The sequence below is a fragment of the Astyanax mexicanus genome, chromosome 19 (genome assembly GCF_023375975.1).
Source record: "Astyanax mexicanus isolate ESR-SI-001 chromosome 19, AstMex3_surface, whole genome shotgun sequence".
Classification (NCBI taxonomy): Eukaryota; Metazoa; Chordata; class Actinopteri; order Characiformes; family Acestrorhamphidae; genus Astyanax; species Astyanax mexicanus.
The window spans coordinates 13,470,115-13,539,691 of NC_064426.1; the positions used below are offsets into that span (position 1 = coordinate 13,470,115).

Below are 69,577 nucleotides of genomic sequence, written 5' to 3' on the forward strand. Positions count from 1 at the left end.
TTACTCCTCTTCTTGCATCAGAATACCAATATTCACTCTTTTTGCCATCTGCTCACTCTGTAGACTACAAGTGAGAAAGAGTAATGTACCTATGAATATGTTTGTGACTTACAACCAGTTTGCCAATAAAATATATGAATAAAATTACTGCCTGGTGTAAGACTGGTTGTTTGTCACAAATATTTGTAGCAGCTAGGGCTGTCCACGACCAAGAATTTTGTTGGTCGACCAGTGGCCGTCATTTTCTCCAACTAATCGACCAGTCGACCCCCAACACCACCCCCTAGCTATAGTTACTTCTCCAAAAAAGTAACTAACTTACTAACGGAGTTACTGCACTATAAACTATAAACTAGTTACCAGTAAAAGTAACTATTGCATTACATTTTGTTATTCGCCCCGTAAAAACAAATAACAAAAGGAAATCAATTATGTATTTACTATTATTATTAGAAAAATAACAAACGAAAATAAACCCAAAATGTTGACAAAAATATGATCTAACGAATTAAAAAAAAAAAAAAAACGAAATTCTCCACACAACCAAAGAAAGTGACTAACACTTGTAATACTGAAAAAACGGAAAAACAAACACGCATTTGGAGATTAAATTAAACAAACCAAACCACACAAATTTATATATAAACAAAACAAAAGAATGGACAAAAACAACAATCTAATGTGTGCCCTGCGCAACGAACTTACCCCAGGACGGGTTACGAGATAACTGATCGGCGCACAGCACCGTGTTCGCGGCATTGCCGTGTACAAGAGCCACCCTTTTTTCCGCAGGGATTCTAAACTCTGCCATTACTTCGCTGAGTCGCTCTGCTATGTTAGCAACCGTCATGTAACTTTCCATCTGGTTAGATGTCCATATATCCTTTGTGAAGCAGAGTGCTTTACAGTTTTCGATCTTGTCCTGAAGTGTTTGTTTTGTTGTGCTGTATTTGCTCTTAACCGCGTGCATTACTGTTTCACATCCTGGCAGGCTGTATCCGGGCTCGAGGCATTCAATTAGATTTTTAAATCCCTCACCACTGACGATATTCACAGGTCACATGTCCAGCGCTATGAAGTCAGCTATTTTGCCAGTTATGTAGTGATCGCATATTTTAGAGCTCCTTCCAGACATGGCCAGAATGCCTTCTGTCCTTGTCAAACAAATCACCAACTGTAAATTCGTGTCACATTTTCCTTTGTCACGCCGTTGAAATTAAAAGTCCCAGAAGCCCTTTGACAAGAGCAGCTTATTTCCTGCGACCAATCGACCAATGGAATTTGGTCGACTAGTTATTTTTTTGGTCGACCAACGATTAATCGATTATTTGCCGTCAGCCCTAGTAGCAGCACATATTTTCTGATCACCTCCTTGTTTATGATTGTCCATTAGTTTAGTTCCACTGATCATAGCTATAGTCCAGCTTTCACCCTGTTCTTCAGTAGTCAGGACCCCACAGGACTACCACAGTGCAGCTATTATTTGAGTGGTGGGTCATTATTCTCAGCACTGCAGTGATTAGCACTGATTAGCAGGGGCATAGCAGCAAATTCTGGGCCCTGTACACTCTCAATGTCAGTGGGCCCCTATACATGCAAATACACAAAAAAAATCAAGATTTTCATGGGCCCCTCTTCCTACTCGAGCCCTGGGTAGTCAGATCCACTTCTCCCCCCACTTCCACACCCACGCTGATTAGCATTGTGATGGTGTTATGAGGTGTTAGTGTGTGTTGTGCTGTATGAGTAAAAACTGCTGTGTTTGATTCAAACACTATAGTCACTCTGACTTTACTTACTACAAGGTGCAGCAGCTGTAGGTAGAAGTGTGTAACAGAGTGGAGGACAGTGAGTCATATACAATATTTAGCTCAGAAAATTTGGCTGGATGGTTGTACTTAAAATGAGATCTCAGCTTTCGTTTCCACTGTTTTAAAACAATGCAAACATATCAGCTCATTCATGCTGATGGTTCTTCTCACTCATTTAGCTTAAATCCAAAATACTCCCACGTCGAAGCCATTAAATGAAATGTGTCCGCCTGTGAGTGCTTTGTGACGGTGGAGGGGCTCAGCAGCACCCACTGGACAGAAACTGCGATAGAAAAGAGTGATAGAAGTAGGAAAGAGTGATAGAAGTCAGAAAGAGTGATAGAAGTCAGAAAGAGTGATAGAAGTCAGTCTCCAAATACAAGCACCTACAAATAAAAGACCAGAAATAAAAGCTGGATTTGTCGCTAGTCGTTTTTAATAAAGAAAATGCCACATCATACCTTTGTGTCCTCATGCTCAGTTTGTAACCAGTGTAAAATGCCCAAGGTCCCTGAAAGCTCATGGTCCCATATAGCTATTGACAGCCTTCCGGACAGCCCAAGCCCTTTACAAACATATGTTCCGTAACTTCGCTGTTCCTTTTTTTTTAGCACAGTGTAGTGGATTAAACAGAGGATTCCTGCATCGCTTGGACACACACACACACACACACACACACACACACACACACACTACCCCCACTTTATGGTCTATAAGGAACTTCAACCCCCAGAACACTCTAAAAGCCTTGGAGTTATCTTTTTCAAACAGCCTTAAATTTCAAAATGACATTTCCTGACTATTTCTTCACTCAGCCTCGCTCGAGAACCCTAAATGCAAGTCAGGGTAAACATTTTTAAATTCTTTTTTGACATTCCTTCAGACGCTGTCAGTCGTAAATCTGGATTTAGGACCGTTAATGTTTAAACATCTGGAACTGTGCACAATTGTGGTTTTGCCAACAGCACAATCACCAGGACAAGGACGGGACTACGGGACTTGAGAGAGGGTTCAAAACTTAATGAATGCCTTGGAAATTGTAAATTCACCAAATATATTATACCAATTTAGGGGTTTGTGCTTTCTGCAACCACTTAGAAATAAGATTCATGAAGTTAAAATGAATGCCCTTAGCTTGGAAATTACATTCCCAACACCAACTTCACCAACTTCCCCCACGGTCGTAAATTCCGACGACAGCCGCTTATCTAAACACAGCAGAAGAAGAGGAATTTCTCACTGAGAAGATTTTGCTTAAAATACATATATATTGACTATATAAAAAAGGTGTTTTATAGAATGTTTACTAGATAATGGTATATGTGTCTGGTATATGGTATATGTGTCTGGATGTGTCCTGATTTAAATTTTCCTACACATTCAAGTCTGAATCAACAAGGTTTAACTAGCATTTGATAATTTAGCTTTATTTGGTTATCAGTGGTTTAACCATGTATTTTCTTTTAAGTGATTTAATTGGGTTTAAATAATATCATGACTCTTGATCTCTTTCTGACAGAGTACCATCCATCGTTGTATTTCTAAGATTATCTTGAGTATTACAAAACTGTTTGTGGGCAATATATATATATTACATTTATTGTGATTCAATTGTAAGATTGTTTCCTGAATTTATCCTCACAAACTGGTATGCTGAAGAATGTATTTTGATCCACTGTTTAATTGAGTTTTCTTTTGGTTTGATCTATTAGAAAAATGCTGAAGCATGCTGACCATGTGAGCGAGGGGGGGTTTATGGCCCTTTGTGAATCCCCACCAAAGTTTGAAATTGCTCCTAGACCAATCAAAACACAGACATTTGGGCCACAGGGCCAATCATAGCTCAGGGGCCAAACAGGCCACAGAGACTAATAGTGAAACTGGGCAGACACAGTTCAGTTTTTCAGTTTTAGAGTTTCCAGTTCAGTTGGAGGAGTTTGCAGTTCAGTTCAGTTCAGTTAGAGAAGGAGTTAGAGGAGAGAGGAGAGAGGTTAGGGAGCCCAGAGATGGAGAAAGGATAGACTGTTAGTTTAGTCATCTTAAGTTAGTTTTCTTAGACTAGTGCATTTAATCTTCAAGTATATTAATATTAGCTATCCTAGTTAAAATATCTAAGGTTATTTTACAATCTACGAAGCCAAGCATTATTCCATCTAAGTTTAGCTAAAGTACAGCTGAAAAAGAGATCCGCCAGATCCAACCCAGAAACCTGCAGTCCGGAGGCCACCAGCAAGCCACCTGAGAGCGAAGGGATTTCCCCTGTGGGTTCTAGTGGGGCTCCGTGCTGACACAGGAAGTCAACCCACCCTGCAGGCAGGCTCACGTGATCCTTTTTCGGGGTGAAGCATCAGACGACCAACCCAGGCGGACGTCACCAAGGCCCATTTCAACAACTCAGAGTAAGGCAGAGCTGGGTTTAATCTTTCGGCAGATGGTGTTCTGTTGGTCATGGTCTGGGTCGGGTCTTTAATAGAGCGTCTTTAGTATAGATGACTCATTTTGAGTGGCTTGGTTGGAAATAAGAATTGGTTTCGTAGACTTAAAATGCCTTAGACCCTTATTTAGAAATACTCACTTAATAGTTATATTAATCTTTATTCCTTTCATATCAGCATTATAACGTGTTTGTTCTTTTATTTCTCATTTATCATTCTACACTATGATTTGATAGCTAATGGCTACATTTATGACTTTTTAATGAATTATTTACTCATATCTGTGTGATTTAATAAATACTTTTATTTTACAAAACCTGTAATTTCAGTGTGTTTTTCTGGATAACTTGGTTATGAAAATTTCTGTCACCTGTAGAAACCACACCCTGAGATGTCTTGTGTTATTAATTAATTTGATTAATTAATTAATTAATTAATTAATTAATTAGTTAATCTAATTAAATTAATTTAATAACTGGCGCCCAATTAAAAAATATTTCAACATCTCAATTAGCACCAGGTATTAAACCACTGAGCCCGCTACATAATTTGGCGCGCCGACGTGGGGCAGGATTATATTCTTATTGGTTCTCCGCCGCGAGACCAGAATATATACACATTTCATAACCAGTTCCAGAAAATAGCGCTGTAAGTTGCAGAATAAAGTGTATTTTGTTGTTATTATTAAATGCGTTAGCTGCTGGCTAGCTGGCCTAGCTGGAGTTAACTGCATAAACCCAGCGTGTTAGAAACACACGCACATGTTCTACACGTGTTTTTGTTTACAATTCAGGACTGGCCAGTCCCCTGTGTGTGTGCGTGTCACGCGCACGCTCCCCTATGTGTCTAAATAACGTGTACAGTTGTGTGTGTGTGGTATGCGAGCGCTCTTGAAAACATTACGCTTATTTGTAAAATAAGCTTGGTTAACACACCGCCGTGTGTGGGTAACCTTAAACCCGGGTGTATATACGTGTATATACGTGTGTACTTACATAAAGTTCGAACTGTTTCCGGTAAAATAGACATATTTTGCCAGTGTTGATCTGATAAGGCCTTCGCGCAGCCCTGAGTCGCGGATCTCCGGCTCATCGACTCCGCGCTCCAGTTAAAACTGCCGGTTTTTGCGCGAAATCCGTAAAATCCTGCAGTACTGGACACTTCCACGTGCGTAAAAGAGTAGCTAACTTTTACGTAACACCACCCTGAGTGGCAGGAAGTCTATTGTGTGCGTGATTAAACTAACCACGCCAGGATGTAAATCCTCTTTGCTCATCTTGTGAAGTGTGTTGCTGCTGTGTTAAACTTTAGGACAGCCGAGTCCTTCTCCTCTGCTATTCACAGTCGACTGAGTCAGTCAAATCTGCTGACCAGGTCCCAGACCCAAGGGGCGGTCCTTAACGTGGCATCATCAGTGGGCGTGACCACTCCCACCAGTCGGCCTCTGCCACCATCTGGTGGACAGCCTGACTATTTACACTCAAACTCAAAGGGTGTTTTACTACCCCTCACCACTAGGGGGGGTACACTGCCACATCGCCATCTGGTGTTTGATTTGGTTAACTGCATACAGTGCAGAAAGGTGCATTTCATTTGTTTGACCACCAGAGGGAGCCACTTAGCCATATAGCTGTGTCGCCACCTGGTGTTGTACTTGTGTAATTGCTATCATCCTGTAGAGTGCATTTAGAGTTTCTGTCGCCAGAGGGTGCCAATTTCAAACAAACTTTTTGTTAAGTTAATAAAGGGAATTTGCATTGTGGTGGGGTTAAATGGTTTGTAAATAAGTAAACAAATAACTGCATTCATTTAATCGGTTAATATTAAATAGTTAAATTTAAGTTTCAGGTCTGCTCTCTCAAACATTACTCTTTATGTTACATTGAACCAAGCTAAATAGCTATCTCCATTGAGTAACTAATCACAACATAAAATAATTAACTGGTCATTTTAATCAATTTGATTAAGTAAAGTTAATTAAATTTTTGTTAATTAATTATTTTCAATTTAATTCAACCATCTTCAAATAAATTAAGCTTAATTATTGATCGATTAAGATCAATTATTAATAACTGATTGAAATTAATTAATTAATTAACCATTAAAAAAAAAAAAAAAAAAAAAAAAAACCTATCCAGTTATCAGTTACTCAACCATATACCCAGCACACCTGTGCTTAATACATAGTTAAATTCTCCCATCCTGTACATAGTTAATAACTATACCCATATTTAGATTTAGACATTGTGTATAGTGCCCTACAGTTATTAAACTGTTCACTAGCATCACTGACAACAAATCTAACTATTCTTTTAAAATTAATCTACTAATTGTAACCTTAGGTCGCCCACTTTTAACAGATTTTCTTCTTAGAAAAGGCACAATGCTAATTGACTCGAACATAAAATAAACTTGTTTGTCATCAAAATTGTTTGATTCCACGTGCTTTACGTAAATCAAAATGTGTGCCACCGAAAAAGCTCTTTTAGAGCTTACAGCTGGTCTACCCCCAGGACTTACCATCCCAGTCCAACAAATGGACAGTGGGGGTCTCCATGCACTAATTGCCAAAAGCCTCAATGAGTGTGTATCTAAAATCCTTGAGGGCAAGCAACAAGTGGATCCGATTTCCCTAATACTGTGGAAACAACTGCTGTTGTCACAGGATCAACTTGCTGCTTCCTCCAAAACCATTCAAAATCTCCAAGCAGAGATTGTGACTTTAAATGATAGAGTTGCAGACCTAGAGAACAAAACTGTACAGTCTGAAATGAACCAAAGAGACCTAAAAACCGAAGTGCAGCTGCTTCAAAAGGAAGCCAACATAGCTACCCAACTTGCAGCTCAGTCACAGGAAAAACTAAAACATGCTATTGCAAGACAGGTTGAGCTACAAACTGAATTAGCACATGCTAACAATGCAGTCAAATTAACTCGAGACCAAACAGAGTTAACATTTGAGCTGATGATGGAGGGAGACTCCCCCATCAATCCAGCTGGTAAATCAGGAACCCCTGGGGTTCCGGATCCTAAGCAACAACCATCCACAAATACAATCCCTCTAGTCTCCCTTAAAGGTGCTGAAGCGCCAGTAGAACCAAGGTTCACTCAGCGTTCCCAGCCACATGGGACCTCTGTGCAACCTCAAGCACCCTCTGATAGAGATTTGGACAAAATTGCGCGTAACATCCCACGCTTTGAACCAGAACCGGACGGTTCTAATGATGTCCACCAGTATCTTCGCGACATTGACTTCTTCTTACGCCGTTTCCCCAAGGCCACGGTAAATGATAAAATCTACCTCATTAAGGTGTCCTCTAGTCGGGAAGTTGGACGTTTCATTGAGCGCCAACCACCCCAGGTTAAGAGAGATTATCCTGCTCTTTGCAAGGCTTTAGAGAATGAGTTCTCCAACCTCCTTGCTCAAACCGGCCTTGCTGCAGCTCTTGCAATTAAGCAGAGCCGCCAGGAAACACCCCTACAGTACTATCACCGCCTCAGGCTAGCTTATTTCGGCTATAGAAATGAGCCTGGAATGGAGGAAGAGGAAGTTTTCAAAACATTGTTCGTGAGAAACCTCCATCCCTCCACCAGTCGCTCTTTTGGAGTCGCAGCCTGCCCTCGTACGCTAACAAGCCGGCAGCTGCGTGATTTGGCTCTCAGAGGATTTGCTAAGTTCCAACAAAACATTAATAAAAAATCAGAGTCAAATGACATCCTGATAATTAATGAGCAGTCCTCCCACGTCAAGCAAAAAGGGGCACACAAGGCTCCAATGCCACCTAAGACCCAGTTAAACCACAAAAACCAGAGAGTGTTCCACTCTTGGCGTCGCTCGTCCCTACATTGGGCCCAGCAAAGTGACCAAAAGCCCTCCTATCGAAGGAAAGGTAGGATAAAACGCAGTTGGAATGGCAAACACTCACAGCACCATGCTCGAGCACAGAGCTCCAGCAAACTTCAATCTCCGCTCAGGAGAAAGAGCCCAAAGCACCACAAACGTTGGTGTCCACCTAAAGGGCACAAGCATGAGAGATATCCAACTAACCTGAGCACTAAAGACGGTAGTCTGCTCAGACAATTTCGTAACGAAATACGCAAGCAGGACAATGCTGAATCTGAATTCTTGCCAATTGTCCATGCTCCAGATCAACCTGCTTGGGGGGGTGCGAAATCCAGCCACTCCAATGCAGCCTTGGTTGTACAGCCAGACGCTGAAAACAACCACACTGAGGAAGCTTCTTCCCTCAGCCTGGAGGATCCACCACCTAAACAATTCTTGGGTTTCTTAACCGAGAAAGGTTCAACACCAAAATTCTACCTAGCCACCTGGCTGGAAAATGTGTTCGGGTATGAAGCTCTTTTGGACACGGGGTCAGACATTTCTTTAATGTCAAATTCACTTTTTGACCAGGTGAGGGCGACAGCCCGCCGAAACAACAAAGAGATACCTCTGAAAAAGTGTGCTCTTCACCTTCAACCATATTCGCACACTGGTATCACTCTGCATTCTGCAGCCCTGGTGCACGTTGCCATCGGTCCAATGAGCCTCACCCATCCAATTCACATTTCTCCATTGGAGAACGTCCCATTGCTCTTTGGCAATGACCTCCTTGACCGGTTCAAACCATTGATTGACTTTCAGCATCGTAGAATCTGGGCACAGGTTTGCGAACCCCTGCCCTGTCCTAAGGCACAGGATAGAGTTCAATGCTATCATGTTGCTAGCAACATTGAGCCACACAAGCTCATTGAGCCTTCAAATTCCACGGAAATCAATGAGAAGCTCACAGTCAGGATTCTGAAACCACCATCTTCAGAGTCCCCTAGCATGACTCTAAAACAAAACACCTGTTCATGGGCATTGACTCCCTCTATGGCTGTAGATGAGTACAACCCAAAAGCTGGAAAGTCATTCACTCTTAACACAACGGTCAACGGTGAAATCTTTGTTCCATGGGCTGACAAGTCAGCTGTTCACAGAACACCTGCAGGTTCCTTGCCACGGACTAACTGTGATCCTCTGTTCGTGCACCAAAAGGATTGTTCTCTTCGTGTTCCTGCACCAGTGGTTCCAGACAAACACAGTCCCTTGGATTCTTATGAATGTAAAAACATTCCCACCATCTACACAGATGGATGTGCTTTTCGGAATGCTCAGATCAAATGGAAAGTTAACATGACAATTGGTGCATGTGGCAACACTTCTTTCAGAACACTGGCATTTCAACTTGATCCACTTGCCACTTACTGTGCGTCTTTCAGGATGCTCAAGGGCCTGTTTGTTTATGCCCCAGATACACACGCTTCATCTTCATTCGTGGTGCCTCAGCGCCATGGGGGGGAGAGCCTGGCCCAGGCCCTCGATCACCCATGGGTGGACCACAAAATGATGGGGGAAACACACCGAGCATTCCCACAATTGACATATCTGCCACTTGTTGGAAAAAGGCTAGTGTGTTTTCAGCCCCAATCTTCAGAAGATCTGTGTGGTATATGGCCAATTCCACAAATGGATTGGGTCGAAAGACTCATGAAATTTGTTCGAAGGAACAAACATCTCATCACTGTGGCAGGTGCATTTGCCAGATGGAGGGGACGTCCCCCAGACCCTATTGAAATGGCTCAGGCCACAACTTTTTCGCTGAACCACACTTTCTCAGGTGTTGGTATATCTCACCGTTCTAGCGGTGAACTGCGGAAACACCCAAAACTGGGAAAAAGCATGCTTGGATACCAACCATTGTGCTACACTGCTGACAAGCTACTGGTGAGGTCCCAGCACAGCACTGGCAAAACAATTCGCGAGCTCAGGTCTCATTGGTTTGGTCCTCAGGCAAAGGCAGACAAACTGCCTCGCATCTGGAACCAAATCCCGCATCGTCAGTGTTTTATTAAACTGATTCTCAAACAAGTTCACTGTAACCCAATTAAACTATGCAAAAGCCTCATGGGACAAGTCGGGACCAATAATGCCCTAGGTTAAATCATAATACTGGGCCAAATACTTAGACACACTGAGTGTTCATTGTCCACCATATTCTGACCTGACGCAATTGTTAAATTGAGAACGTACCACACATTCACTGTCTGGAACTCACCTATCCAAGTAGCATAACTCACAACAAATTGGATATTTTGTTAAACCTAGTGTTTGAATCACCATTTCAAACCATTAGCATAGCAGTATAATAAATACATGGAGAAGGGGGGGTGCCAATTTTTTTTTTTTTTTTCTCTCTTCTCTTCAGGTGCCCAAAACATATTTTGTTTCCCTTCTGACTACGTTTGCTCCGCTATATTGTTCTCAATTGTTGACTAAGTAGTGGCTAATTATTGAAGCATACCTTATGGGTAGGTTGTCTTGATAAAGTTATAAAGGAACAAATAGCTAGCAAACTATTTGTGACCCTTTCATATGCTTGTTGCCACACTATCACATTAAATTAACTATTCTATTCAGAACCAAAAGCCAATAGCTACAACAAAAAAAAAAAAACTGATCATCAGAGAAATTGTATATCCATTAGACCAAAAACTCTGTCAGCGACCTTGTAGTAGATTGTCTTAAGAAAGCATGACCAACAAGACACCAATTGCATGAAAGATGTACCCTAACATGCTCTGTCTACAGAAATCCACGTTGACATCGACCGATGACCCAACGTCCAGTGGCCCATCGATCGATGGGGGGGAATGTAGTGGATTAAACAGAGGATTCCTGCATCGCTTGGACACACACACACACACACACACACACACACACACACACACTACCCCCACTTTATGGTCTATAAGGAACTTCAACCCCCAGAACACTCTAAAAGCCTTGGAGTTATCTTTTTCAAACAGCCTTAAATTTCAAAATGACATTTCCTGACTATTTCTTCACTCAGCCTCGCTCGAGAACCCTAAATGCAAGTCAGGGTAAACATTTTTAAATTCTTTTTTGACATTCCTTCAGACGCTGTCAGTCGTAAATCTGGATTTAGGACCGTTAATGTTTAAACATCTGGAACTGTGCACAATTGTGGTTTTGCCAACAGCACAATCACCAGGACAAGGACGGGACTACGGGACTTGAGAGAGGGTTCAAAACTTAATGAATGCCTTGGAAATTGTAAATTCACCAAATATATTATACCAATTTAGGGGTTTGTGCTTTCTGCAACCACTTAGAAATAAGATTCATGAAGTTAAAATGAATGCCCTTAGCTTGGAAATTACATTCCCAACACCAACTTCACCAACTTCCCCCACGGTCGTAAATTCCGACGACAGCCGCTTATCTAAACACAGCAGAAGAAGAGGAATTTCTCACTGAGAAGATTTTGCTTAAAATACATATATATTGACTATATAAAAAAGGTGTTTTATAGAATGTTTACTAGATAATGGTATATGTGTCTGGTATATGGTATATGTGTCTGGATGTGTCCTGATTTAAATTTTCCTACACATTCAAGTCTGAATCAACAAGGTTTAACTAGCATTTGATAATTTAGCTTTATTTGGTTATCAGTGGTTTAACCATGTATTTTCTTTTAAGTGATTTAATTGGGTTTAAATAATATCATGACTCTTGATCTCTTTCTGACAGAGTACCATCCATCATTGTATTTCTAAGATTATCTTGAGTATTACAAAACTGTTTGTGGGCAATATATATATATTACATTTATTGTGATTCAATTGTAAGATTGTTTCCTGAATTTATCCTCACAAACTGGTATGCTGAAGAATGTATTTTGATCCACTGTTTAATTGAGTTTTCTTTTGGTTTGATCTATTAGAAAAATGCTGAAGCATGCTGACCATGTGAGCGAGGGGGGGTTTATGGCCCTTTGTGAATGCCCACCAAAGTTTGAAATTGCTCCTAGACCAATCAAAACACAGACATTTGGGCCACAGGGCCAATCATAGCTCAGGGGCCAAACAGGCCACAGAGACTAATAGTGAAACTGGGCAGACACAGTTCAGTTTTTCAGTTTTAGAGTTTCCAGTTCAGTTGGAGGAGTTTGCAGTTCAGTTCAGTTCAGTTAGAGAAGGAGTTAGAGGAGAGAGGAGAGAGGTTAGGGAGCCCAGAGATGGAGAAAGGATAGACTGTTAGTTTAGTCATCTTAAGTTAGTTTTCTTAGACTAGTGCATTTAATCTTCAAGTATATTAATATTAGCTATCCTAGTTAAAATATCTAAGGTTATTTTACAATCTACGAAGCCAAGCATTATTCCATCTAAGTTTAGCTAAAGTACAGCTGAAAAAGAGATCCGCCAGATCCAACCCAGAAACCTGCAGTCCGGAGGCCACCAGCAAGCCACCTGAGAGCGAAGGGATTTCCCCTGTGGGTTCTAGTGGGGCTCCGTGCTGACACAGGAAGTCAACCCACCCTGCAGGCAGGCTCACGTGATCCTTTTTCGGGGTGAAGCATCAGACGACCAACCCAGGCGGACGTCACCAAGGCCCATTTCAACAACTCAGAGTAAGGCAGAGCTGGGTTTAATCTTTCGGCAGATGGTGTTCTGTTGGTCATGGTCTGGGTCGGGTCTTTAATAGAGCGTCTTTAGTATAGATGACTCATTTTGAGTGGCTTGGTTGGAAATAAGAATTGGTTTCGTAGACTTAAAATGCCTTAGACCCTTATTTAGAAATACTCACTTAATAGTTATATTAATCTTTATTCCTTTCATATCAGCATTATAACGTGTTTGTTCTTTTATTTCTCATTTATCATTCTACACTATGATTTGATAGCTAATGGCTACATTTATGACTTTTTAATGAATTATTTACTCATATCTGTGTGATTTAATAAATACTTTTATTTTACAAAACCTGTAATTTCAGTGTGTTTTTCTGGATAACTTGGTTATGAAAATTTCTGTCACCTGTAGAAACCACACCCTGAGATGTCTTGTGTTATTAATTAATTTGATTAATTAATTAATTAATTAATTAATTAATTAGTTAATCTAATTAAATTAATTTAATAACTGGCGCCCAATTAAAAAATATTTCAACATCTCAATTAGCACCAGGTATTAAACCACTGAGCCCGCTACAACAGCCAATTACCCAACCCACTCACTAGGCTCCCCCCTATTACTAGTAATTCCCCAACACACCAAGAAGACTAAGGCTGCGTCCAGAAACCTCAAAAGTGTCTCCTTTTTCCTACCGATCCTCCTCCTCTCCTCCGTGACCCGGAAACTGATTTCGTGACGCCATCTTGCCGCCTGTCCGAATACCGTAGGAGACGAAAGAAGCCGCTTAAAATTCTCCTGTAGTAGGCTTCCATTGAAGGATACATCAGTGTATCCTACTCCGGAAAACTTTTAAGGATTTTCCAATGACATCACTGCATCTACGCCCACAGAGCACGCGAAAAGCAGTGCGAGGAGCAGGCAACGCCCAAATATACGTCATAAACATATTAATTAACTAGGTTCCTTATCTAATTAAACAGCCAGTAAAGCACTAATATATGTTTTTGTTTAGATAAGCTGTATGCTCAGTAAAACTTTATTAATGTTCCCATATTTGTAACATGATATATATATATATCTCACTGGCCAGAGATGCGGCCAAAATGCCTGGGAGTAAGCAGGATTTTATTGGAATATCTGAATATTTAGCTGTGTGACAGTAATGTTCCATTGATGCTGTTTCATCTAATATGTTTTCACTTCAACATGTATGCAAAATATAATATGTATTATTATATTTATTATTTATTAAGATTTGTTATTTGTTTTATTACATTCAATGAAATCATATTTTACTATTAAAATAATTTAATATTTACATATGCAACCTTCATCAATGGCTAATCAGGCTGCACTTTGAAGCTTGATCTCTAGAATTTGGAATTGTGTTTATTGATCTCTCGTTTTTATTTTTGTATGTGGAGCTTTATTCAGAAGCTGTGATTGGCTGGGCAGTATCCGGCATGTGCTAAAAGTGAGCGTTGTGATTGGCTCAGTTCATCGGTAGTCAACATCCTATCTAAAAGGGATCAGCTGTCCCATTTCCCCAATTACAGCTCCTTCCCTCCATTCCTCCTCCTCCTCTCCTCTCCTCGATTCCTCCACCTTCTTCCGGGGTAGAAGAGGAGGAGTAGGAAAGGAGGAGTAGGAGAGGAGGAGTAACAAAAGTTTCTGGACGCAGCCTTACACATGCTTCCTCCAATACATGTGAAGTCAGCCACCGCTTCTTTTCGAGCTGCTGCTGATGCAGCATTGCCGAGTAGCATCACAGCGCACTTGGAGAAAAGCACAGCGACTCAGTACTGGTACATCAGCTCACAGACGCCCTGTGCTGTGTACATCACCCTAGGAGTGATGTGGAGAGAGAGTGCCATCTACCCACCAGCAGGCAGCAAGGCCACTTTTGCTCCCTCTGACCACCAGAAGCTTGATGGCAAAGCTGCATGAGCAGGGGTTTGAACCTGTGACCTCCCGCTCATAGTGGCAGTGCTTTAGACCGCTGGACCACTTGGCACCCCAATGTTGCTAAGGACATACTTTCGGATCATGGTCCCATGTTCACATCTAGAGTGTGGTGGGCTCCTTTTGAGCACCTAGGGGTCAGTGTTAGCCTCACCTCTAGATTCCATCCCATGAGTAACGGACAATGGGAACACGTAAACCAGGAACTGGGTTTCTCTGTGTTTACTGCTATAAGAACCCTAATGGCTGGTCTCAGTTTCTTATCTGGGCAGAAATAACCCAAAATTTCCCTTACCAATTCTACCTCTAACTCACCCCATTCCAGTGTTTCCTAAGGTAGGAGCCCCCGCTCGCACATTGGAAAGCCTGCAACTCTGAGATCCCTGCCATTGATGAATGGACAAAATGCAGTGAGAGAATCTGGGAGGACACTTATTGCCACGTCTCCATCTCACTCTAGACATACAAGAAGCAGACTGACAAGCAATGCTGCAGTACCTCATTGAGTGGGAGGGGTATAGGCCCAAGGAGCATTGCTGGGTTGCTGCCAAAGATGTGCTTGACCCTGGTTGCAGACTTTCATTCACGCCATCCAAATAGGCCAGCACTCAGGCCCAGAGGTCGCCCTCTGCACTCTCTCCCCAGTTCTGCCCCAATAGGCCGGGGTCCCAGATCCCTTAGTCCATGTCGGCCTGGTTCCTCCACTGGTCCTCTTGTTTCTCCCACTCCCTCCTCCTGTCATCGGTTGGTTGTCGTTGGGGGCATCCCCTCCTCAGTCCCGCTACGGTACCTTTTGGGGGGGGGGGGGGTGTACTGTAAGTTCTGATGCTGTCAGCCTGCCTGCTCCGGACTCTGAATTTGTGCTGATTGCACACACCTCCTAACTTGTGTATGTACAGTGGTATGCAAAAGTTTGGGTATCCCTGATCATTTTAATGATTTTCCTTTATAAATCATTGGTTGTTCGGAACAGCAATTAAAGTCAATATATCATATAGCAGACAAACACCGTGATATTTGAGAAGTGAAAATTTATAGGATTTTTTTAGAAAGTGTGCAATTTTTTTTTTTCTGAGTATTTCTTTAATTTTAGAAAGTAGAATAATGTATTTAACTAAAAAAGCAAATAAAGCGTTTATCTAGAGAAAACAAGTTTTACTCCGTAAGGCACTAGCGTTACTGCTAATTTGAGCTGATTGTTTGGCGAGCTGATCCTGGAGATACAGGTAGAGTAGTGGTTTTCAACCTGTGGACCGCAGAGATACTGCAAGGGGATGATTTTTTTCTATTTTGCAAAATAAAAATGATTCTAAAAATAGTTTAGAAAATGTAATTTAAGATGTAAAATTCATTAAAAACATAATAATAGTGATTTAGTAAATTATTAGTAGTTTATTAATATAATAATTTATTTGCAAAATAAAACATGTTTAGGTTAACCTTGTTGATTGGTCTGGTGTAGTACAGTCACAGGCAAATATAGCTAATAGATTAACATCTAATTGTGTTATTAAAGAGAACACGTATTAGTCTCTGGAGTTCAAAGTACCTGCAGACCTGCCTCTGCGGTTGCTTTTTATGGAGCTTCGAGCAGCTGGACTAAAGGAAACGTGAGCTGCACAAGGTTGGGAACCACTGAGAGCATGTTTAAAAGGCTTATACCTGGAGTTCAAAATGATAAAAATGGTGTCTGCAGTACTGAAACACTTAAAATAGTTCTGTGTTGAGGACATATTTCATATTTCAGTATTAAACTGATCAGACATTTATAAACTCAAGTGTGTATTCTTCTCTATAGAGATTCTCTGGCATGGCATTGCTGTTTCAAGTGTGTGATGTGTTCTTGCGACAAAACATGTTTTTGGAGAAGCACCCAGGTGAGTCTGCGATTTCCCACAGTGAGAAATTGTGTCATTTGTGACCCCATGTCGCCAATCATTTGTAGTGTGAAAGTCTCAACAACTGAAGGACTCACGAAGAAATCACAACCAGTCTTGTAGTGTGAACAGCACAATGACAGCCAACTCAAAATATTCTGCAATGACAGCCAACTCAAAATGTTCTACCTGGCATTACGTTCCTAAATAAGTTGATGGTTTTCATGAACATATAGTGTCTCACATTTAAATAAACCCTTCAATAATATTTTAATGAATTCAAACACAAAGTGCAAACAGAAAACAAACACAAGCAGATCCACAAAATTTAAGCTGACCAACACAAACCACACAAGACCAGAAAAGCATCTTAAAACACGGAGACAGACTAGAAACACCTGGGGACGATAACAAGAATGCTGGGCAACAAATGAAGCACAGGGGAATGACAAGGCAGGTCTAGAGTAGAGACAAGGGAGAAGACAGGAATAGTAACAAAAAACAGAGCCATGTGCTAAAAGAGCACATGATAAAGAAAATAAGAGAAAGTGTCTTGTTTTCCTAGGGATGCATAGAACCCAAAATTCTTAGAATATCTTTTAACTTTTTTAGTTCAGAAAAAAACACAGATTTTAAAACAATAAAAATTCAGACATACACACATTGTGTGTGTGTGTGTGTGTGTTTGTGTGTGTGTGTGTGTGTGTGTGTGTGTGTGTGTGTGTGTGTGTGTGTGTGTGTGTGTGTTTGTGTGTGTGCAGTCTTTATTTTGGGGGAAATCGATGTGGACAAAATGTTCTGCAGTTCGGGTCAGGAAGGAGGAAGCGCTCCTCACTGCTGATGTTCTCTGAAAAGCCTGTCACTTCCTATTACCTCGTTGGTTACCTCATACTGAGCACACACACACTAACACACACACACACACACACACACACATGATTCACAGCATGGGTTAACCCTTACAACAGTACAGTCACTGTTGTTTTCCTATAGACATAAATGGTACAAGCCTATTCTACTAATTGCATTCAACTACTTTACATTGCACCCATTACAGGTTATAAAATGCACACATACAGATTGACTTGCCCCATACAACCAATAGAAGAGGTGGAGTGGGTGGATGCCAAGGTTTTTGGATGCTTCTGTGTCTATGTTACCTTCTGTATTTCTCCCTTTAGTTAGGTTTTATTCATATCAGCTAGAGTCATTAGGCGTACTCTGATAATATTGCACTATGTTTATTTTCCATAAATCCAGTCAAAACTAATTCTTGCTCTGAGTAACTGACTGTCTACCCGTCCAGCCTGATACCCTCAGGTTCTTCTGTCCCCTGTCCGGCCAGACTGATGGAAATTTCTGTACACACACCACAGATCAGCTTCCCTCCATTCAGTTAATGCCACCTGCCTCAGACTAGTCACTCAAGTCATTTATATCCATAACTTAATATAGTAATCTATATTATAATCTATATGTACATTTTTAACTGATTCCATCATATTCACCTGAATATATTAGACTTATAAGTGGATGTATAATATCATTATTCCTTAATACAAGGGTTAAACAATGAAACTGAAACACCTGGTTTTACACCACAATAATTTATTGTCCCGACGGACAGTTGGTTACAAGGTCGTGGGGTCAGTACCTGGGTTTGTTATGCTGCCAGTGTTGGGCCCTTGAGCAAGGTCCTTAACCTGACTGATCCCTGGCCGTGCCTGTTTAAGTGTTCTCACCAAATCATTGTGTTGTCTTCTGAGTGTGCTCAACAGTGTGCCTGTGTGTGTTCACTGCACGCATGGGGTAAAATGCGGAGGCCAAATATCATCTGAGCTCAGCAAAAGGATGTGGTATGTGATTGTCTTGTCCTGTCTGTACATATTAACCTCACACTTTCTTCATCAGGTGGGAACCTGAATGTGTATAAAACAGGTTCCAGGTTCAGAAGGATAGAGGGGAAGTGAAGGAGAAACAGGGATGTATTTGTTAGTATGATTTTGGCTGCATGTGTGTGATTGGGGTTTGATTCTCGGTGCTGCTCTCATCAGCGTGTAATGAGTTTAAACTGCTGCTGCTGAAGCTGTGTTTGATCTGTAGCGGAGTTACCTTCACAATGGCTGATGATTTCCCCGTTTCTATCCTCTACATGTGCCTTCCCTAAAGAGCCTCTACACACATATAATGATAGAGCTGAGCTTAATTACCTCAAAACAGCGGAGATTGACGCACGGCAGGAGGATCTTTAGGGTTTATCTCTGGAAACACCTGCACTTCTATCTCTCTCTGTCAGTATCTTTGTACATTTATATAAATGTGTGTATAAAGAAAAAAAAATATATAGAAATATAGTGGTGTCAAAAAATGGAATCTGATTAATCACAATAATATTCAGTGATTAACTGCGATTAACACTTTTGTTAGTGGACATTTAAATGTAAATAGAAGAATGAATGTAATAATTATTTATAATATTATATATATATACGCATGGACAGTCATATTTTGCTTAAAAACGATACACATCTATAATTGCAGCCATCAAACCCTGGAATATTATATAACATCATACACACAAGCACACACACAGCTGCCTGAGTTAATCAGTGTGTGTAGGCCTGAGCCCTCCTGGGACACTATGCCACATGGCTGGCCTTTGCAAAGACCCAAGGCAGCATTCGGGACACACACACACGCACACACACGCACACACACATTCTTCCCTTTTTGTCCTTTCAAAGAAAGAAGATCCAGTTAATCTGGAGCAGTAACAGCAGCTCTAGAGTCAAGTGGTCATTCACCTACCTGATAAAGCGGATCCCAGCTGGGTGGATAAAAACATGCCAATATTTGCACAGCAAAAACTGACTGTCAGAATTAAACATACTGTTGGTGATGACAGTATGATGACAGTATGATGGAAAATGATCTGTTTTATACTGCAGCCAGTCAGCAGAGGTGCAGGACTTTGTGGCTTTACCTTTGAGAGATGCTGCAATGTTCATGCTTTGTACAATCATTGATTAGAACCATCACTCACATTCAGTGTTAGAATGTGTGTGTGTGTGTGTGTGTGTGTCTGTGAGAGCCTCAGCTCTATGGTGTATTTATGAAGTGCCATGGGCCATGAGCTGCCCTCGGCAGCCACTGTCTTTCTTTAATGATGAAAACACACAGTACACACACATGCTTCAGAGAGTAAATATGTTTGACTGTAGACAGGTCAGTTCTCTACAGACTCGCATCAAAACAGGTTAAAGCTGATATGTGTGTGTGCTGTCATAAATACACAGAAAACTTGTAAAACTTGTAAAATCAACACTAATTTAATACTAATAATTTTTATTTCATGCTGCTAAATTGACTCTGTATAAATTAGTATCTATACCATAGATGTGATTAAATACTATGTACAATAACTTATTGCCAAACACATATCGTAGGTAAGCTTCTGTTTGTAGCAATAAAATGCTGCATGAGTATTCTAAACTGGGATTACTTGGACTTCTGCATGAATTGGTTATTAAATCTTCATATAAGTCTGCTTAAACTAATACCACAGAAAAAATATATATGTTTGCATGGTTTTATTGAACACAACCTGTTAACATTCACAGTGCAGGGTGGAAAAAGTATGTGAACCTTTGGATTTAATAACTGGTTGATCCTCCTCAACCAAATGTTTCCTGTAGTTGTAGATCAGACCTACATAACAGTCAGAAGCCTCTTCACTAAACTGTTTCAGTTCAGCTATAATATTCTTGGGTTATCTGGTGTGAAAATCTCTCTTCAGGTCATGATGCCACAGCATCTCAATTGGGTTGAGGTCAGAAGAAGGCGTATTTTCTTCTGTTGAAGCCGTTCGGTTGTTGAATTACTTCTATGTTTTGAGTCGTTGTCATGTTGCATCATCCATCCTCTGTTGAACTTCAGTTGGTGGTCAGATTGCAGTTTTCCTGCAAAATGTCTTGGTAAACTTGGGAATTCTTTTTCCATTGATGACAACAATCCGTTCAGACCCTGAGGCAGCAAAGCAGCCCCAAACCATGATGCCCCCTACACCAAATTTCACAGTTGGGATGAGGTTTTGATGATTGTGTGCAGTGCCTTTTTTCTCCACACATAGCTCTGTGTGTTCCTTCCAAACATCTCAATTTTGGTTTGATCTGCTCACAGTATATTTAGCCAGGAGTGCTGTGGAATATCCAGGTGCTTCTTTGCAAACTTCAAACATGCAGCAATGTTGTTTTGGGACAACAGTGGCTTCCTTTGTGTTGTCTTCCCATGAACTTCATTCTTGTTTCATGTTTTTCTTATTGTAGATTTGTCAATAAAAATGTTAGCATGTGCCAGAGATTTCAGATTTTTGACACTCTAGGATTCTTCCTCACCTCATTGATCATTCCACTCTTGCAGTCATCTTTACAGAATGACCACGCCTAGAAAGAGTAGCAACAGTGCAGAACTTTCTCCACTTGTAGACTGTCTGTCTTACCTTGGACACATGAATATCAAGACTTTTAGAGATACTTTTGTAACTTCATGCATGTCAACAATTTTTGAACGTAGGTCTTCTGAAAGCTCTTTTGTGCGAGGCATGATTCACATCAAGCAATGCTTCTTAAGAACAGCAAACTCAAAACCGGTGTGTGTTTATATAGGACAGGACAGCTTTAACCAACACATCACATCCTGGCTCCAATTAGCTCCTAGAAAAGTCATTAGGGGTTAACATACTTTTTTCACACTCACTGTAAATGTTAAATAAAAATAATAATAAGTCACATTGAAACACAATATATTGAGATTGCATTATGATGGATGCAATTAGAATATTGTTGCCAGTTAGCAACCCAGTCAGAAGGTGGCATAAACTAGATGATGGGCAGTTGATCTGTGGTGGGTGATAGGGAAGGCTGACTTTCAAAAACTTCCATCCTGTCTTGTCAGACCGGTAACAAGAGAACCTGAGTGTCCAATATTCTTCAGTGTTATGATGGATAGTTCAACATTCAGTAACTCGGAGGAAGGCAGAAAGATGAAATTTGTTTTGACAGAATTTATGAAGAACAGACAATATGCAGAACCGAGTGGGGCAAATGACTGCAGCAGATCTGAATAAAACAGCCTAACTAAAGGGAGAGAGCCAGAACACGGAGGCTCCCTGAAACACTGGCACCTGGACACTGTCAAGTTTTCGGGATGTTCTTATAACTTATTTATTTAATATTTTTCAAGGTTTGGTAATGTTGGTAGAACCACGTGGCCAAGGGATTACTTCGGCAAACCTATTTTAAGCTCTACAATACAGAGCTACGTTCACACTTACAAAACAGAACCATTTCTAAACCATGTCCAAAAGCAACATCGAGGTGGGATGAACCATCACACAGTGGAAATGTGTACTGTTAATCCGTAAAATAAATTAACACTATGGGCCCTATTTTAGCGATCTTTAGCAGGCCACTGATATCCATGGTTCTGCTCAAACCGTCAGAAACTCCATAGGTGGTATGGACTGACCCGCCCGTTCCCCAGACCTGAATCCAATCCAGCATCATGTCTCGCTCCATCCACCAACATCACACTGCACCACAGACTGTCCAGGAGTTGACTGACGCTTTAATCCAGGTCTGGGAGGAGATTCCTCAGGACAACATCCGCCGCCTCATCAGGAGCAGCCCAGGCGTTGTAGAGAGGTCATACAGACACGTGGAGCCACACACACTACTGAGCCTCATTTTAACTCGTCTTGAGGAATTTCCACTGAAGTTGAATCAGCCTGTCATTTTTCAGTTTGATTTTGAGTATAATTCCGAATCCAGACCACCATGGGATAATATTTTGATTTACATTGATAATTTTTATACTATTTTGCTCTCAACACATTTCACTATGTAATAAATAAAGATTTTCAACTGGAACATTTTATTCATTGAGATTTAGGTGTTATTTTAGTGTTCCCTTTATTTTTTTGAGCAAAGTATATATGTGAATGTTTCTATGATTTTATATACAGTATAGTAGTATAATGCAAATATGCAACTGTGGAATTAATAAATAATTCTTATGTATGACTACAGTTCTCGGTAAGTGTACTATTCCTGCAGTTTTACTGACTTTCCAAATAATAATTTTTATTATTTATTATTTATTAAATAAATTTAATTTAAAAAAATTAAATTATTTTTACATTTTTATATTATTAATTCTAAGGACATATTTACTCAGGCAGGTCTAGGAACCAATCAGAAGGGATTTTCTTCAGCTGGTTTATCCAATACTTAGTGTAGATGCTGCTATTTATATGCTAATTAGAAACAGCTCCGCTGCCTACAAAAATCTGTGTTTCATGCAGTGATATTTCCACTGTTCTTTGGTGGATATTTAAGCTTAGTGTATTCCAGTGGCTGAGAGCTGAGAGTGACTATTGTATCCATAGATAACTTACCTAATGTTACCTAACTACTGGCTACCAAGCTAGCTCCCTAAGGCGAGAGACAGATCAAAACAGACAGATAATTTTCCATTTTCAATGATTTTGCTATTCTCCAGTGTTTTGAAATTGGACTTTTATAGCTATTTTACACAGCTGTTCTCATTTAGTATGTATTACTTATTTAAAGTCTATTATTTTTTAAATATTATTGGCTTTTAAAAAAACATCTTTGGCTTTAGTAAACGCCCTGCTCTGCCTATATCATTTTAAAATGTTAATACAGGACATATAGGTAACTCTGATTTTACATTACAGCATCTACCATCAGAAAGAGACTGCACAGTTTTAATTTTCATGGGAGGTGTGCAATAATCAAACCCTTACTGCTCAACAAAAACACAGATCAAGTTTGCCAGAGATCACCTATACCAGGACACTGTGCTCTGGACAGAAGATTCCAAAGATAAATTATTTGGAATTCTGCAATTAGGAGTGGGGAAAACTTTCTCTTAGTTGATGTCAGAACCTAGTAGATTATAAGTGTAAAATTAATCTAAATACCAGCTATTAGGCTATCCTAATTTTTTGTCAGAAGAAATATACATTTTTGTTCATTACATTTTACAATTCACGTATAAAAAGATTTTCCTCATATAATTTGTTAATATACCTAAGCTCCGTCTGTTTAAATTAAGTTCAAGAATTTAATATGTGGTGCATCATTGGCCTGAGAGATACAGGATGGTAATTTCAACTGCCCACCATCTAAGCCATCTGTTAACCAGCCCCATCATTTTGAACAATTGTAAGCTTTGAGTGAAGGCCTCATGGTGAACTCTACCATACTTCTGAACTAATAGTCCACAAGGTAAAATGTCTGGTATAGGTAAGTGAGGGTCGAAGCAGTTAAAAACTGTTTTAATAGAAACTCTTTTAAGAGTATAAGAGTAAGTACACTCTGTCCCCTGGTGGTCATGCAGCAGAAGCACAACACTGAGACTGGGTAGACTTTAAAGCCATTTACTCTGCCATTTTCTTTTAGAAACATAAACGAAATAATGATTGTACCACTGTACAATAAATCTACCCTCATACAAATGGTTATTAGTGGTTATTAATGAGGTCATGCACACATTAAGAAAAGTAATAATCAGTTTTACCACAAACAGTGCTTCACATTCTTCCTTACTGTTAAAGCTCAGATACTGCTGATTCCTGATCTTACTGTGGGTTCTCCATCATCCAGTGTTCTCCCTGTCCACTTCAGCAAAGATCAGAGATCCTAACAACTCACTACAATTAAAGCTTTTGTCACCTTTTGATCACCTGATCAGGCTACATTAACATATGATAAGACTACAATCATATGGTGAGATTCAAACTGTAACTGATGTACATGAAAATGAGCTCACTCTGAAATTAAATGAAGCCCCTCAGGGTGATGACCCCCCCCCCCCCTTCTTTATTCAGTTTTATAAAGAACTGATGAGATTAAATCTGATTTCAGCAGTTAATGTTTTTTTTATTGTCTAATTTAGTCTGATATTTCTAATTTATTTTCTAATTTGCTGTCAAACGGTTAAAATAACCTAATTACTTACATGTTTAAATAATAATACATGATTTATTAATCTAAAGTAATCACAATCATCACTTTTTGCTAAGAAGTGAAATTCATGTTAATTTTAGCTGAGGAGGAAATGATTAATTGGCCTAGACTTAAAAGCTCCCTGTAGTAAACATTCAGTAACAGATGCTGTAACAGTGGAAGATCCAAGGGCCATGAAGAGGCCACACTATTTATTGAAGGGCCAAGTATTATTTCACCAGTCACAACATGTTCAAACCAAAAAAATCTTTAATATGACTACTTTTCACTACATTTGATTTGATTTGTTGCAGTATTTTGAAAATTATTTGTGTTTTGCCAGTTTTACCAACTGTATTTTTGTGTTTTTGTGGATTTTGCTTCTAAAGTATTTTGCGTTTGGAATTTCTTGTTTACTTCTGCTTAATTGTTTTGCTTCTATATGTATAAAATCTATAGTTTGCATTGCAGATATTATTTTTGTGCAAAGCGATTGACACAAAATTAACCAAATGTACATGTATTTTTAATGTACATAGGCAAAATACTCTCAAACACACACAGCATGTGAGAACATTCTGCATTTTATTCATTAAAAAAGTCAGTAGTTCAAAACTATGGAAGCCCATTCCCGCCACCTAAAAAAATAAAATAATCTAGCACATTTTTTATTGTTATTAAGTAAACTGCTATCTCATTATTTTGAGAAAGTAAGTCATTATTTTGATATAGTAAGTCAATATTTTGAGATAGTAATCATTATTTTGAGATACTATCTCAATATTTTGAGATAGTAATCATTATTTTGAGATACTATCTCAATATTTTGAGATACTTAGTCATTATTTTGAGATACTACCTCATTATTTTGAGATACTAGTAGATTGTACAGAGACAGAAGCAGGTGAGACGCAAAATGGATATTATTATTGAGAACTACTTCAGACCATGAAATATTGGTGCTTTTAGCAGAATCTCACAATATAAAAAAAGCTTAAAATATTAATATTAGATTTTAAAATAATGACTTCGTATCTTAAAATATTGATATACTATCTTGAAATAATGACTAACTATCTCAAAATAATTACTTAGTTAAAGACTTAATAATAATAAAAAAATAGCTGGATTATTTTATTTTTTAGTTGGCTTCCATACAAAACATCAAAACATCTCTGCGACATAGGCTTTAATTACGCTGGACTTTGCTATTTATCTCATTAGCGCCACTAATGTTTGGGTATTGAACTGCACCCACACATAAACCGATCATCGAGCTCAGAAAAAGAACAGATGAGTGACAGAACAGAGGCACTACAGCCCCCACATTTTTACTACATAAACCACATTTTTATTTAATCTATTATAAAAAAACTATAATAGATAGTTATTTTTTTACTATACATTTTTTTATTAAATCAGTCTGGCTTTGGGGAGTTTTATTATGAATCCCAATAATTGTGTCTTAGCCATAATGGCTAACTGTTTTCGGGGCTGAATTAATGGCAGCTGGTAGTGTGCTGTGCTGTTTAGATTAGTAGGTTCTGGGGTTTGATATAATATGTGAAGCATGGCTGTAGTTAACCCCAGTCTTTAGTTATTGACCTCAGATCACCAGAGTGCAACTAGTGGCTCAACGCTAAATACCAGCTATGATGTCTGTATGTTATTCTGGTCTTCAGTTATGAGCCACTTCATTTGCCTCCTTTACTTTACAGCAACAGGAATCATAGATGCTTTATTTTTTCTGTGATTAATTATTTGAATATAGCACATTAATTTGACTGCCCTAATTATTATTATTATTATTTTTGTTGTTGTTAATAAAAATCATAATAATATTTTATATACATTTGTTATGAAGGCATAACGTATTTATTTTATTTTTTTTGCTTTTTATAACGAAATAAATAAAAATTAAATGAATAAACTGAAAAATGCTTTAATTTTACCATAATTCAGTGTTGTAGTGCTGTGTTTTAAAAGTGCTGTAATTTCAGTGATTTCCTGTCTATGGTAATCTCATGTCCGGATGTAGGGTTTACGTTACAGTAAATGGCCATTTTGGCTGCGTCCCAAACCTGGTACTACAAAAGAGTGCACTACCACTACATTGGATGAATGAAGTGTGCTGTGTGTAGCAGGGCAGTGTTTCGCCCCTGGGTCGGCTCTGTATGGCCCCCTAACGCACTACTGGGCACGTCATCAATGGCTCTAGGTAGCTATAGTGAAGTGTACTCAGGGGCGTGGAGCTCGGATTGTAACGCGGCCGCCCGTGCGTCTGTTCCTGTTGAAACCCCGTGTAGGCGAAGTCACGTTAGCACTGCAAGTCAGCTCGAGAGTGGAGGCGGATTAAATTCAGTTTTCAGGATCTTTTTTCAGCACGTTTTGGTTGGAAATCAGTCTGCGTGTTTTTTTAATCAGCGGAGTAGTCGCTCAGGAGTCCAGGTTTGCTGTGTTCCGGTGTATGTCTGCGTGTGAATTCATCGCTCTGCGTCTTTGTGTGTCGCTGGTTGGAGGCCATTTTAGGCCGCTTGCTCCAGAAGCTTCGGCGGAGCGGTTTTGGTGATCCAGGATCGAAGGAGCGCCCGGGCGGCCCCGTGTTGCCTCCCACAGCTCCTGGACTGACTGCGAAAAGACTGCGTGTAAAAGTCGCACGAGAGCGGACTGTGTGCGGCTCGTAGCGGGCCGGGGACTCGTATCCGGACTTTCGGGGGGATCCCCTTTGTTTACCAATCAATTTGGACTTGCGGTCCCACTTCGGGAGCTCTGACTCCGGCTAGGACCGGCCGGATCCGTCCCGGTGAGGCGGTGGTGCCGAGCTTTCCGCCCAGCTGCGATGGCTGGCGGCCCGGCTCAGACAGACTGCTGAATCGGTTCTGTTTGTGCTGTTCTCTCCGGGGGAGGGTTTGGGTTCTGTGTTTGTTTTTTTGCTGTGAGATTTTGGGGGGATTTGTGTAAAAATGTCTTGTGTTCATTATAAGTTTTCCTCCAAACTCAACTATGACACGGTGACGTTTGATGGGCTGCACATCACGCTGACCGAGCTGAAGCGGCAGATCATGGGCCGGGAGAAGCTGAAGGCCGCAGACTGCGACCTACAGATCACCAACGCCCAGACTAAAGAGGGTAAGTGGCTTCTGTTCGGGATTAAAGGACCAATAGCCTGGAAAATCCAGCACACAGAGTTCTGTGGGGCCGTGGTTGTGACGTCAAAAATAACCAACTCTCTCGGCCTTATCCTGATGAGAGTGAGCACGTGAATGACCTCACAATGTCATACTTTCACTAGTTTAGCTAACGTTGTATGTGTGTTGCGTGCTATCCTCCCCAACGCTCTTTTGGCTGAATGCAGTCAAATCATCACAACAGTGCTTCGAAATCCAGTAGAAAGTCTTCCCTGGACAGTAGAGACAGTTACTCCAACAAAAACAGGGTTCAGGATAAACTCAGAAGAAACAAGGGCTTAGCAGGTGTCTCGATACCTTTATCCATATCATGGCCTTGCTAGAGTACTAGAAGTGCAGCAGCAAATTGTAGGAGCACAATATCTACTATATATTAAGGAGTAAATATCCAGTGAATAAGAAGCAAAACTGAGATGCAACAGATTTGTCTGACAGCATAAATGATTGTGTATGCTAGTTGAATACTTTTATGTACTACTAATAGAAGAAGGGTAATCTTAATCTACTGTTTATTTCGAATTAATGGTCATTGCTTTTTTTTATTATTATTGCTTTTAACAGGTTGCCACACAGCAGCTTTACAGGTTAATAAGTGTGCAAGCTCACGTTTGTGGTTGTTTTTATGTTAGTTTATTGTGAGTTTGTGCACCTGCAGTGAAGCAGGGTGTGTGTCAGTAAGATTACTGCTGTTGCACTTTGATCTGTGCTTAGGTTCAGTGTTTTCAGGTTAGATCTTAAGTTTGTGTTGTGTGTTTAAGTTGTACTAAATCCTAATGGATCTTTGTTTCAGAGTACACTGATGATGGGGCACTTATCCCTAAAAACTCCTCGGTCATCATCAGGCGCATCCCGATTGGTGGAGTTAAAGCTGCCAGCAAAACGTTTGTCATGTAAGTTTCATGTGATTCATTTTGTCTGCTGTCATTTAGGCACAGATGTGCAACAGTTAGACCTGAGTAATTACACATACAATAGGTAGCATGCTTGACTTGTAATAATGGATAAATCTTGCTGTTTTTGTCTTGCAGTGATCGATCTGAACCCTCAAGTGGATCTTCAAAAGCAGTATGTAGCACCAACTCACCATTTGCCTCACACACAAACATACACCCACATTTGCTTCCAGTCGAAATGATACACACTTCGTTTCTTCCTCTTTATTGTTGTGGAACATTACGCTGTAAGATGTAATGGAGTTGTTAATTTGCGTTTCTGCTAAATGCAGATTGTGTATGGAGCTGCATGCCTCTGCACTGTATTTCACACTGAAACTAAGAACCGTGATGAGCTGAAAAGTTGTACATTTTTATGTACTGTACTGATCATATTGATCGTTATAGTAAGAGTTGAACATGATAAGTGTTCAGCCTGTTTGTCTGCTTCTGGTAAATACTGTAAACAATGTCTGTTTGTTTTTTAATAAAAAAATATATATGGTTTTTATTTTTTTAACACCTGATATCACACAGCGTCAGTGTCCATGTTTACCCACTTTGATCGAATATGCAAGTGTGCGTGCGTGTGTGTACGTATGTACATCTGTTTGTATGCATGGGTTAAGTTCTGTTAAGTTGTTGGTTAGTGGTAAAATGTAATAAAATAATTGAAGTTAATAGTAATTAATAGTAATACTGTTAAAGATCAGCTGTGTATATTCAAATAATCAAAAATACAATGTCACATGTCGTGTCAGTTTGAGTGTAGATAACTATATCCTGTCACAAGCTAACATTGCCCTTAATACCTAGCATACTTGTTAGTATAAACTACTCAAAAATATACCCTTTTTATTTTAATACCTCTGCTGGTATAAAGCTAGCTAAGGGTCTATACTGTTGCCTTCAGAAAATGTTACTGCATTCTGAACAAGCTCATTTTTATTAGCCAGCTTGCTAACTAATAGAAACATGGAAGCTAACATTTTAAGGCTGATTTCATTAGCTATAATAAACTGCCTAGGTTAGTTCAGGATTAGCTAGAACAAACAAGGAATTTTGCTAGTTTTGTGTTACTCTTGGTAAGTTGGCTGACATCTGCACTAACCCAGCTGTTAGAGTATGTTTCTGTGATGTGTAACAAAGATGAATTAAAAAAAAAAAAAAAAGCACTCTTAATGTACTGCCCCCACTGCATTTCTTTTTTCTAAGGTAGCTGTGTATCTTAAGTTTTGTGAGTACTTCCTCTTTGGCTTTTTTTTTTTTTTTTTTGAAATAAAAATATCTAGTTTTTTTGGACCACTGATTTGAAGTAGAGTAGTAGTTTTTCTCAAGTTTTCACGTGACAGACTGTAAAGGTAAATGTTGGTGTTGTCAAAACAGCAGGTGCTCATTTTAAAATTTTAGGTTTACGATATTTAGCCAAGCATGTTGGCTATTTTTTACAGAACAGGGTTGGTGACTGACCTATTTATTCATAGTGACACTTTTTTTGTGTTTTTGTAATAAGTTATTATTTTTTGCTATGGGTTCTAAATCTGCATACAGGATACACTTTTTTTAATATTTGTCCCTAAATTCTTTTTATAAATACTAATGTTGAACAGAGCTCCGGTCACCTTTATCCTTATGGAATTACAGTTCAGTTACAAAGTGTTGTGTAGAAAACATTCTATGAGATTATAATTCTTGATTTTTTAAATTATTTTGTAATTGAATGTGCTTGTTTTACCATAGTATTAATTTATTGTTAATGGGTTCTTTATTTGGTTGTTTCTATTTGATGAATGTTTTTTTTTTTGTTGTTTTTTTTGTTTTTTTTCCAATGTTGACATGCTTTTAAGAGACTCATCTGATTCTGAATTTTATTTGTGCTGTGCTGATATTTTTGTCCAGCTGAAATGATTTTTCTCACGATTGCATTGTCACTGAATGAATATTTGCCTTAATCAGAGTTTTTATGGTATTTCATACACAGTTAACTGGTCAAGAAAGTTGAGAGTAACTGCCTTAATTTAAAATCTAAATATTTTTTTCCTTTATTAAAAGGAATCTGGTCTTTTTTATGCAGATGTTTGGTCACTTTTAAACTCTAGAATTCTTAAAAAGTGCCTTTATTTTTATTTTTGTTGTGGGTCGCAACTAAGCTAAACTCAGTATTTGTTGTAAAATGCTGACTACAAGCTTCATCAATAAAATCCCTGCGTTTAAAATGTGTTGACACGATTTACGAGGCCTTGTGTGTTTACTTCTACACAGGTTTTGGTCATGAAATCTTGTCTAATCAATAATCTGAGGAGCAGAATTGTTTCCGTGGGTGGATCTGGTTTTTGAAGGAAATGTGTAGTTCAGTAAATCGCTAACTTTATTTAGCTAGGGCATTTGTTTCATTTTGTAATGATGTGACAACTTCTCATTTGTTTGTTTTATGTTTTGACTAAGTTGTATCAAAGACTAAACAAACAGTGTGACCTTTTGCTTCAAGTAGATGACCTTAGCTATTACTCTACCTCTTTAAATTTAGTAGTTGTGTTGATGAAATTCTCCATAAAGAACAAATACGTATTGAAGACCCAGAACAAATTCCTTTTTTTAAGCTGTACTAAGATTTGAACCATGGCCGCAGTTCTGTGTGGCAAAACAGAAGAGCCACAATGACTAGAAGAGCTTAACCCTTTTCTTTATTTATTAATTTATTTATTCATGTATTAATGATTAAAGATTGCAGTTAAATTGTTGGAATAAAATGCATTAAAAACCCAGGTACATTAACTATATAAATATATATTTGCTAAACAGTTTTGTTTTTATAATGGTCATTCTGAGTATCCTTTAAAGGTGCCTCAAGATTATTCTCATGTTGCGTAAATTTAAAGTTGATAAGTTAAACTGTACTTTGCAAGACTTATCTGTAGCTGCATTCAGAAATGCCAGAATGCGCTTTATAAACGCAGTGCAAACTTCTGAGAGCTACTAAAAGGGGCGTTGACGGCGACTACCAAGTTGTCTTGTACGGCTAGCAGGGGTTTAATGAACAGACTTGCATTGAGTTTGTGCAGGAACATTTGGGTTTGTATTCTTGTACGAAGTTGACGTTTCTGGCTTTAGCTAGCATACATTCTGCACCAAAGAGAAGGCTTGGTTTCATCACCAATCTTCTGGCCGACTCCTGAGTGGACTGCAGTTTACTGGCATTACTGCAGGGTTTGGGTAAACTCTGACATGTTCTCTGACTGTATGTTTGGTGTTAATGTTTTTATGATTGTTAAAAAAAAATCCTGAAGTGTTCAGGGGCTTTAATATATTGATTTTCATTAGGCTGATGTGGAATTGCTATGTATCACTGCAGTAAAACCTCTTCTACAATTTTCTTTGCTAACAGATGGATGATCCTCCAACCATTTCGCTGGCCCAGCTTTCCAAGGTACCTGTCAGTGTAACAGACTAATCTATCCTAAAGCACTGCTGAACTAAACATACTGTTTTCATGTTGGTCATGGTATTTGAGTTGGGGTGTGGTAAACTACAGATCCTGTAGAAGAGTTATGTATAAATATCAGATTTGCAGTTTGCATATGCCATTCTTTTGTAAATTGTAATTGAAAGGGGGTATCCACAGATATTAGAAAGGGGTGTCATTAATCGTTTAGAAATATTATTATAGTGCAGTATACCGGTATTTGTGTTGTGATGGTAAGAGGTGTAATCGTACAACAATGGGCATTTGACTTAAGTTTTAAATCCGGAAACATTAAAGCTGGAAAAAGTTGTTTATCCTTTAGCGTCTAAAGCACAGGGGTTTATGACTTAACATTTAAAGCAATTATTTTGTAATCCAGACAAATATATAACTGTATACACCTGTCAAGATAATTTCAAACATATTTCCCCCACTTTATTGCTGATATACTCCTTATTACTGTTGTTGGATTGTATTGTTATAGATTTATGATTGTTGTTTTATTATTAATTGCTGTATGTATGAGCTGTGAGCATGCCTGGATCTGTAAAGGCGGCATTTTCTGCCTCAGTGTGGAGGGAGTACCCCAAACACCATTTATAAACCATACTGAAGACTAAAATCCACCTGCTTGTTTTTGGGAGAGGATTGTATTATTTATCCCACAATCCCCTATATCATCATGGCAGAAGAGCCTTTTTTTTTTTTTTTTTTTTTTTTATATACTTGCTTTTTTATTCTTGTTAAGCATAAGTTTTCAAGCCGTGCAGTTTAACCTGTCGCCTTGAAGATTTTTTTCTTCTTCTTCTTTCTTTTACAGTGGACTATAATGAATGAATCAATCCATCCTCATCTATGTAAACACATCTTTGAGTGTGTTAATATGATGTTTTTTGAGTTAAATGGGGTGCCGTGGTAAATAAGCTGTAGAAGTTTGTCAGTAGTAGATATGGTAGACCTGGATAAGACCTGCTAGTTTATTTTTTTTTTATATATATATATATATATATATATATATATATATATATATATATTTTTCTGATGTAAAATGTTTAGAAGGTGTGTTCTATAAGAGTCGCTGGTTTAAGTGGTTTGCGCAGGTTTGGCTCTAATAGGCGGCTTGCGGTACTCCCTGCCAACCTGGTCAGAATTTTAGATGAACTTTGAGCAAAGTCTCTTTACAGGACCAGTGCATACTCTGGGCTCAGGTTAACCCCCTGTGTTGCGAGTAACACTAAACTGTGTTAAAATATTTTATTGCTCTGTTAAAACAGACCGCTAATCTTGCCGAAGCAAACGCTTCTGAGGAAGACAAAATCAGAGCGATGATGTCTCAATCCAATCATGAGTACGACCCCATTCAGTGAGTATTCTGTGTTGTTCAGCTACTCTTCAGAGTGTGGACGGTGCTGTTGTGCTATATCTTATTGTTTATTTGCTTCTTCAGCTTTACGAAAAAGCTTGGACCTCCCCCTCCAAACTACACCTGCTTTCGCTGTGGAAAGAATGGACACTACATCAGAAACTGCCCAACCAATGGGGTAATTGGGTTTTCATTACTAGCCTTAATTACTAGACATCTTTAAACCTTTTAGATTTATTTATTTATGATTAAATAATTGAATGTCTATGGTTTAGTTGCACAAAATAGCACTACTGTTACTAGGTAATATTAGTAGATTGTGCATAATATTAGATACTGACTGTAGTAGTAGTAGTTTGTTTTGTTGTCTAATTCTGCGCTTCACTGTTGTGTTAGCAGGATAAAAGTTTCGAGGCCCCTCAGCGGGTCAAAAGGAGTACTGGAATTCCCCGCAGCTTCATGATGGAGGTGGACCAGTCCATGAAAGGAGCCATGCTGACCAACACTGGAACTTACGCCATCCCCACCATTGATGCGTATGAACCGCCATCCCTGTCCTTCATCCACACTGTCATATATCATAGGAAACAGTATTTGTGTTTATTGCATGCACGTAAATAATTGTGATCAGTTTGAGTCAACAGTTTCTCAGCAGTTTAGTCTTTTGTTTAAATAACGGCAACCAATCTAAACAAAGCTTTTTTACATATATCGCTTTTAAAGAAATAAAAGTAGCCTGTGTGTGACTCTTTATATAGAAATTATTAATGCAATTCCACTTCTCCCCAACACCCCCCACCCACACCCTGATTTTGTGTTTTCTTCTATGGCTGTAACAGGGAGGCGTATGCGCTTGGAAAGAAGGAAAAGCCTCCTTTTCTTCCCAAGGAGCAGTCATCATCCTCTGAGGACGAAGACCCAGTGCCCGATGAGCTGCTCTGTCTGATCTGTAAGGATTTGATGACTGACGCTGTGGTAATCCCCTGCTGTGGAAACAGCTACTGTGACGAGTGTAAGTATAAAACTGTCAGGCAGGCTTGATCTGCGTTATGGTTAAGAGGGTTAAGGAGGGTGTGGTATTAAATAGCTTTTAAATGTTTTCCGGTGTGTGCAGGTATTCGATCGAATTTGCTGGAGTCAGAAGAACACACGTGCCCCACCTGTAACCAGTCTGAGGTTTCCCCTGATGCTTTGATTGCCAATAAATTCTTACGTCAGGTAAAGTCCTTATTTTTACTCTGTTACTGTATCAGATGCATTATTTGCATGTGTTAATGGTAAATATTTTTGCTTACTGTTTTTTTTCTAGGGCTGCTGTTATAACTATCAGTTAGCTACATTTCTACAACTTTATGCTTATTCATTTTCTGTCATAGTTAATATAATGCAGTGTTTAGGTTTTGCCGTGAAGGCATTTTTATGGTAGCTTAGCCTTTGTTGTTGCACTTTGACTCCCCGACCTCAAGGCACCTCCCATGTCGGGAGTGCTGGCACAATTCTAATCATAAATAAAGGATATAAATTGATGCAGGATGACTTCCTCTGTGTTTTAATAAACCATATCAAGATAAAGTATACTGTGAAGCATGAAATGTATGTTAGTCATGATATCTACAATGTGAAATTGTCTTTATTGACTAAGTTACAACTGCTGTAAAAAGGTGGAAATAAAGATATTAAAATTAGTATAATAAAAATAAATCCGGACAGTTCTATAAAATGGCTCAAAGAGACCTGCTTTAAATCTGTAACACTATATAAATGCATCCTCTCCCAACATGGGAGGCGGCTTGCGGACAGGTTCCTAAAGCACAATATAGGCTAGGCTACCAGGAGCGATGCCACAATGGCAAAATCTAGACACTGTATTATCTAACTGTAACTGTAAACAGCAAGTTAAAAATATAGATAACTGATGGTAATCACAGCAGCCCTGTAACAGATCATGAGCGGGAAATGGACTTATCAGATTAAATTAATTAATATCACCAAATAATCTTTACAGTTTCAGGAACACTTGTATTAAGGCAGTATTAAGTAAGGTGGTAAATATTCACCTGTTTTGGCTTCCAGGCTGTGAACAACTTCAGGAATGAAACGGGCTACACAAAGAGAATCCGCAAAGCTGCTGCTGCTGCCGCCGCCACTGCCCAAAGTCAACCTCGACTGCAGCGCCCAGTCCAAACACTCAGACCCCCAAACTCCCGCCAGCAGGACCCTCTTTTGGCCAACGTTCCTCGCCCTGCAGCCGCCAACACCCCCCCTGCTGAAAGTAGCCCTGTGACCGTTAACCAGGCCCCCGGCACACCCCCTACCGGAGCGAGTTCCTCTGCAGCCAGAGCCGGTGGCAGGAGCCCATCTCTGTCTCCTCCACCTCAAACCAGCAAACAAGAGGAGCCTGTTATATCAAAGTAATCCACTCACTCACGCATTACTTAAAAAAAAAAAAAAAAATATATATATATATATATATATATTCTTCTATTATTATTATTATTATTATTATCTTTAATTAGGATTAAATAACAACATCATTGTAAATCCTGTAAATATATATAAATATATATATATATATATATATATATATATATATATATATATATATATATATATATATATATATATATTCATGGCAGTATTTTACATAGCACAGGGATGGGCAACTTCCATGATGGAGAGGGCCACATTTTTTTCAGCATGACCATTGGAGGGCCACATGACCTCGCACTTCAAATAATTGAATATGAAAAACGCTACAAATGATTTTCAATAAGAACAAATTTTATATGAATTTATATCTGTATGTTTTCAGCACCAACATTTATCAACAACTATTTTCTGCATATTAATGCATTTTAATACGGCAAAAGACAAACCGTTTGCTTAAAAAAAGTGCAAAAAGGAAGTCCTTCATATCAAAGAACAAAAAGTTTGCTTAAAAAACTGATTGCAAATACAGTAGTTCCTCTGTGTAAAATAAGTTCATTATAACAAGTCCTTCATAAGCAACAAGGACAAAACATTTGCTTATAAAAGTGCAAAAGGCATTTGAACTCATTTATAACAAAGAACAAAAAAGATTTAAAAACTGATTGCAAATAGCTCATTCAATAATAGCAGAAAACTAGACCACAGAGGCCCAACATTTATTGAAGCTAATGAGAGAGCTGTGGTTTGGCCTGCTGGCTCACAATGGACTGGATGTCAATGTCAATTTTCGTGGTTGTTTGGACCCTCTAGCGGTCAAAAGTAGAATTACGTTTTTATTTTTGTTTTTTTTTTTATTATGAAATTATTTTTGATCTATTCGCGGGCCGCACTGAGTGATGACGAGGGCCGTGTGCGGCCCCCGGGCCGCCAGTTGCCCATCCCTGACATAGCAGGACTTTTATACATCTAAATTTGCTGTTTTACTAATGTGAGGATTTACAATGCTGTTGTTATTTAATCCTAATTAAAGATAATTCTAGATGACAAGACATCAAATACCACAAATTTACTTCATGTACTACGTTATTTACTTCTGAATCTGTTTGCTCCACTTTAGGTGCTTAAGTTGTGCAGCATTAATGCAATAGCACTTTAGACAACAATTTTGTTCTGACTTAGTGACTGCGCTAGTTATCTGAGAGAATTTGCTTTCTGAAATAACTGGTTCTATTTGACCATATCTGTCAATTTTGTGATTGTCATTTATGTTTTCTTACACAGAGAGACTGAGGTTCAGCCACAAGCAACTGCACCTGCACCCGCAGCTGCGGCACCACCTGAGACTCTGCTGCCAACCCCAGTTATTCCAAAGGTACAGCATGTCCTTACTAACCTAATGTTTTATTACTGACTGATTTTAACCCTTCTATGACTGACTTTGGTTATTGTTCATGTCTTTGTCACAGGGATACCATGTTCCAGTGATCAACCAACAACATTCTTTGCCTCTCCCCATTCCCAGACCAGGTAATTGTGTGTGCAAGATTATCTTTTTTGTACTGAGACACGATTGAATAAAAGTCAAATATTTAAGCTGCAGTTTATTTTTTTTATTAATTAATTTATTATTTTAAGGACCACCAAGACCGAGTGGGCCTAGGTCATCTGGACCCCGACCTTCATGGGATCCGTACGTAGTGTTAAATTGTATACTGTTAATTAAATAATGTGATACAGATGTAAATATTTTAATAATGTGCTTGTGCTCCAGATAATTTTAGTTTATAATTGTTCTTTAAATAATGAAAACTGTAATAGTGCTGTTAAGATATACACTAAACGAAGATGTTTTAGAATCAGTTACTGTTTCTTTACCCTGTAGGCCTTCAAACCGTGGCCGTTCTGCTAGTGAGCGCCCCCCAAGGCAGCAGGTCCCACCAGTTCAACCTCCTCCTGTGGTTCCTCCTGTATACGTTCCTCCTCTGTTTCCTCCTCCACAACACGCCATGCCACAGCCCCCCAGCGTGATTCCTCAGCAGTTCCCAATGCAGTTCCCCACAGGCCAGCAGCCTGGGCCTCCCTTCACGGTGCCCCCTCCAGGGTTTCCTCCAGCTCCGGCTAACGTTCCGGCTCCATGGGTACAGCCAGGCACTCAGCCACCTCTGCCGAATCCCTTGCCCTCCATGTCCAATGCACCCTTTTTGTCTAAGGAGGAGTTCTATAGGCAGCAGAGGCGCATGAAGGAAGAGTGAGTAGGCCGTTTTTTTACTCCGTTGAATTAAATGAATCTATTATATGCATGTGGCTAATAAATGTTAAATGTTGAGTTAAATGGTGTAATTATAATTTGACGTATACATCTCAAACTTTTCCATGTGTTACAAAAGTGGTTAAGAACAAAATTGTAGTTATAGAATCTTAAGCAAATATTTTGAAGGAATTGTTTAATTGCAAAATTGTAAGTGCTTGTTCAGTTGCAAATATTTTTGCTGTGTTTTAACTGTCAAGTTTTATCTCCTTCCTGTTTTCAATAAATAGTCCCCACTGTCGATTCGTTACCAGGGAGAAGTCGAAGCTTGAAGAGTTCACCAATGACTTTGCCAAAGAGCTACTGGAATACAGAAAAATCCAAAAGGAAAGGAGACGGTCCTATTCCAGGTTTGTATTTTATGTTCACTGTTTCCACAAGTTAGATGTTTATCCTTGATCCTGGAGAACTCTTTATAGTAGTACCTTGTAGTGTTTTGTATGCTCTGTTATGGTAAAATTATCTTGGAAAAGATTTCCTCCCACCTTCCCTTCCTGTGACCAAATTGTGCATATTGTGCATATAGCTGAGGGGTACTCCAGAATCAAGGTTACAAACTACTGCTCCTGTTGTTGTCTGCATTTTTAAGGAACTGAAGTGTGAAGTAACTGATCTCTTTTCTCCCTATAGGTCCAAATCTCCATACCGTGGGTCTTCCTACAGCGGTTCATCCTACTCCTACTCAAAATCTCGCACTCGTTCAAGATCCCCTCGCTCCTACTCTCGTTCTCTGAGCCGATCACGCTCCAGGTCACGTTCCCGCTCTCGTTCTCGCTCTCGTTCCTATTCTCGCTCTCCTTACTCGCGCAGGGGCCGCAGGCGAAGCCAAAGCTACAGATCTAGGTCCCGTACACCGCCCTACCATCGCTCCCGCACCCGCTCTCCTTCATTTAGAGGGCGAGAGGCAGGGATGAGCGGCATTTACCGTTCCCGCTCCAGGTCACCGCATTACAGGGGCCATACTCCCGGCAAGAAACCTCTTTCTGGACCTCAGGTGGAAACGGATCGCAAGTACTCAGCCAGGTACAGGGAGCAGGTCCCCCCTTATGATGCCAAGGCCTGCTATGGCAGAGCGGTGGACCACAATAACCCAAGTGAAAGGGAAAGCTTACGGCAGTGGGAGAGGGATCTCAGAGAGTGGTACGAGACATACTTCAAAGACTTTGAGGCTTCACAGGGCAGTCAAATCAGAGGTCGTGGTCAGGGCAGAGAGCCATATTCTCCTGAACATTATGGTCGTTATGGACACCGAGATGGCTCTCCTTATGCCAGAGGGCGACGTGAAGACTATCCGCCCCACTCCCAAGGACATGGCGTTCCTCCAAGAGGTCGTCCAATGATGTACCAAGAGAAATGTCCGGATAAATTTGGCCACTTCCATGCCAACAATGCAGCAGTTGGTCGAGGTATGAATAAAGAACCCCAAAAAACTGCTAAAGAGCGAGAGCCTAGCACAAGCACAGCTGTGGATTCTAAAAGTTTAAAACACAAAAAGCATAGGAAGAAGAGGAGGTTGGATGATGGTGATATCTTCAGTCATTCTGATTCTATGGATGAATTTAAGAAAGATGAGAGAAAAGGCGAGTCTATGATGAACTCGACTCGTGACGATGCCACCCCAGTCAGGGATGAGCCAATGGACAGCACTTCATTGCCCTACAAGAGCTCCTCAGACAAGGAGAGAAAGGAGAGGACCAAAAGCAAGATTGAAAAAGTCAAGCGCAAGGTCGACAGTGGCACTCAGAAGAAGGAAGGTTCTTCAAAGACCTTCAAGTCCGTTAAAGAAAAGGATGTGGATGCATCCAGAGACAAAATGACTTCCTCTGACCCTCCAATTAAAAGAATCAAGGAAGAACCATCTCAGAAGACTGATGCTAGCAAACCACATTCCTCAGAGAAAATCATGCTTCCTCGCAAACTGATGCAGTCTAGACCAGTCAAACATCACCAAGAGCTAAAGCCTGTCAAAGATGAGCTTAAAATCAAGAAGGAGGTGGTCAAAGACTCTCAGGTGAAGACTGAGAAATCTTCAAAAGATGGAAAGCCCAAGCTTGAGAAGCCTGTCAAAACTGAGGAGAAGGTGTCCACCAAAACGGGTGATGTAAAAGTGGAGAAACGTAAACGAAAGGACGACAAGCCAGGCATTAAAGAACCAGAGGTGCCTCTCACTAAATCACCGAGGGCTGAATCTGCAGATGTGGCCAGAGGGTCTCCCAAGCCTAAGCCCAAACCCAAGGTCGAGGGTGAGAAACCGGTGGAGAAAGAAAAAACAGCCATCCCTTCTCTGATGGACATTAAGCCTGAGCCTGTGAGAAAGATCAAGCTCAACCGTGAGATTGGAAAGAGAATCACTAGCACTGACCAGCTTCCTACTGAAGACTCTGGGGTAGCTGTTGGGAAGAACAAAGTGGACCAGAAGTCAAAGACCAGGATCCGGCGAAGAGTTCGTGCTCCAGATGGGTCTGGATCCTTGTTGGTTGATTACACAAGGTAAGGTGCAAGGACAGAATGAGCTTTTATATAATATGTTATGTAATATATTTTTGGACAATTAAATTTGTACTGTTTTTTTTTATATACTTGCAACATAAGTCACCGTTTTGCTTCTTTGCTTTTATAGCATGATTTTTGTGTAGTACAAGAGTGGATCCCATTAATTGACTATGGCTTCAGTACAGAACTAAAGAAGCAAAGATGTTTTGGCTAATTGACTGTTTGGAGAAGAAATTCAAATTTTCTTTCTTTCTCCATTAAACTGTTGGCTTAACATTTATGAACTTGATAACTTCTTGTGATCTTGAGTCATAGTATGGCAGGGATATTAATTCTTATCTTGGAGGGCTAATAACAATCGCACTTTAATGCTTTTCATTTTGTAACCCAACGGGTGTAGTAATTAACGCAGGTGGTATGTCTGGTGTCACAATAGTGTTTATAACAAAATAAATGGATTCTGTGCATTTAACCATAGATTTGTTCTGCTTATATTTGACAGCACGAGCTCCACAGGCGGTAGTCCCATCAAGAGGCATCCAGACGAGAAGCTAGACCTGAAGAAGACTGTGGTGAAGACTCTAGAAGAGTACACTAATGACAGCTCTACACCTGCTGAGGATGAGATCGTTATGATCCAGGTTCCTCGCTCTAAGTGGGAGAAAGAAGATTATGAATCTGAGGATGATGATTCCAAGACTGCGGCTGCAACAACTTCTGCAAACACTGGTCCTTCTGCTAGTGGGGAAAACGCAGCTTCAAAATCTAGTGACAAAGAGGCTGACAAAACTGCCAATGCCTCTAAAGACACCAACACTGAGACCAAGCCTGCCAAAGACCTGTCATCAAGTGAGGTGGAGACTGACCGAGATAAGGAAAGTGAGAAGGAACGAGAGAGGGTCAGAGAACGAGATCGCAGTGCCTCAGATCACGAGTCTTCAGACAAGAGGAAGGCTGGCACAGTCAGTCTGGATAGAGGTAGCGACCACAGCAGTGAGAGAAGCTCTTCTTCCCAGTCCTCCAGAGATCGACCATCTGACAGATCTGCATCATCTTCCAGGAAGCCATTGAGCAGAGAAGTCAACACAAGCCTGCCTGAAAGAAAGCCAGACCACCGAGCAACCACGAGAGATCATTCAGAGTCTTGGCAGAGGGAACCAAAACCAAGGGAACCCCTTAGGAGGAAGGACTCGCCACCTCTTTCCTCTTCAAGGGGCAGTAAAGAACATGATGTTCTCACAGATGTAGGTAAAAGAGCTCCTGCTGTTTCTCAGGACTCCAAAAGGACAGATAACAGCCCTTCTGGAGAGAAAAGGGCAACAGCTCAGAGTCAACCAGCTCTAGAGTCTAAAAGACCTGCTCCAGAAGAACACAAAACAGACAGGCAGCTGCAGAGCTTGAGACATGCTGATGGTAGATCCACAAAGGATAGGGACCATGTGGTACACAAACCTTCACATAGGACTGCTTCTCCAGATTCCAAGACCGAGGCAGAGCGGGCTGGAGCTCATCCAGAACGAGATCATCCCAAAGTCAAGCCTCCATCGATACGATCCATGCGACTCTCCTCAGACCTGACGCGAGAAACGGACGAGGCTGCCTTTGTCCCTGATTACAGCGAGAGTGAAAGCGAGGCCTCTGACCCTGAGAACAAGGCAGAACACAAGGACCGTGGCAGGGACAGCAGTGCAAGCCCCGCCCAGAGCCGCAGTGCCAGCCCCTCTGGGAGCCACGCCCACAGCAGCTCACCTAGCTCACCAGGCAGCCAGGACAGTAAGAAAAGGAAAAAGGACAAGAAGGACAAGAAAGACAAAAAGAAGCACAAGAAGCACAAAAAACACAAGAAACACAAAAAGCACACCAGCAATGAGTTGGAATCCGAGGCCAAAGGACAGAAACACAAGCATAAAAAGAAGAAATCCAAAAAGAGCAAAGACAAGGAGGAGAAGGACGAGCGAGTGAAAGAAGAGCCAACGGATAAAGCTCCTGTTTAAGGGACTTGTGTGTGAATCCTTGGTAATATTGCAAATAGATACAAATGCATTTTGGCCTCTTGGAAAGACTACTGTTAATACTTTAATTTTCTTTATCCGTTGAAAGTAACTGATTGTAAATATCTGACTTGATGTGCTAATCTCCACCACACTGAGAGTAGCTGCTTGTAAAGATGAAGGTTAATATTTTGCTATGTATTTTTGGTGAGTCTCTTCATTTTCTTCAGGGGTTTTTATTTCAATTTTTTCTTGAACAAATGTTCACATAATTTCTCATAATGTGGTTTTACATTAAGCCAGATTTAGAGGAGGCACTTTAGAGAGGTTGTAAGAGATTTGACTACAATTTTGCAGCAGGAGCATCTGTGGCCTGCCTATACCTCATCTCCCTTGTGTTCGTGGAGTCCGGACAGAAACATATCATTAAATTATTGTCTCTCAGTACAATGAAACTGTTGAAGCTGGACAATAGTGCTGTTCTAGTATGGGGGCACATAATCATTTGCTTGTGAAATGTTTTTGCACTGTGAATATTTCCTTTTCTCTGAAGTTTTTTTTTTTTTTTTTTTACATCCCACTCTCTCATGATGGTTAATTTAAATTACCAGCTGAAAATATGGATGTGTTTTGTTCTGAAGGTAATAAAATTTAGCAAGGTCCTAACACTTGCTTTTACTTCTGTTGGTGATTTGATTTAAAACCTAAATACAAATTCTATAAAACAATTTTCTGTAGATGACTGTTTCTTACAAGGGAATTCCACCAGTTTCTTAATTATCTGCATAATTAAACAGTTCCAGAAACTGTTAGAATTGTTCAATGCTTGTAATCAGAACTAAGAGTCTAAGCCTCTAAAGGCTTCATCCCAAAAAGTTATTACATAAAATATTGAAAAAATACACTCCCTGATTGGCAGGGCTTTGGGTTTGGCCAAAAATCATCAGCATTTTTGTTTAGATGTGCGGCTATTTTACCATCAACATTCTGTATGAAACTCGGGGGATACGTCTTGGTTAACTGGGGTTTGGGTAGTAAATAAAATCTATATTTGCATTGGAATCATGACATGAGTCCTTCCACCACCACTGTAATAAATTAAAAATTTTAACAGGCTGATGTAGTCTAAATATAGTTATTTTAAAACTGACTTTGCACCAACACCAACAGATGACATGTCCCTCCAAACTATCACTGATTTGTGGAAACTTCACACTAGACCTCAAGCAGTTTGGACTGTCTTTTTTTTAAGTTGGGCAATAATATAAAAAAACTGACACAGTTTAAAAAAAAAAGTTGAGCAATAATATAAAAAAAATACTGACAGTTAAAAAAAAAGTTGAGCAATAATATAAAAAAATACAGTTTTTTTTTTTAAGTTGAGCAATATTTTATAAAAACGGACACAGTTTAAAAAAAACACAAATAAGATTTAAAAAACTGACAATTTTATAAAAAGAGTGAAAAAAAGAAGTGAATAAAAATAAAAGGAAGCACACAAATAAATTAGAAAAAAGAACTGCAGAGGGTGAAGTGTAGGGTAAAGCTGCAGACCCGGAGACTGCAGTTTTAGGACCGCTGCAGATTCAGGACCGCTGCAGTTCTAGGACCCTACTCTGCCGCCTAGCGACATGAGTGATTATTACACAGTAGGCGGGACCAGCGAGAGAGGGAGTGAGTGGGGTGCAGGTGTATGCTAAAGGCTTTTCTCCTCATAGCTGTTGTCGTCGTCGAATTGTGTGGCACAGTTTGGTGCACGATGGAGTACAGTCGGAATGTGAGTTCGGAATTTGAATCAAGTTTTATAGCCTAAATGTATTAAAATATTCCGATGTTTTGAATTAGATATCAATGTAATCTACACAGGATGTGAGTGTATATGTAGCCTAAATCAATTACAAGCACCTAACACTACGTGTTAGTCTAGGACAGCTTGCTACAAAACATCTATTAGCCTGTCAGCGTAGTTCTATTTTTTCTTTTTTCTTTATTGAAAGCATCGTTTGATATGATCATTAGTTCTGCTTAGCACATTGATTGAAATATAAACGATGACAAAAATCTGTATCAAATGTTCACTACGTTTCAGTACATTAAATCAGTGTAGCCTACTGTATTGGGTGTAACGTTAAATGCTTACTTAATATTACTGTTGTACCATATAGTTAAGTTAATAATCTTGAACAATACGTGTTGTCATTTGTAACAGTAATTTTATGAAATTTTTAAATTTTACTGATTATCCTGTCTGCTTTTCAAGATGCATATAACAATTCAAGAGGGTCGAGCTATGCCTAAACTGGAAAGATGCACCACATGCTGCAAAAAGTTCCACTGCCCATTTTGCTCTTCATCTTTGTTCAACCCAACAAAGTTAAGCAAAGTCAAAACCCATTTAGAAAGCCATTTCAGCCGAGCTGTTTTCCAAAAAGGTAGTTTGTCAACATTCTCTTGTGAAATGCATTTGGAATTATGTTTATGAATGTTATTTTTCATTTAATTATAATTTTCCCACTTATCCCCCCGTGCGTTGTTTGTGGTAAATAAATTGTAAATTTGAGAAATCATAATTTACTCTTTTAAATATTATGATGCTATAATTTTCTGTTCTTATGGTTTAGAGTACACCATTCACAGATGTGGATTAAAGTGCAGACCACAATTGCATTACCATTGTATCCACTGCCAGTCAACGCTGTCACGTAAAGCAGACTTCATTAAACATGTGTCCTTGTGCAAGGAGAAGGACTCTTCTGTACCCCACATCCCAGCTAAAACTAACCCCACCACCCCTGCTCCAAAAACCACCACCACCCCTGCTCCAAATACGACCACCACCCCTGCTCCAACAACCACCACCACCCCTGCTCCAAATACGACCACCACCCCTGCTCCAACAACCACCACCACCCCTGCTCCAATAACCACCACCATTCCTGCTCGAATAACCACCACCACCCCTGCTCCAATAACCACCCCCACCCTTGCTCCAGCAACCATCACCACCCCTGCTCCAATAACCACCCCCACCCCTGCTCCAGCAACCATCACCACCCCTGCTCCAATAACCACCCCCACCCCTGCTCCAGCAACCATCACCACCCCTGCTCCAATAACCACCCCCACCCCTGCTCCAATAACCACCACCACCCCTGCTCCAACAACCACCACCACCCCTGCTCCAAATACGACCACCACCCCTGCTCCAACAACCACCACCACCCCTGCTCCAATAACCACCACCATTCCTGCTCGAATAACCACCACCACCCCTGCTCCAATAACCACCACCACCCCTGCTCCAGCAACCATCACCACCCCTGCTCCAATAACCACCCCCACCCCTGCTCCAATAACCACCACCACCCCTGCTCCAACAACTTCCACCAGCTCAATTTCAGCAACCTCCACCACTGTCAATGTGACAACCATGCCAAAAACACAGGTGAAAAGCATCTGTGCAAAGCACAAATGTCCCAAATGCCAGGTTGTCATGAACAAAAAAAATTTAAAAAGGCACCTTGAAAGGAAACATACACACCAATATAAGGACATAACAGCAAGTTCAAATCTCCAGAGTGAATGCATAGATCCAGAGAATGGAATTTATACGGTCTACAAAGCTTTTCATGGTACAAGTGTTCCTCTGCATGTTCAAAATAAAGTATGGGGGGAAAATCAACATGTATCCTGTGAATCCACTGAGTGTCAAGTGAACATGGAGTTGGCATGGAGGAGTGGGATTAAGGCATATCAGTGCATACACCTCAAATCAATAACATACTGTGCATTGTATGCCTCCTCCCCTGTACTTAATGAAGAAACACTTACTGAGATGGTGAATAGCAAGTGGTTTGGTGATGATAAAAAGAAGCTCTGCCTTGATCGCCAAAACAAGGCCAAAAACAGCCATGTACCTCTCTCTGTCTGTGTGCTCTAGAATTGGAACCCCTCAGACCAAAAAATACATATCGATTTATGAGCCCACAGTTTCATACTACAGTCGATTGGGAAGAGTCATGGTGACGTACGACACCAAAAAAAATTCATGGCACTGTCCTTGTGCCAGGACAAAAAGATCATGCCCACATAAATACGTAGCCAAATGGCACTTGTTCCAAACACACCGTGAACTGTTCAGGAAAGTTCGGAGCACTGAGGAGGGGAAACACCTGAGTACAGCAACAGAGGACAAAGACAGTAATGATGAGGCTGAGCTGGGTAGCCAGTTATACCCACCAAAAGATATACAAAAATTGAAGGACATCACCATGTATATTTACAAGTACAAAAAGTTACCTGCTGTTCTGCCAGAACATTTGCGGCTTCCATCAATGGAAAAAGAATACCCAAGACACCTCATACCAGAGGAGTTGATGTGCCAGCACTGCCCAGGCAATGTGCCATTGAGTGATCCAGTTCTCATTACACAGAAGGCCAAAATCCTCACAAACTTGTGTATTGTTCAAGGTAGTGTGGTAGATATAATTCAGTAATTGTTCATAATTTAATGGGCTGTACTGTGATTGTTGTTGAACCATTGGCTTTGCAGATGTGTCTACCTACTGTAAGTCTTGCCATCAGTGTGGAGCCCAGTATCGGTACCAGGAATGGAAAGATGGCCTACATAATTTTAATGATCACGTTCTCCTTTCCCTTCCATTATGCCTAACCATAAGGAACATGCTACAGGTATACAAAAATATTTAATTATAATCTGTAAAAGAGTAATGCTTACTGATTTGCGGAGATGTATAGTATCTAAGTTGAACTACTTCACTACTGTACTTAAGTACTAAAATGCAGTATCTGTACTTTACTGGAGTTTTATTTAGTTCTACTACTTCTACTTTTACTCCACTACTTTTTATGTATAATTACTTGTTATAATTATAAAATGTTATGAAAATGTTATGCCAGAGCAGTCGATGGCGCTGTCACCGTGATTTGATGAAGCTGCCTCATCAAGCTCTATTATGAAAAGGCCGCACACTCCTGGTCTGCCTTTCCTTCTGCTGCCTGCCTCCACATAATACTTCAGCTTCTTTGTTAGCTACTATGTTAGTTACTACACAACACAATACTTGTACTTTTTACTTTCAGTACTTGAGTAGCACATTTTGGAATAAACTAAGTACAAAAAATGTTGAATACTTTAGTTCTTCTACTTAAGTATGGAGCTTAAAGAACACTTCTGCTTCTAGTCAAGTCACTTTTTTGATAGAGCACTTAATAGAGTAATTTTACAGCACATTTGTGTTTTTATTATGTTTCTCTCTTAGGTTCATACTGCAGTGAGCAGGGTCATAGAGTATTTAGAACTCACTACAGGTCAAAGATTTCCCTCAGCTGATACAGTTCTCCAAGGCTATCTTCATTTTGAGGCACTTACAGAACATGATTATCAGTACTCTTGTATGACCTGTGGTGATCACCCACCTGTTGTCATTATGGACCTGCATAAGAAGGGAGCTTTCCATTTGTCAGGTATCAACTTTTATGAAATTAACTGGTTTAGATATTAGGTACAGATCAGATTATTCTTACATTTTACTTTTTTGTGTTATGTTTTCACATTGTTTCTTCAGTTAGTGACCTGCCACAACCTCCAGTGGACTTCAATGGAGAAGTTGATGTGGAACATTTTTGGGAGGCACTTTCAATGGAAAAAATTGGTCGAGGATTTGTATCAAGTAAGTGAAAAAAATGTAACAAACGTTTGTGATTGCAGAATTGTGTGTGGAACAAATGCACATGTTGAGCTATGTATCATGTTTATATATCTCAATATGTCTAGTCTAAAATGTATTCTCATGTTGTAATGTTTCCAAAGGTCAACATAACAATCCATTTGCAGTTCCACCAAGTTTCAACTTCTGGGCACCATGGATAGGGAAAAAGACTCGCAGATCAAACCTTGTCCTTAACACAGAATTTGAAAAAGTCCGTCCACAAAAACTGGCAGAGGTGTGTGAAATAACAGTCTCTGAAGACCGGCTGAGAGAAGAACTGTACAAGCAGAAGGTAAAAACATTATTAATTTCCTTTATTTAACATGACAGATTGTAGCACCTTACACATATTTTGAATTTTATTTAATAGGTTCAACTTGTTAGAAAATTATGTAGGGAGTGTGGATTGGATTCCTCTGGATCGCGGACTGACCTCCTCCTCAGACTGTCCAAAGAAATGCAGTCAAGGCAGACATATGACAAGGTTTTTCAAAAGATTTGGGCTGCCTCAGGTGAGATAAATTTTGTAGTATGTGAGGGAACTGCTGTTAGAGACATTTTAGCCTAAGGTGGAATGACTTCCACATATATTGCTTAAAAATGATTATTATATTATTCTTTCTTTATATATGTAAGTACAAAAAACATTTTAGGAGGTGACACAATTTCTCACTTTCATATATTGCTTTTTTCTTTTCAGGTGGTTGGGCTGTGGTTATGTGCCCATGTGGCATTGTTTACAGTATTAAATGTAACATCCGAGCAGAAAGCCCACGTGACTTTGCAGACATCTTGTTGTCTTGGAAACACATGCCAAATATTGTTATATATGACTTTGCACGTGGATTGGCAACACAACTTAATCTCAGAGAGCCAGAAAGATTACCCTTCACACCACATGAAGGACGGTTAAGGGCCCCAACTGCAGACAACATAGCCCAAGCCAAGGATGGAAAACTTAAGGTGTCACTACCTTGGCTGAACTGCAAGAAACAGATTCCAGACCGTGATGGTCATCCAATAACTGGTTCAGCAGAGCATTATGCGCTCTATGATAAATTTCATGAAGATAACACAAAAGATGCCCGTGATTCCTTGCGGAGAATTAGTCTGGTCCCACAACTTGCCGGAAAAGTCAACAGTCAAGTCGCTGAACAGTTGTTTGCAAGATTGAGTAAAAACAATTACTTCCTTAATATGGCATTACCATCAACTCATCTTTTTCTCACGAGAAACATCATACAGCATTATAATAATCATAAAAACAAACAACGAATGGACAACATCAAAAAGGTTTTTGAAGCTGAGGTAGCAATGAACAGCTACAGCCAGGCAGTGTTAGGTAATTTTTTTATATATATATACATTTTATATATACATTTCTATTATAACCACAGTGTTACTTACTGTATTGTGTTTTTGAAATATTTATGTTTTTAGGAAATATGGTATCCTCACAGGTGTTCACAACTGATCCAATGGACACTGGTGTACCAAGTGGTGAGTAACGTCTGCAGAAGGTGGGGGAAACTCAAAGTGCTTTTGTCATATTCTTAATTTTGATTTTGAACTTCTTTCAGTGGTTGGTTAAACTTATTTAAATGGGTTACCTGTGGTGTTTTTTTTCTATAGTTTCAGCGGAAGTAGTGCCCCCAAAACCACCTCTCGCCATGCCCCCAACAGTGACTCCGGCCCTCACAGTGCCCCTGACAGGAACCATGGCCCCCCCTGTGCACCTAACAATGATGCCATCTACAATGTCACCAAGTGTTGTACACCCTGCCGTGCCTCTTTCTGCTATGCCAGCCCTCACCTTGCCACCAACAGCAAAACTGGCCCCTGCTATGCCTTCACCAGCAATGGTGGCCCTTGGCTATTTAGAGGCAATAAAGCCCTGGGAAAAAGACTGGAATTCAATCCAGAGCCAACTGGTGAGCTAATTAACTGGTAAGCAAATAATAACTTTTTGTCATGGCACACATTATTAACTGACCAGTGGCTGTTATTTGCAGCTCAATTATGTGCTGGACACAGGACGACCAGGAGCAGAAATAATTGTGAAAGAAGGGTCCATGTGTCTCACACGAGAAGAATTCTGGAGTTTAGGTTTACTTAGAGACATGGATTCTAATGTGAGTAGTAGAAATTCAGTAAACAAAAAAGGGAAAAACAATGGAGTCTTTTCTTTCATACTTGTTTAGTAATGAGTTTTGTTTGTTTCTCGCAGATTGGGAATGCCTGCATGAAACTGATCAGTGAAGCAGCTTCTCTGGTGGTATGTATAAATGTAATATACCATTCTAAAGCCTTAAACTGAAGTGTTACAACATTCTGATTTTTCTGCAAGTGATTCTTTTGTGTACTAATTTTTTTCCCACAGGGCAAAGACGTTTATATCGAAGATATGTACGTTGTTCCTACATGGAAACACAATCCAACCAACATAGTTGCCAATTTTCCAGTGAGTATATGTACAGAAACCAAATTTGTATGTGGTCGAAATGTGGATTTCTGTATTGACAAATTTTTTTATGTTAGGAGGATGTCGACATGAAAGACGTTTTAGTCTTTCCGGCTTGGACCAAAGCAAATGGACCAGAGCACTATGTTCTATGTGTAAGAGAGTGTTACTGTTAACAAAGCATATGGTTAAGGTTATTAATGTGTGTTGCACTTGATACAACTTCTTGTCTAAGCTCTGCTAATAATTTTGAAATTCTATTACGACATTTTAGATCATGAAGCCACTCCTGAGAGAGCTGATCTTTTTAGACTCCCAGTACCCAATGCATGAGTCTGGTTTTGGTGACGATGAGTATAGAGCCATATTTAGGTCCAGAAATGTTTGCAGTGTTTATGTAGCAAATTACATTGTTGCTATGTTCCATTAGCCTGTACTATTTTGTTTGGCTACGTTCCTTTAGCCTGTACTAATTTGTTTGGCTATGTTCCATTAGCCTGTACTATTTTTTTTGGCTACGTTCCTTTAGCCTGTACTTTTTTTTTGGCTACGTTCCTTTAGCCTGTACTATTTTTTTGGGCTACGTTCCTTTAGCCTGTACTATTTTGTTTGGCTGCATTTCTTTAGTCTGTACTTTTTTTCCTACAGGAATATTGCTCAGCAAATTGATCCTGGGAGCTGGATTGAGAAGACTGGCCATGATATTGTGGTAAATACTTAATGCATAGTTAGCTGCTCTGAAGTAATATTACTATTGCCTGTGATCTGTACTCCATATAGAAGTGTCATGTATCTTTATTTTATTTCAGGGCTTACCACATCAAAGCTGTGGAAATGACTGTGGAATTTTCATGCTAATGGTAAGGTCTCAAATGTTTTGGATAGTCTCTATAACGCTTTTGTCAACACTGAATAAAATGCCTTATTTTTCATCTTCTCTGTTCCAGTATACCCTTTCCATCATAACAAGCATGGGTTTTGAATTCCAGGAGGTTAGTTTATAAAATTAAAAGGACATTGGTTACTTAACATGTTGTTCATGTTACAACATACTATTCATCCTACTGAGAAATATAAATGATGAACTATAGATTCATCAAGATTCATCAACAAATTCTTCATCTTTCAGGTGGACATGCCTTTGATCCGAAAGTGGTGGTGTCTTCTACTCATGGAGCGCTTCAACATAGAAGGGTACAGTGGCTCTGAACAATATGTCCATATTTATTATGATTGTGTTTAACTTTAAAATCCACTGTATTAAACTACAACAAACTTTTTTTTACAAAGCACTTCGGTTTATTTCTGTGCAATAATCCTGTTGTTATTGTCCAACAGCCATGGCCAAAGGTTTGCCTTCTGGACTGATGAGGCCAGAAAATTGCTAAAGGGAATCATTCTACCAGTGTATAGAGTTGCAAAAAAGAGGGCTATCACTGAGGAGGTTCCAGTCCACGTGCAGGCTGTCGCTGACCGTGACGAAGAAGAAAAAAGACTTGTGGACTTCATTGTGCGATCACATGGAGCTGAGCAGCATTTACTGGTATTTGTATGCTAAGATTTTCTCATCATTATAGACAGGTTCACTTGGGCATTTTTTAGGAATATCAAAAACAAGTATATGGGTTTGTGTCTTTCTTTGTAATATATAAATTTAATGTAACAGACATTTAATGTCAGTGACATAATAATAATAATAATAATAATAATAATAATAATAATAATAAAAACTTCATTTGTCTGTAGGGTGTACTCAATGGGAAGCCTTCTAAGTGGTTTCCCCAAAGGCCGTCTTCCAAGGTGCCTGTCTATCTTGACAGTGAGGAACAGCAAAACACCCTATTTGCCCATCTGAAGTCAGTGCTGCAGAGAATGTCTATACAGCTGAGCTTCACAGATGAAGTGGAGTTCATCCTCAGTGTTCTATTTCCAGAGGTAGGCCTAACCATGTCACACGATTGCGATTGTTCCTGTTCCTGCACCTTCAAACCATGACCTTAATAAACAGATTTCTCTGAAATGTTAAGTGCATTATAAATAAAATGTATTATTATGTTTTATGTTTGAAGACATGTTTATAATGGCTTTTTGTTCTATATTTTGTTTGGTAGGCCATCACATATGGCCTGGCTGCGCTGAGGAATTTATCCCTGAAACAGGCTGAGCAGGTCTTCATCTGCGGTCCAGTTTATCATCACAGGTAAAAGTTGAGATGTGATTGTGTGTTACGTTCCATAAAATCTTTCAGTGAAGTAGAGGACTTCAATCAAAAAATAAACAAACAACTGAAGAAAGAAGGAAGGCCATTTAGTTGGTAGGTAGTGTGGAAATTTAATTCACAATGTGGAGTTTGAATATTAAAAAAGAAATGTCAAATATTAATATATTTTTTTGTATCTCTTTCTCTATCTCTTCTTTCTTTCTCTCTCTTACAGAAGTCGTTGCGATCCAAGTCCCTGGATAAAAAAAAAACAACGTTAATGTGTGAATTTTAATATTTGAATTTTGTTATTATTTCAAATACATTTTATAACCCCAAGTCTTCCTTGTGTCTCTGATATGTGGTTGGGAGTTCTAGGACACATTCTAAGACAAAGTAATATTTAGGTGATGATATTTGGGTGAAATACACATTAAAAGGTGTAATTAGTTAGTTAAATTGGTGATATTTGGGTGAAATAAACATTAAAAATTGCAAGTAGTTAGCTGAATTGGTGATATTTGGGTGAAATAAACATTGTAAAGTGTAAATAGCTGAATTGGTGATATTTGGGTGAAATAAACATTATAAAGTGTAAATAGCTGAATTGGTGATATTTGGGTGAAATAAACATTATAAAGTGTAAATAGCTGAATTGGTGATATTTGGGTGAAATAAACATTATAAAGTGTAATTAGCTGAATTGGTGATATTTGGGTGAAATAAACATTGAAATAAGCCTTTAAGTCATTCATTTCGCTATGAGGAGAAAAGCCTTTAGCATACACCTGCACCCCACTCACTCCCTCTCTCGCTGGTCCCGCCTACTGTGTAATAATCACTTATGTCGCTAGGCGGCAGAGTAGGGTCCTAGAACTGCAGCGGTCCTGAATCTGCAGCGGTCCTAAAACTGCAGTCTCCGGGTCTGCAGCTTTATACTATTGGAAGTTTCTCCCAGAGAACACTTCATCTTTTTGCACAGACGGTGGTGCTGTTTCTCCCAGAAAAAGCACCATCTAAATCCTGAAACTAGCAACAGAAAAATAAAGAAGGTGGCTTGAAAATAAAGAGTGCTGAAAAATAAAAAAGAGTGAAAGCTAAATGCTAAAGCTAACACGCACAGGATTATGGGATCTTGAGTTCGAAAACCCACAGGAAACATGTCCAGCGGGAGAAATCACTGTTATCGGGGTTTTTCTGCTCATGTAAGTATAATTCACAGTTGGGCAGCTGGGTTAGCTCACCTAACTCAGTAATTTATACAGATTTAGCACAGCTCACGCTGTTAGCAGGGGTTTAATGTGTGTAATTATATTATGAGAACTATCTGCTTAAAATACGACAAGAAGCTAACAATTCCACCTTAAACCGCACCGCAGTAACGGGAACTGCTGTAGCATTTAAGGTGGAATTGATAATCAGTATAATTTTATTTTAGGCTGGTAAACTCGCAGTGGGTGTGTTAGTGTTGGTTTTACTGGGATTATGAGGAGTAGAGAGTATTAATATTACTGTAGTTCTGAAATATCAGTGACATTAGGGCTGAGAAACTCTTCAGCTGTGATTAAAGGCTAAAATTAATGTGCTACCTTAAGTGGCCACAAGTTTAGCCGTGTTATACTGCTGCGGGATATACTGTTCTACTGGATTTGAGACTGCTATACTGTGACATAACTATGATTATAGATTATTTAATGTTCCTATAATGGATTGCCTGTTTGCTATAAAGAATAAAATAGAAGCATTTCATACACGGCCATGGATGCAAAATATTTACATGATTTATTTTTATTAGAGCAGTATAGGACTGCTGTTAAACCAGTGGTCTTTTGCCAAAACCTGTATCTGTTCAGTGTTCATCAAACTAGCTATGCACAGATTAATTATGATAAGTGATTCTGATGTAATGGTTTTACGTAAAATGATTAGTACAATTTTACAGATATCAGTTCAGAGTTTAACACACGATTACATACAAAATAATGTTAAATTATTGCTTCACAGATGTTCTCTTTTATCAGTTGCTATTGTACTTAAATGTGACAGACTTGAAATCATCCAATACATATTATCTTTCTGCTATCCACGGTTCTCTTCTCACATACATTTCTTTTCACTTTCTTCAGAATGTCCTCTTTGTTTGTGTGTTTGGAGCACCAGCTGACAAGAAAGACTTTTACTCCCATCTCTCAAAAACTCATCGCTGCATATGTACAGGACATACAGAGAATTTAAATTATGTTACTCTCCTTCCCATAAATTACAGCAAGTACAGAAAAAGATTATAAATATAAAAGAATGGGAGACACTATATTTACAATACAACAAGGACACAGATAGACATACGTAAGACAATAATGCAATAATGATGGGGGGTATATAGATGTACCATCTAAATACCTCACTTATTAAAATGAGGCATGAATCTACAATAAACTACAAAGTATATTTTTTACAATAACTCCTTGCTTGTGTGTTCTTTAACAGCCTATAGGTGATGCGGCTGATTGGTTAGACCAGTGTTTCTCAACCAGGGTGCCGTCTGGCTTCATCGGGGGTGCCGTCAAAATATTGCGCATTACCTGCATATTTCCTTTCCAGAGTCAGCGCGTGTCGGGGTGTGTCCCAATTCACAGGCAGCATACTCTGGAGGATGCGACCCACAGAGATAGGCGGTGTATTACTGCGCAGCTGTGACGCAATCTGTCTTCGAATACAGCCTCCGAAGGATGCGGCCCCTAAATTGGGAAACACTGTAAAGTTTTTCCCCCACGCGATGCACTGCGAGAGTAGTGTGAAGCGCTCAAGCTCGCATGAAACGTTTTTTTTTAAAGAAGACTGCAGGTTCAGATAACTCTGAATCGGAGCCATTAACTTCTTCATCCAGTGGTAGTTCAGCAGTGAGTGTAGCAGAGTATTTCACTCGTTTGAAAAGTCTGCAGGTTTCGTGCTAATTGTAAATAACCCCCCACCCCCCCTTCTCACCTGAAATAAAATATTCCGCCAGCAAATCTCCTCGTTCTCACCTGAAGTATTGCGCCAGCAACCCCCCCCCCCCCCCTCCCCCCCCCCGCCCCCCATTTGTAAACTGGGGTGCCTTGAGATTTTGCATACTTTTAAAGGGTGTCGTGATAGAAAAAAGGTTGAGAAACGCTGGGTTAGACTGATGCAGGGGGATGACTCTTTCTCGTTCCACGCTCCCTGGCCAGCTAGTCAGAGAAATGGAGACGTTTGGCATATTTGCTGTTAATTTGTTGCTCTTTTATAATGTTTTTGGTTGAGGGAGATTTTTGTATTTTCTTTATATATATATATATATATATATATATATATATATATATATATATATATATATATATATATATATATATATATATATATATATGCAGGGTCCTCTTAAAAATTAGAATATCTTTGAAAAATTACTTTATTTCAGTAATTCATTTCAAAATGTGAAACTCATATATTATATAGATATATTACACACAGAGTGATCTATTTTAAGCGTTTATTTCTTTTATTGTTGCTGATCACTGATCATCAGTAAATTTCACATTTAATTTGTAAATCAAGGGAGCAGAGTCTGGAGGAAGAGTGGAGAGAAACACAGTCCAAACTGCTTGAGGTCTAGTGTGAAGTTTCCACCAATCAGTGATGGTTTGGAGAGACATGTTATCTGCTGGTGTTGATCCACTGTGTTTTATTATCAAGTCTAAAGTCAGAGCAGTGATTTCCCACAAAATCTTACAGCACTTCATGCCTTCCTCTGCTGACAACTTTTTTGGAGATGCGGATTTCATTTTCCAGCAGGACTTAGCAAACTGCCCACACTGCCAAAAGTATCAGTTGGTCTTATATAATATTCTCATTTTCTGAGACACTGATTTTTGGGTTTTCATTGGCTGTAAGCCAAAAGCATCAATAATAAAAGAAATAAACGCTTAAAATAGATCACTCTGTGTTTAATACACCTATATAATATATGAGTTTCACATTTTGAACTGAATTACTGAAATAAAGTAACTTTTCAAATTTGACCCTGTATATATATTGTTTGTTTTTTTAATTTTGATTATTTAAACACTAATTGTGAGACTAGTGGCACCAGTTACCTGGACTTAGGTCAGTCACTCTGTAAATCACAATAATTCCATTTATAAAAGCAATAAAAAGGATTATTTATTGATATTATTTATTTTGCCACATTATGATTATACTTTTATACTATTATACTACATTCCTGAAATGAATGAATTATTTTAGTTTTCCTATATTGCCAAGTATATGGTTATCGCAAAAATACCCTGAAATATCGTGATATTATTTTACAGCCATATCGCCCACCCCTATTGGGGACAGCTATGTTTCTTTCATTTTAAACATCTTTTCAGTGAAAAAGACAATAAAAGTTTTGGGAGCACATTTTTACATATTTTTTATCAAACATTCCTCCCACATCTGCATACTCTGTTATCTCGTCTAATTTAAATCGCTAAAAGCGATTTAAATGAATAGCTAAAACGCTACCCAAAAATCTGTATGGATATTTTAGGGCATCTGTTCATGCTGGTCAATGAAATCACATAATTTATTTTCACCTTCTCCTCTCAGCTAGCTTCTCTCACTCCAGCTTATACTCCACTGGCTGGTTGCTGATTATCAGCCTGCAGCATAAGCCTACAAAAAAAATCACAGAATAACAGAATAGATAGTGCTGTTTGATTGTTTGTATGTGTGTTTGTGTGCACAGAAACATCTTGCATGTCACAGAAACATTTAATTATCCAAAATATATCATTATAAGATGAAAGTTATTGAAATAATAACCGAGACAAGTTCCAGAGATTCTGTCAAGTCTGAAATATTATTAAATTAACATTTTACTTTATTCAAGACAACTAAATTATATTTGGCATTGTGAATCACCAATTTCCCTACTCTATAAAAATATAATACCTTTTAAAAACAAAACTTAAAAAAACGATGTACAGGTATTTTTATAAATAGTTTTATATTTATTAAATAAAACTACTGTTTTGCATGTTTATTAAATATAATGAAAATAAAAAGAATGCACATTTTATTTGTTTTTGTCACACTTTAGATGTATATGTTTAGATGTCTATGAAGGCTTTTTTTGAGGGGGGTAAATATGTTTCTAAGTGTATCAGGTTTTATCCTATAATTAATCATTTTAATGAAACAACAAGAAACCAAAATAATAAGCGTTCTCCACTGCCTCCACCTCTCTTACAGTTAATAAACACTAATACTGTACTCTGACTGTAATCCAACACCCCTCACTGCCTCACTCCACCTCTCTTACAGTTAATAAACACTAATACTGTACTCTAACTGTAATCCAACACCCCTCACTGCCTCCACTTCTCTTACATTTAATAAACACTAATACTGTACTCTGACTGTAATCTAACACCCCTCACTGCCTCACTCCACCTCTCTTACAGTTAATAAACACTAATACTGTACTCTGACTGTAATCCAACACCCCTCACTGCCTCACTCCACCTCTCTTACAGTTAATAAACACTAATACTGTACTCTGACTGTAATCCAACACCCCTCACTGCCTCCACTTCTCTTACATTTAATAAACACTAATACTGTACTCTGACTGTAATCTAACACCCCTCACTGCCTCACTCCACCTCTCTTACAGTTAATAAACACTAATACTGTACTCTGACTGTAATCTAACACCCCTCACTGCCTCACTCCACCTCTCTTACATTTAATAAACACGGTGGTGTTTCTTCCAGCGCGAGCGCAGATTTGGCAAAAAATGGTTTAAGGTGGCACCAAGGAGTTTCTCAGCCCTAATGTCACTGATATTTCAGAACTACAGTAATATTAATACTCTCTACTCCTCATGATCCCAGTAAAACCAACACTAACACACCCACTGCGAGTTTACCAGTCTATATTATCAATTCCACCTTAAATGCTACAGCAGTTCCCGTTACTGCGGTTTAAGGTGGAATTGTTAGCTTCTTCTCGTGTTTTAAGCACATAGTTCTCATAATATAATTACACACATTAAACCCCTGCTAACAGCGTGAGCTGTGCTAAATCTGTATAAATTACTGAGTTAGGTGAGCTAACCCAGCTGCCTAACTGTGAATTATACTTACATGCATGGGTGTGGTAGTGGGGGGGAAAGTGGACCTGACCACCCAGGGCCCAAGTAGAGAGAGGGGCCCATGAAAATTTTTGCTCACGTTCCTTGTGTACTGGCATGGATAGGGGCCCACTGTCACTGAGAGTGTACAGGGCCCCGAATTTGCTGCTACGACCCTGCTTACATGAGCAGAAAACCCGCGTGATTTCTCCCGCTGGACATGTTTCCTGTGGGTTTCCGAACTCAAGATCCCATAATCCTGTGCGTGTTAGCTTTAGCATTTAGCTTGCACTCTTTTTTATTTTTCAGCACTCTTTTTTTTATTTTCAAGCCACCTTCTTTATTTTTCTGTTGCTAGTTTCAGGATTTAGATGGTGCTTTTTCTGGGAGAAACAGCACCACCGTCTGTGCAAAAAGATGAAGTGTTCTTTGGGAGAAACTTCTTCACCCTCTGTGCAGTTCATTCTTCTAATTTATTTGTGTGCTTCCTTTTATTTTTATTCACTTCTCTTTTTTATTTTATTGCTCCTCTTTTTATTAAATTGTCAGTTTTTTAAATCTTATTTGTGTTTTTTTTTAACTGTGTCCGTTTTTTATATTATTGCTCAACTTAAAAAAAAAAACTGTGTCAGTTTTTTTATATTATTGCTCAACTTTTTCAAAAAACTGTGTCAGTTTTTATATTATTGCTCATCTTTTTTTAACTGTGTTTATTTTTTATATTATTGCTCATCTTTTTATAAAAGTGTGTCAGTTTTATTTATTTCTGCTTTTTTTTGTTTTTGTGGTTCTTTTTATTTTTAATCACTCCTTTTATTTAAGTGCATCTCTTTTTTATTTTCTTGCCATTTTTTTATGTGGTTTGCCCTTCAGGGCCACCTTACTGTAAACTATAATCCTCAACAATGAAGGAAATAAACGCCTAAAATAGATCACTGTGGGTAATACATCTATAATATGAGTCACATTTTGAACTGAATTGCTAAAATAAAAAAATAAAGTAACTTTTCAATGATATTCTAGTTTTTGAGACGTAATTTTTTTCAGGGTGTGCTGCTCTCAGACAGCCGAGTTGGGGGGTGTAGGTACTGTTTAGAGAGCAGAGAAAATGTAGAAAGAGGAGAAAACCCACACAGCAGGAACAGAGACGGAAAATACAACAGAAAAAGCTAAATAAACAAAATTTACCAGGTCTAATCAACTCATATACACCAGAAACACAACTGTAAAAAAAAAAAAAATCTGCAAAACAACGGAACATTCTGGAAATGTTTGGAGTGCTTTAAAATAAGCAAATCAAATGGTTATAAAATTATACCACAAAAATGAATAAAAACTGTTAATTGTATTCATTATGTATGTTTCCAGCAATAAGACAAGAGTTTGACAGTTAGACACTCCCAATCAACTTGTTACCTGACCTGAAGCCACCTGTTCTCACTAATCACTTGTGTGAAAAACACCTGTCCACAGAATCAGACAGATCACACAGATTTCAAGTCTCCAACATGGGTAAAACCAAAGAGCTGTCACAGGACCTCAGAGTCAGAATTGTTGACCTTCACAAAGCTGGAATGGGCTACAAAAAGATTAGTAAGGTGTTGGATGTGAAAGTAACAACTATTGGTGCAATTATCAGAAAGTTTAAAGAGTATAACATGACAATCAACAGACCTCGGCCCGGTGCTCCAAAGAAGATTTCGCCTCATGGGGTGGCAATGATGCTGAGAACGGTCAGAAATCGTCCTGCAACCACTCGGCAGGAGTTAGCAAATGACCTGAAGGCAGCTGGGACCACAGTTTGCAAGGAAACAATTGGCGACACTTTGCGCAACAATGGATTCACATCCTGCAGTGCCCGAAAGGTACCCCTGCTGAAGAGAGCACATGTGGAGGCGCGCCTCAAGTATGCCAATGATCATTTGAAAGATGAACCAAGTTATTGGGAGAAGGTTTTGTGGTCAGACGAGACCAAAATTGAACTTTTTGGCCTCAACTCCACCCGCCATGTGTGGAGGAAGAAAAATGCTGCCTATGACCTCAAGAACACTGTGCCCACCGTCAAGCATGGAGGTGGAAGCATAATGTTTTGGGGGTGTTTCTCTGCCAAGGGTACAGGGCTACTTCACCGCATCACTGGGAAGATGGATGGAGCCATGTACCGCACAATCCTGAGGGACAACCTCCTCCCCTCTGCCAGGGATCTGAAAATGGGCCGTGGTTGGGTCTTCCAACATGATAACGACCCTAAACATACAGCAAAGGATTGGCTCAAGAAAAATCACATTAAGGTCATGGAGTGGCCCAGCCAGTCGCCAGACCTCAATCCGATCGAAAATCTATGGAGGGAGCTGAAGGTCAGAGTTGCCAAGCGACAGCCCACCAACCTTCATGATTTAGAGAGGATCTGCAAAGAAGAGTGGGCCAAAATTCCCCCTGGTGTGTGTGCTAAACTTGTGGTTAACTACAACAAACGTCTCACCGCTGTGCTTGCAAACAAAGGCTTTGCCACTAAGTATTGAGTGTGTTTGGCAAGAGGGATCAAATACTTATTTTCCTCATTGAAATACAAATTAATTAAAATATATTCTTTAAAATTATATTCTGGATTTTTGTCTTGATATTCTGTCTCTCCATGTTAGAATATATCTACCATTAAAAGTGCAGAAGGATAGTGTCTTTATTAGTGGGCAAACAAAGAAAATCAGCAAGGGATCAAATACTTCTTGGACTCACTGTATATGGGAGATCCAGCCAGAGCATGGCATTTAAAAAAACTTATAAGTGGAGTTTAAAACTTTGAAAAGGTTAAAATTTTGGTAGTGAAAGAGGTGATAATGTTCTGTGTGAGGAAAATAGCTTTCAGTATAAAAATAATTAAACATTTATTTATAAACCCTGATTTTGCCCAAATGCCCCATATAAACCCATTCGTTTTGTAGTCAGTCTGGGGCGCCCTCTGGTGGCAGCAGGTTTTAACTGCAGTTAGAGCCTTTTAAACCTGCTCTGACTGTAACTACCTGCAGCATCAGGGCCTGGGGCAGCAGCTGCTCTGCCAGTAGCTGAGTTGTAATTCAGAGTTATGATTTTTATATATATATATATATATATTTAGAAGCTTTAAATATTGATTTAACCTCATAAAGCTGAAAATGCTAAGATGTGCAAAGCTATCATCTTAGCAAGAGGTGCTACAGAAGAATCTAAAAAATAAAACATGTTCTGGTTTGTTTACAGTTTTTCTCAGTCGCTTTAATACATTTCTCAAATCAGAATTAATATTTGCACCACAGTGTGGGCATTTTTTCAAAACAGTCTGTACAAACTGCACCACATAATAAATGAGCAGCTAAAGCTCGTACTTCACTCTAGATCCTTAGTTCAAAGGTAACCCAAAGGTAAGTATTTATATCAGTGAGATATTATAATAAAAAGTTATTTTGTCAGCGATTATAAACAAGTCAGTCAAAAATGATTAACCATATGGTCGTCTTTCAGTTTACTCTATAAGGGTTTTCTCAATGCTAATGTTTTGGTGTCTGACTTAGAATAAGAAGCTCAGCTTCATCCAGGTGTACAGTTTTGCTTCATTACAATTCCATTATTTAACATTCCAGGATTTACATTTACATTACTTTTATGAATGACATTCATTGTTATTCTGTACCAGATGTTTGTTTCTAAAATCACAGCAATTGTCAGATCACAGATCACTTACTGTACTGTATATCATTATACAACAATCAAGCATTATTACATTATGACCATCTGCTTGTTTTTACATCCATTATATTTTTTCAGCTCCACTGAGCACATAGAAGCACTTTAGTTAATCAATCAATTCAGGAGATATTTACCAGAACAAATCTAATAAAAATGAATAAAATCTGCTTTACAGGCTCTGACAACTAGTTTAATTAATTTGAATGCAAGAACATATGCAGTGAACTATTGACTGGCTGTTCTGGTGGGTACAACTGTTTTGGAAACAGCAGACCGCAGTTGTATGTAATTAGCTGCCTGTATAAGATAAAATCAAATCAAATTTAGTTATACAGCACCTTTTACAACTGGTGTTGTCACAAAGCAGATTTACAGAAACATGATCACAGGACAAAGAATCAGGCAAAACATTAAACATAGGAAATACAGAATACAGAACCCCCAGTGAGTGAGAAATGGCATCTGTGATGTGCACAAGTGACTAGATGAACATTTGATTTTAGAAATTTCATTCTGATGTGAGAAGTGCTCTAAAATTTCAGAGAAAAACTGTAACACAATTGTAACACATTTTATTTTACTAAATAATTCCATGTTTTAGATGACTTTAGTAATAAAATACACTTCAGAACATTTTAAAATATTAAAAAAAAAAACATTTTACTTACTGTACTGTATTTTTTTCAATTGCTAATACATCAAAACAACATTGCTCTCTGACAGCAAAATGTATTTATTTGTGCACATCGATTTTACTGTGATTTAAAGTTGATTCAATTTTGCTCATATATATTGTTTGTATTAAACATTACATTAAATAATTATATCTTGTTTGTGTTCTATTATTATGGCCTGTACTGTGGTCTTCCAGTATAATGGGGCAATTAAAGAATAATTATTAATATTAAAGCACTGTGAGTGTTTTAGGAGCTCCGCTCAAATGCCTAAAAAAGAACATTAAATCAACATCAGAATCAGAACATCACATTAACCGATGCCTACTAGGCAATGTTAAGTAAAGGTTGCTTAAAAGTAGTTTTTCATCAGATGTAATACAATAAAAGAAATAGCGTTTATTCAGCGCTATTTTCTATGATGGTGTATAGATACAGTCAATATATACAGAAATGTAAGTTTTTCTCCCTAAAAATGATTGCAATTACATATGTGTCACGACCACAGGGGCGCCATGTTTATTTACTCCAGTGCAGAAATGGATCCACCCACAGTGATAATAAACGTAGAGAATGAGTAATATAATATACTCTGTTAGTTAGAGTGTGTTACAGTCATTAGAAGAAGAGGAGAAGTTTGCTTGAACAGCAGAAAGACTGCAGTGGTGAGAAGTTCCATTTTACTTCCAAAGAAGAGGAGCTGCGTCTGTGATTAAAGGAGCTCAATTTTAAAGACCAACCCAAACGTCCATACGTCTGCTCTTACCAATCAGTGGAGGGGAAATCATCGAGAGAAACAGACTGATTCAGCTACAGTAAAGGAACATGTCGAGCGTGAACACACCCGTATTCCTGCATCATCAGCACCCGACCCGTCTGCTTCACCAGAGCCTCAGAACAGTAAAAGATATGGAGCCCCTGAAGGGACATAGTATATATATTTTTTTACATAAAAAGTGGTGAGCACCACTTACTAAGTGGTGAGCACCAGATAATGGTAGCTAGCAAGCTATAGTTTAAACTGGCGTACGTTCCACAGAAGATAATTTTGCTAGCTAGGTAGGTTAGCTAATGTTAATTATGTTAACTACTTTTTTCAGTGGGGAATGTTTTAGCTAACTTTAGCTAGGTTAGCTAATGTTAACTACTTTATTTAAGTGGGGAATGTTTTAGCTAACGTTAGCTAGGTTAGCTAATGTAACTACTTTATTTCAGTGCGGAATGTTTTAGCTAACTTTAGCTAGGTTAGCTAATGTAACTACTTTATTTAAGTGGGGAATGTTTTAGTTAGGTAGCCAAAGTTAACACACACACACCGAACACAGAGCCTACTTTCACCCAAGCCTCCCAATATAATGTACAGAAAGCAATGAAAGCCTTAAGCTAAACTAACTTAGCTAGCATAAGGTTAGCTATCTAGATTTTTGTAAAAGCAGCCTACATTAGATCACAAATGGCAGCTAAATAAAAATATAAATATTTTGATAACTGCCATTTGCACAGCACCATGTAGCAGTCTGTGAAGTCAGGTACAGACAATATACTAAGTAAGTGGTGTTTACCACTTAGTAAGTAGTGCTTACCACTTAGTAAGTGGTGCTCACCACTTTTTACATAAAAAAACACATCATGTCCCTTCAGGGGCTCTGTAAAAAGCAGATGTTTGGACAGATGTTTTTTATTTAGCTAATTCAACTACAGACTCTAAAAGCATTGGAGATGTTAGCTAACTAGCTAATTAACATAACAATCCTAGCTATAACAATTTAGTGTCCCCAAATAGCTGTAAATAACATTTAATAGTCTGCTAAACTGCTGGGTTTAGGTGATTAAATACTTATTTCATGTAATATGATGCTAAGTAATTCCTCATACAGTGTGTTTTTTATTTTCTGTCTCTCGCAGTTGAAGTGTATCTGCGATAAAAAAAAAAATTACCAGACCAGGCACTGTATCGAATACTTATTTTCCCCATAAAGTACCAGTCAAAAGTTTGGACACACCATAAATTCAGTGTTTTTTCATTATTTGAAAATGCTTTGCATTAAAGATTTATGCTAAGGTATAAATATATATATATATAATTTTATATAATTATATTATTATTATATAATATATATATATATATATATATATATATATATATATATATATATATATAGAATTTATATATATATATAAATTAAATAAATAATTATATAAATTCTATATATATATATATATATATATATAGAGAGAGAGAGAGAGAGAGAATTTATATAATTATTTAGTAAACAAAAAAGTGTTTAACTTGAATATGTGAATATATGTACTTAAGTGTTTAACCTGAATATGTTTTATATTTTAGATGCTTCTTGATTAGCCCTATTTGAGTAATGTAACCAATATAATGGCAAGAACTAATCAACTAAATAAAGAAAAAAATGACTTGAAGCTCAGTCTGTCTGAAACATTTTAAGAACTTTTAAAGTATCCAAAAGAGCAGCCATAAAAAAAAACATCAAAAACAATATGATGAAACTGGCTCTCATCAGGATCGCCCCAGCAGAGCAAGAACAAGAGTTAATCGCTGTTGTACAGGATAAGTTAATCAGTTTCAGAAACCGCAAGTAAACAGCTCTCAGATAGAAGCATCTAAATGCTTCACAGAGTTTTTTGGTTTGTTTAACACTTTTAAGTTACTACATGATTTATTATGTGATCCTGCATAGTCTGTATGATTTCAGTATTAATTTACAATGTAGGAAAAATAAATGAAAAACTTGAATGAGAAAGTGTGTCCAAAATTTGAACTGGTATTGTGTGCAATGCTATATTTTTCCATGGGTGGACAGCTTAAGCTTTAAATATGGAGATAGTTTGTGAAATTCTATTTATTATATCAATAATTTATGAATTGCTGAACATGCAAAACATGTTAAAATCTGATTTAATCATATAAACTGTGTAGTTAGTTAAGTAAAAAAATTATATAACAGTCAGGAAACTAAAATCAGCAAGCAATGAAGGACTGGACTCAAATTCAAACAGAAAATCTCAATAAAGCATATGAAGCTCATAGCTTATCTAATACAGTCCTTTGGATGTATGCACTCCCAGCAATGTCTGGTATGCTCCTGATGAGACGGAGGATGGTGCACTGGGAAACCTGGATCAGGTCATCAGTGAGCTCCTGAACAGACTGTGGCATGTGACTCGGCGGTGTCTGATGCACTGATACAACGTCTTAGAGGTTCTCAATTAAATTCAGGTCTGGGGAATGTGAGGGCCAGCCAATGGCACCAATACCTTCATCATTAGGATACTGCCTACACACTTATGAGGCCAGGCATTGTCCTGCATCAGGAGGACTCACAGCTCACTTATTATCACTCATTATCAGATAATGGCTCTGAGTATTTCATATAGATATTGACTCTGACGTTAGTGTAAAATGGTCAACGTGATCTAATTAGCAGTCAGCCCTGTAGTATTTGTATTCAGTATTAGCCAACATTCTTTTCACGTTTATGTTCTGGTCTGTACACTACTACTTATCAGTGCAGGCACACTCTCTCAACAGCTCAGTGGTTAAACTGAACCATAGTCTCATCTAGTCTGGCTCCACCTCTGCTCTCGACCGCACAGAAACTGGTTGCAAATTTGAGAACATAAACAGGGTAAAATCACAGCACCCAGAAGCAACATTAGCATATTTCTCGTGTATCAGTGTAGCTTTACCCCAGCAGTGTGTGTGTGTGTTTGTGTGTCACTGCATGCTGGTCAAAACTGCACTGAATTTCAATGAGCTGTGTGGAGGAGAGAGAGGTTGCAGAGAGAGAGAGAAAGAGAGAGAGAGAGAGTGTGTGTGTGTGTGTGTGTGTGTGTGTGGTTGGTAGTGAGAGAAACACTATACGTCCAAATATTTGTGGGCACCCCTTCTACTTAATGCATTCAGCTATATTAAGTTGCACCCACTGATGTCACAGATGTGCACACACATCATGTTAAGTACCTGTAGAGAAGTACTGCCAATACAATAGGACTGTCTGGAACCAATAAACATAGAGAGAAGTGAAAAAGTATTTGCCTCCTCTAAAGATTTCTTTTGTTTTTGCAATTTTTTCATCCTTACATTTTTCAGATTATCAAACAACCTTTATCAAACGAATATAAATAAGTAAATTTAAAATATAAAATAAAATAAAAACAAATTTAATCAATGATTTTATTAGTTAAGGGAAAGAAACTATTTAAACCAATCTAGCCCTTTGTGAAAAAGTGTTTGCCTCCCCTTAAGTTAACTGTGATTAATCACACCTTTTTGGAAATCTGAGTTAAATTTCACTACTAACCACAACCAGGCCTGATTACTGCCAGACCTGTAGAATCAAGAATTCATTTAAATAGAACCTGTCTGACAACATGAAGCTGATAAAAGATCTCAAAAATCAACACAATATGCCCTTATCTGAATAAATTTAAAAACACCGGAGAGGCTGGCCGACAGAAATTATTTCAAAAGGGCATAAACAACTCATCCAGGAGGTCGCAAAGAACCCAGAACAACCCAGAACATCATTTAAAGAACTGGAGATCTCACTTCCCTCAGGTGTTGCATCTGTCACATCAGTCCAAAGAATATTTACCCAAAGTACTGGTAATCATTAAGATGTTTTGTTGGTAAATGTGAGATGCATTGTTGTGTTCTTTTTGGTCAGCAGTGACTTTTTTTGCCTTGTAACTCTCCCATAGATACAATTTTCAACCAGTTTCTAATTTATTATTGATTCATTAACGCTGACAACTGGCAAGTGTGATCTGAAGCAAGGTTATTAGCAGTTTTACATGGGAGGTGTTTTGGCTTTACATTTACTCATATTACCTTTGTCTGATATAAAATGTGTTAGCTAATCTAAAAAAATGTAAGAATGCTAAAAAAGCAAAAACAAAAGAAATCTGTAATAGAATAAATATATTTTCACAGCAGTGTATATGTGTATGTATGCAAGAATAAATGTACAGAGGTGTATTAGTGTTTATCACGCCAAGATAGAGGAGAGCTTCCAGAGAAGTCCAGTTACTACAGTACTGCAGCCATTCACACTGTGTGTGTGTGTGTGTGTGTGTACAGGGGGAAGGGGGAGTGTATGAAAGAACACAAAAGCAGTTTTGTCTGCCTCTCACCCTGTATAACATGGGGGGGGGGGTCTGGAGGGGGATTAGAGTGTGTTGGATTGTAAGGTGTCCTGTGTATATGTGTGTGTGTGTGTGTGTGTGTGTGTGTGTGTGTGTGTGTGTGTGTACTGTTATTAACAAAGGCAAGCTTTCACATGCACTGGGCAATGAGCCAAGGAGGGCGGAGCCAAAACACTCGAATTAATATTTATTATGCAACTCAAACCAACACATACTCACACTCACACACATATACTTTGATGTTTATTAGGACCACTAGACACCATTTTTCACCTCCACAGACTCCACTGACCTTAATCCACTACCAATTCATCACAATATACACCATTTAATAATGATTTGTGATTTTAAAACCCTTTTTTCATCCAAAATCTTCTAAAACGTTATCTCAGGTAGGGATGCATGAATACCTGTATCGGTATCAGGGCCGATACCATGCTAATGTATTTATACTCATGCTCGCCAACAAGGCCCTGATACCAACATCTGTAACCGTAATAGATGAAGTAAGGCATGCTAATTCTCTTAATTATTCATGGGTGTATTTTGCACATAACATGAAATAAACCTGACTTTGGCAGATTGGTATTTTAATGGTGCATCAATTCCGCTCTTCTCAGCAAAGGAAACTGATTTGCTCGTTCATTGATGGTGTGTGAGCAGGTTATTTGACCATTTCTCACTAGGGAACTAGCACGACTTG

General features: G+C 38.9%; 3 protein-coding genes and 1 long non-coding RNA gene across 5 annotated transcripts; 3 read left to right on the plus strand and 1 right to left on the minus strand.

The window, feature by feature from the left end:
• The first annotated feature begins 26,849 nt into the window (after nucleotides 1-26,849).
• Nucleotides 26,850-43,495, plus strand: rbbp6 (retinoblastoma binding protein 6). Of its 2 annotated transcripts, none has more exons than XM_022686369.2 (17): nucleotides 26,850-27,728; nucleotides 28,578-28,677; nucleotides 28,816-28,852; nucleotides 32,105-32,146; nucleotides 33,457-33,545; nucleotides 33,630-33,723; nucleotides 33,945-34,081; nucleotides 34,385-34,557; nucleotides 34,660-34,763; nucleotides 35,619-35,956; nucleotides 37,257-37,347; nucleotides 37,442-37,502; nucleotides 37,611-37,665; nucleotides 37,858-38,223; nucleotides 38,514-38,633; nucleotides 38,914-40,773; nucleotides 41,279-43,495. In XM_022686369.2, exons 1-17 carry the CDS (start codon nucleotides 27,563-27,565, stop codon nucleotides 42,768-42,770), a joined length of 5,325 nt encoding a protein of 1,774 aa, XP_022542090.2. In that variant the 5' UTR covers nucleotides 26,850-27,562; the 3' UTR covers nucleotides 42,771-43,495. The 2 variants fall into 2 exon arrangements, with proteins under 2 accessions (XP_022542090.2, XP_022542089.2); XM_022686368.2 differs by having other exon boundaries at nucleotides 26,851-27,728; nucleotides 33,942-34,081.
• Nucleotides 43,496-44,540: 1,045 nt separating this feature from the next.
• LOC111195111 (uncharacterized) lies at nucleotides 44,541-47,263 on the plus strand. Its single transcript, XM_049468041.1, is given in 3 exon segments — nucleotides 44,541-45,199; nucleotides 45,389-46,710; nucleotides 46,712-47,263. Coding segments are annotated over 3 exon segments (2,046 nt in total). The 5' UTR covers nucleotides 44,541-45,027.
• A 115-nt stretch (nucleotides 47,264-47,378) lies between these two features.
• On the plus strand, nucleotides 47,379-53,899 carry LOC111188460 (uncharacterized). The gene is made up of 22 exons (XM_049468038.1): nucleotides 47,379-47,459; nucleotides 48,050-48,254; nucleotides 48,356-48,460; nucleotides 48,601-48,791; nucleotides 48,870-49,011; nucleotides 49,200-49,841; nucleotides 49,940-49,999; nucleotides 50,132-50,430; nucleotides 50,512-50,631; nucleotides 50,727-50,774; nucleotides 50,880-50,960; nucleotides 51,038-51,115; nucleotides 51,235-51,332; nucleotides 51,609-51,669; nucleotides 51,770-51,820; nucleotides 51,908-51,952; nucleotides 52,090-52,154; nucleotides 52,299-52,503; nucleotides 52,707-52,895; nucleotides 53,072-53,160; nucleotides 53,209-53,274; nucleotides 53,396-53,899. Coding segments are annotated over exons 1-22 (2,850 nt in total). The 5' UTR covers nucleotides 47,379-47,450; the 3' UTR covers nucleotides 53,397-53,899.
• Nucleotides 53,900-58,400: 4,501 nt separating this feature from the next.
• Nucleotides 58,401-58,832, minus strand: LOC125784441 (uncharacterized). The gene is made up of 3 exons (XR_007427245.1): nucleotides 58,758-58,832; nucleotides 58,546-58,617; nucleotides 58,401-58,477 (listed from the first exon to the last, which is right to left on the minus strand). It is a non-coding gene; the product is annotated as an uncharacterized LOC125784441 (long non-coding RNA).
• Between the last annotated feature and the right edge of the window lie 10,745 nt (nucleotides 58,833-69,577).

Coding starts and splice junctions, on each gene's coding strand:
- rbbp6 (XM_022686368.2), top strand. CDS start 27,563: ATGTCTTGTGTTCATTATAAGTTTTCCTCCAAACTCAACTATGACACG. Junction 32,147..33,456: donor CGCTGGCCCAGCTTTCCAAG/GTACCTGTCAGT, acceptor CTGTTAAAACAG/ACCGCTAATCTTGCCGAAGC. Junction 38,224..38,513: donor CAGAGGCGCATGAAGGAAGA/GTGAGTAGGCCG, acceptor TTCAATAAATAG/TCCCCACTGTCGATTCGTTA.
- LOC111188460 (XM_049468038.1), top strand. Junction 48,255..48,355: donor GGGAGCTTTCCATTTGTCAG/GTATCAACTTTT, acceptor TTGTTTCTTCAG/TTAGTGACCTGCCACAACCT. Junction 50,775..50,879: donor GTGAAGCAGCTTCTCTGGTG/GTATGTATAAAT, acceptor TTTTTCCCACAG/GGCAAAGACGTTTATATCGA.